This window comes from Ananas comosus, linkage group 1 (assembly GCF_001540865.1).
Source record: "Ananas comosus cultivar F153 linkage group 1, ASM154086v1, whole genome shotgun sequence".
Taxonomy (NCBI): Eukaryota; Viridiplantae; Streptophyta; class Magnoliopsida; order Poales; family Bromeliaceae; genus Ananas; species Ananas comosus.
In genome coordinates this window covers 20,325,155-20,393,551 of record NC_033621.1, presented here as the reverse complement: position 1 = coordinate 20,393,551, position 68,397 = coordinate 20,325,155, and the positions used below count along the sequence as shown (strand labels likewise).

The following is a 68,397-nucleotide window of genomic DNA, read 5'->3' as shown; positions in this document are numbered from 1 at the left end:
GGTGTCATTGTGAGTCTAAACATGAACCTAGTGTGGAAATATGGATTGGGTATTCTATTGTGCAAGTAGAAAACATGAACATTGTGTGTCATGAGTGTACATGTGGTTTGTTGCTGTAGTTTCACAGGATTTGAGATGAGCATGCAAGGGATTGAAATACATTCTCTAGACCATGCTAGGGATTGGTAGATCTCGTATATTGTTACCCTGGTCAGTAGGGTGTCCTCAAGATGAGAGGACTGGATCACACTTACATTGCTTGTTCGGCTTGTTGGTGTTCGCGCCACCACAAGCAGTGATCTCCGGAGTAGTCACACATGGGTTAAAGTATCTAGTCAGCAAACGACTCTAGATTGGTGATAGTCCCCGTGGGTCCTGATATTGTGAGTTTGGCTTGACTTCGTGTGACAGATGGTCATGAAGTAATCAGTTGAGCATAGTAGATCATGTCTTTGAGCATAGTAACATCACATGACAGGTCATGACGAGCACCTCCTTTGCGGACATTCTAGGTTGGGTTAAGCGGCCATCTCCGCAGTAGACGATTTAGAGGAGAGAGTTTGGGCTTGACTTTGTGTGAACCGATATGATTGGGTAAAAGGTAAAAATGGTAAGCATCTTGAGCATAATAATATTCTTGTTTACCTAGCTTCATTTACAAAAGCATAGTAGTGTTTATTCCAGTTTATGCATAGCGTAGTTATTGTACTACTTTTCTATTTGTTCATCTTCTATGCCTTGATAGACTTAGTGGAAAAATCGGCGAGGTTGGCGGCCGAACCCACTAGGAACTTCTTTTAGTTCTCATCTCCTGTTATTTCAGAGCCAACCATGAGTGGAACAGCATCGGATCGAGGCGTAGGCATTGCGCCTTAGATAGCTGGGTCACCAAGTGTAGGTCACCCGTGTACAACCAAAACAATGTAAATGTAATTTGGAAAGCAAATGTATTAAAGAGCAGAAGTTGTATTTTGAGGAAAGAATCATGTATTATATAAAGTGGAAAAATGTATGTAAAATGTGATTGCCCAATGTTGAAATAATTAGGTTTAAATTCTCGCTCTTGTGTGATGCCCTCGTGCAGGACTGTATCATATTGTATTTCCTATGTGAAATTTAATATATATGTTTTGTTGAGCCTTGGACGGACAGGGGAGGCTCTGTCGGTTCGGCGATCTGTACGCGTGCTCGGACCGATCAAAGTAGCGGTCGCGGGGCGTGACAGATAAAGTCGTATCCCCGAACAACTACAACTCACCTTTTAGTCCAGTTCAGAATTTGATACTTTTCGCCGGAACTCTTCTGAATGTCCGTTTGTGCTCAAATTTGAGAGTCAGGCTCGGTCAAAATAAATCAGAAGAACGTGATCTTATTTTTTCAGTTTTGAACCATTTTTTGTTATCAAAAGGTCTATCGACTAAAATCTCTATCAGATTGCTGTTAAATTACGTTCTCACTTTTCGGGTATCGGAATGATATAAAACTTTAAATCTAACATCAGAAAAATAATTTCGATATATTCTTAAATTTTCATCATTTTCTGACACTATAAATTTTCAGTTGAAATATCAGTCTCATTTCTTACAGAAAATTCTAAATCATATATTCTCATTTCAATTTCAGCAAAAGTTATTTCCGACTTATATTTTACTTCTCAAAGTCTAATAAAAGTAGTATCACACACACACACACACACACACACACACACACACAATATATATATATATATATATATATATATATATATATATATAGTTGAGCTAAAATATTATCGATAGCAAATGGGCTCAGTTGCCACCCATTTGTTTTCGATGATAAAGCCTCCAAATTAATGATCGGTATAGTTGAACATGATATGTACCAGTTGAAGTATTTAGAAGTCAAATTTTAAATCTTTTCGACATCATTTGTCTAATAATCACAGGTTTGAAAATTTATAATTTTAATGGTCGATATGAGGCGTTTTCTCGTTTAACGGCGTAAAAATATCCACACCAATTGAATTTTTGCTAGAAAATTCGTTAAACTATATAAAATAAGTTCTATATTCTTGATCTTGATTACAAGACTCCTATCATCATCTTTTAAAGAATATTCATTTTCAGCCGTTCATTTTTGTCTCCACTCGATGGATAAGAGAATAATATCGAAAATGTATAAAAATTGATTTCTAAACTCTTCAAGTGATATAGATCATATTCAACGGTGCTGATCGTCGATTTGGAGGCTTCATCATCGAAAACAAATGGGTGACAACGGAACCCGTTTGCTATCGATGGTATTCTAGCTCAACTATATATATATATATATTATATTATATAAGAGAGAGAGAGAGAGAGAGAGAGAAGAAAGAGAAGAAGAGAGATGAAGAGAAGAGAGAGAGAGGGTCTTGCTGTGCTATTAGGACGACGGAGCGCATTCCGTGCCCTAAGCTGTTTTTCGCACGATGAGTGTCTCGAATCGACGATCGCTCCCATTAGACATCAATCTAAGCGTTTTGAGTGTATCTAGAAAAAAATTTCAATATCGTTTACCTCGTGCTATCTAAAAGGTTACAAAGCAATAATTTTAATGAGTTGATGTATATTCTTTACAAAGTTCTAACATTGTAGAAGTATTCAATCAGATGAAATTTTGATATAAAATTTTTATACTATTATTGAAGTTCAAAATGCTTCTGATGAAATATTTAGTGTTATCTCTCCACTTTTGTAGAATTTATTTTGAGTCTTGTATTTTGAATTTTTCGATCGCCTGGCATAAATTGAAATCGAAAAACTGCAAAATTATTTTCTAAATACTTCAAATCAGTAGATAAGTCTAACAAAGCCTGTAGAAGTTGAATTCTCAAAATCTGAGGATACTCCTCATCCAGGATACGACTAATTGTCAAGAGAAACCTTTATTGGGAGTTGAATGTCGCAAAACACAAAAAGCTTTGGAGTTGAGTCCGCGAGAGCCATAGCGCAAACAGGATCATTCGGCTATGTGCTCTCGGGGACCTGCGCCTTTGCAGGTGAGAGACGTTCCTTGGCTGGGTTTGTGGTTGCTTGATGCAACTGGTCCTGGACGGGAGGGATCCTGTTCCTAGAACGTGGCCCAGCGAGAATGCAAAATTGGCTAAGTCCAGAAAATTTAGCTCTCGGGACTCGGTCTCCAGTGAGGAACCGTCTCCAGGACCGTCTCGGAGAACAGCCGATTCCCGACCGCGTGGCCCGAGGAAGCCTCGGGACCGGTCCCCAGTCGGGTAGACCGGTCCCTCCGCCGAGAACTGCCGATGAGGACAGTTTCACAGGAGTGAAAGTTGAGGGGCTTTATGCAAATGCTTTATTTGAGTTGCTCTGAGCCTTCTCTCTCCCTCACATAGTATGTAGGAATCGACCTCATTTCACTCTCTCTTCACTCTCTTTCTCTCTTGCTCATCTCTCTTCTGAGAAAGAAGGGAATAAGAAAAACAAAAGGAGAGAAGGAAAAGAAGAGGAAGATCAGAGAAGTGCGAAGAGAAGGAGATCAAGCGGCAATGCTTGAGCACTCCATCTCCCTCCCTCTCTATTGTGTTTCAATGAGGTAGCTACAAATCTAGCTTTGTATACTTAGGGTTTTTGGTTTTATGCTTTGGAAAGGGGTCAAATGGACTCCCAAGCATACTTCTATAGAACAATCCCGATGAATCTAGGGTTTTATTAGTCGGCTTGCTAAAATGTGCGACCTAGGGCTCAAGATGGGGGCCATTTTGTAAAGTATGAATTTGATTCATTTGAGGCCTTGTAAACCTATCGATAGGTCGCCAACGCGGGGCGTAATCGATTTCGCGATTTGTCATAAGGCTTGGAGCTATCGCGGAAAATACGGTTTTCGGCACTATCATTGGACCCAAGAAAGTACAGCTTTTTCGTAAAGTCTCACGCGAGGAGCGTGTTGGGCACTCTACGTTTTGATTAAAGGTGGGGTGTCATACGAGCTTTTTGAACCTCCTTTCTATGTCTTAGAATTGCATTTAATTCATCTCTTTACATGTTCATTGTAGGATGTCATAGTAGCTCATTCTTATGCTTTCTAAATTGATAACCTAAGTGTACATTGGAACGCTTGTGATTAGAATAGGAGAGGATTGGTGCGCGCAACGTGGATCCTATGAGCAAAGATAGAGATGAACCGATGGGGGTGTGGGAACATAGAAAGTAGTGTTGGTGTGTAAAGAAAACGAGTGATCCAAATGAATGATTGGACGAGTGCATTAAGTAGTGTAATGACACTTGAGTCATGACAAGGATAGATGATCCTTAAAAATGCATTGTGATAATGAATGAACGCTATATAGCATTGCATCGATAAGTCCGGGAAAAATGATTGTCGCGAGAGATTTGACCCTAGTGTAGGCATCCTCCACATGAGAGATTTGATTAGTTTGTGGACCCTAGTGATAGTGCCGCGTCACTTGGAGAGGATTCGATTGGTAGACCTAGATGTAGGGCATCCCTCACTTGGAGAGGAATAGATCATAACTCAGATCTGCGTTGGGGATGGTATAGCCATCCAACCCCACATAAGCAGGGAATAATCGCGAGGTACTCCCGGAGTGTCGTCGCTAGGAACACCTGAGTCCGGACCACATGGAGGTCCGCAGACGGTCCCGGGCTTGGGTGCACTTGGAGCTCCCTCCCCACTTTGGAATTGAAAGGTGAGTCATAGGCGAGCCCTAGGGCCCTGCCACAGATTGGGTAAATGGAAAGGTTAAAGGTTTATTAATGTCATTGAACATTTGCTATTCGAATATGGATCGAATTTGTTAGCATAGTAGCAAACCTTTATTATATGATGCATGCATTCATATTCATGATTATGGGCATAGTAGCATAGTTTTCCTACTATCGCATTTACAGCTTTCAGATACATATCTATCTATCTATCTATCTGTTGTTACTTGTACCCACTTGGACCTAGTGGGGAGATCGGTAGAGTCGGCGGCCGAGCCCACTGGGAACTATGGAAGATAGTTCTCACCCCACTCTATTTTCAGTGGTAGGTTCAGGGCTGCAGAGAGAGGACCGCGGCAAGGGCATCGCGCCCGACCAGTGAGACGGTGGTAGTATAGTAGCTTTCCTTTTTGCATTAGTCACCTATGTATTGAGAGAGAGATTCATTGTAGGTGAGGATTTAGAGAGCTATATATTTTGGATGACAAATGTATTCATTTAAAGAGAATGATAGAACTATTGTAATAGTTAGTAAAATACTCTCTTTATTTCACTTGTTTTATCTTGTGGATCGCTTGCTCTTTATTTTGTTGGCACTGTTTGTGCCCCTGTGAATGTGTATGTTTAGAATTTAATTTTCTGGGTAAATTCTTGTACACATTCCTGTTGTTGAGCCTTGGACGGACAGGGGAGGTGCTGTCCATTCGGCGGCCCGTCGCCGCGGCCGAACCGTGCCAAATTGGTAATGGTTTCGGAGCGGGGCGTGACAAAGCCGATCGTTGATTTGGAAGCCTCGCCATCGAAAACGGCTTAGGAGTACGAAGGCCTCCGTGCTTAATTCTAATAGCACACAAGACCTACTATACATATATATATATATATATATATATATATATATATATATATATATATATATATATATATATATAATATACTAAGAGAAAGAAGAGAGATGAAGATAAGAAGAAGAAAGATGATAAGAGAAGAGAGAGAAGAATAGGGCAACTATACTTTTATGAGTATAGAGCCCTTCGAACTCATAAGCTGTTTTCAATGATGGAGCTTCCAATTGGACGATCCCCTCCGTTAAATATGATCTAGAGTATTTGAAACTTTTAAAAAATAAATTTCGTAATTTTTTAAAATCATAATGAAGTCCATCAATCCGGCAGAAAATGAATAGTCAAAATTGAATGATGTCATAAAAATGGATAATCGTTTAAGATCAGACTTATTGATCTTTATTTAGATAGTGAATAGAATTTTCTAGCAACTATTCAACTGATTATAATTCTTTTATACCGTTAAACTAGTAAATATCCCATATCGACCGTTAAAAATTATTAATTTGAGATTTTTTGATTGTAAGATAAATAATGTCAAAAAATTATAAAATTTTATATCTAAAAGTTTTAAATGTTCTAGATAATTTTTAACATTATGGATCGTCGATTCGGAAGCTTTATCATCGAAAACGACCTATGAGTACGAAGGCGATCATACTTATAAGAGAATAGTAGCCGGACTCTCTCTCTCTCTATATATAATTCGAGAGAGTCTCTCCCTCTATATATAGAAAGAGAGAGAGAGAGTAGGGCTACTATATATATAGAGCTCTTCGTACTCATAAATTATTTTCGATAATGGAGCTTCCGAATCAACGATCTACTTCGTTAAATATGATCTATAGTATTTGAAACTTCTAAAAAAGTAAATTTTGTAATTTTTTGAAATCATAAAAAAGTCCATTAAGCGGGCATAAAATGAACAGTCAAAATTGTACGACGTTCTAAAAATAAATAATCTGATCCTTCAATTTAAGATTGGAGTTATTGATCTTTATTTAGATAGTAATTAAAATTTTTTATCAAAAATTCAACCTATTCCAATTCTTTTACACCATTAAACTAGCAAATATCTTATACCGGCCGTTAAAAATTGTCAATTTTGTAATCTTTTGATCGTAAGATAAATGATACCGAAAAATTATAAAATTTGATTTCTAGAAATTTTAAATACTCTAAATAATATTTAATGATATGGATCGTCGATTCAGAAACTCTATCATCGAAAACGACTTATGAGTACGAAAGCGATCGTACTCATAAGAGTATCGTACTCTCTCTTTCTCTCTCTATATATATAGAATTGAGCTTCTATACTTTTAAAAGTATCAAGTTATTGATGCTCGTAGATTTTTAGCCTTTGAATTAAGGACTGTACAGTTAGGATGATAATAGTTCCCTAAAATTGAATAGGTTGTTGGTTGAATAGTATAATCTAACAGATAGAAATGGACAAAGGTGCAGATGTAATGATGGAAAACATATAAGCACCAAGTACATTGTGCTTTTACAAACACCACCGAACTCTATATATATATATATATATATATATATATATAGAGAGAGAGAGAGAGAGAGGGGGAGCAAGGCTACTGTGCTATTAAGAGCACAGTAGCTCTTGTGCTCCTACCCTTGTGCTCCTAACTTTCTAACCATTTATCAATTTTGATAAATGGTTAGGATGAGAGAGAAAAAAGAAATTGAGGAGAAATTTAAAAAGAAGTGAAATTGAAATGCCTAATTTCTCTCCAATTTCTCTTCTCTCTCTTATCCTAACTACCCATCAAAATTAATTAATGATTAGGAAATTAGGAGCACAAGGACGCTCTTAATAGCACAGTAGCCCTGTTAATATGTGTGCGTGTGTGTGTGTAAGTTATTATGCTATCAGAAGTATAGAGGATTTGATGCTTACGATTTTTTGATCCTGACTGACCGTCCCTGGCGCAAGTGGCAAAGGGCTTGGTGGTTGGTATCCGAGGTCCAAAGATCGAATCCTAATTGATTCACATTTTTAGTTAAGTTTATTTCTAAAAAAAATAAACGATGCTGGTAGCGTGCTATCTATCTCTAAAAAAGAAAAGATTTTTTGATCCTTAGATCAAGAATTATACGGTTGAGATGATTACGGTCCCCCCTAGGGTTAAGTAGTACCCCAAAGGTTGAGTGGTCCCCACAGGGTAATAGTATTAATCCAAAGATTAGAAATGATTAAATGGGCTGCATATTTAATCCTAGTTAGTGAATAAGATAAATTGATTTTTTAAACACTCTTATATTACTTGTGATGGTAGAAGGGAAGAAAAAAATCGTTAAAAATTTTTAGAGAATATTTCTATATAATTCTAATAGTTGGAGTCTTTGAAGGGCATACTTGCATAATGACAAAAATGTTATTTCATTTATTTTCTGTTAAAAAATAAACATTGCTCTAACTCTAACAAATTAGCTATTGAGACAAATATGAATATCACTGAATTTTTGCTAGAATAAATATAAAAAATTAAACTTTGTAGAGATGTATTTACTATTCGATGTGTTTAGAGGAAACTGTATGAAATTAGCCCTTTTACGAAATCCTTGGTCCTATGGTTTATATACTGAACCTCTTTTTGAATTTTATTATTTAAAAAAAGAAAAGATTAGTGTGAAAAAGTTGGTGGCTGGATGGTGAAATTATAAGATTATAATCAACTTTTCATAGTTAAGTTAGCATTTCTTGTAGATTAAATTAATGCCACATACATGTGTGTATACTAAAATATCCGTGATTTTTCACTAGACCTTTAAATAACAATACCTAATATATGATCAATATATAAGTTATTACGCATCTATCCCAACATATCACTACATCTTTCTCATTTGGGTAAATTGCACCATTGATCCCCACCCTTTTTCTATTTTTTTATTTATTTATTTTGGCCCTATCCTTTTTCCTTTCAAATTATTAGGCCTCTATAATCTTTAATATTTGTCTCAATTTAATCCTTGCTGTTAAAATGCAATTAACCCATTTATTTTTTTTCTTTAAAATGTATAAAACGTAACTGAACTATAGACTATTTGGATTCGACTATCCGATCTTTTAAAACTTTAATTTTAATATTCAACTTTTTAATTTATTTGATTTTAATAATTTTGGCTAAATGCTTTTGAATTTATTGTACGTGAATTACATAAAATATCTTAATTAAACCCATAAAAATAAATGATATTCCATTTTAATTTGGATGTTAAATGGTCATTAACTGATTCAAATCAATAAATTAAAAAATTAGATATTAAAATAGAATATTTTTAAGATTAGATAATCCGATTAAAATATGCTATAATAGAGATAAGTTTTACATATTTTTAACCCTTTTTTTTTTTCTTGGAAATATTGAAAAAAGCAAACTCAATTTAACCATGAGAGAGTAGTTCTTAATTAATTAAGTTGCACTCTTCCCCACAAACTCATTTACTCTTTTGCAGGAGAAGTAGAAAACAGTTCCAATATTGCATTAACTACCCACTCTCATCTATACACACACAGAGAGAGAGAGAGAGAGAGAGAGAGAGAGAGAGAGAGTGGAGCTTCTCTGCTTTTCAAAATATGGGAGCATCTCTGCTTGTAATTTTTTAACAATTAAATCGATTCAAGATCTATACAGTATTATTAATAGTATATTTCATTAAGTCTTATTTTTAGTGCTGTAGGAATTTTTACAGCACTATTAACAATATATCCCATTAAGTTTTTTTTTTTAATACTGTATGGATCTTGAAGCGATCCAATAACAAAAAATACAAGCATAGATATTACTGTGCTTTTACAAGCACATGCACATGAGCTAAACATTGTTTCTCTATATATATATATATATATATATATATATACATTTGCCCCATTCCCCTCCTCTCACCCCATCTCAAATCCATCTCTTTCTAAAACATCTCTAAAAGCTCTCTCATGGCCACCACCCACACCTATCCAACCCTAACTATCCCCACCACCCTTCTCCTCCTCCTCCTTCACTACCACCTTCTCCCTCACACTACCTCACTCTCTTTGGTGCATGCAACTCATGAGGGAGCAGTGCAAGGAGAAGCACGAGTAGAGGGAGCCGACGACGTCGGGAGCGGGCGCCGCAAGGAGTTGGTCCCCGCGATGTTCGCCTTCGGAGACTCCCTCATCGACAACGGCAACAACAACAACCTCCCCTCCTTCGCCAAGGCCAACTACTACCCTTACGGCGTCGACTTCGCCGCCGGCCCCACCGGGAGGTTCTCCAATGGCTACACCATTGTTGATGAGATTGGTATATATATATATATATATATAAAAGAGAGAGAGATATGAAAGAGAGAGTTTTGAGTTACTACGTACTTTAGAGTTGGTAGTTGCATGCATGCATGGTTGCAGTACTTGATTTACGTGACATAATTAAGCAATAACCTGTGTACGGCAGATACTCCTATAAGCCTCATGCATGTATTCATATATCATATATGTGCTTTGCCGTATCGGATTCGTGTCCGATGAGACGTAATGAACACGCGTTTAATACAAATCCATAACATATACAATTAAAAAACATATATGCAATTCTTTTTATTTTTTTATGCATATATAAATATTTTAGTTTTATAGATAACGTGTGCAAATTTTTTTAAATAATATAAATAAACTATGTATGGTGAAGAATTTTTTTTAAAAAAAAGCATATGAACTATTAATGAAAATTTTATTAACTTACATTTGCATCAGAAATATAATAATATTTTATAAAAATTAATTTTTTATATATAATATATATTATTATATTAAGAATATCATGTTTTATTAGTGGTGCCTGTATTCTAATTTTTCGAACCTGCCGAGTCGTGGTCTCTAAGTCTTGTCGTATCCTGTTCCGTATTAGTGTACCTGACCACTTGGTAATAACTAATTAAATTATATTAAGTATACTTGTGTTTTAGGAAATATTTAATTAAGTTATATTTGAGGTAGAGAAAAGAAGGGTTTGGATTTTTCATATCTTCGTATACATACTCCCTATTGCATATAATTTTACAAATATTTGCTTAAATTTGTAGATTTAACAAAAAACAAAAAATTGAAATTTTGTATTAATTAGAGGCCATTTAATTCCTCCATCGCTTTTAATTATTAAAATGTTATTTTATTATTATATCAACCAAATATTACTTCTAGTACGTACTTATAATTTTGGGAAGCTTAAAATTAATAATGCTTTTTATTATAATATTATTTTCGAAAAAAAATTTAATTCCTGTCAGATTTAAATAATAGGATTATTGGTATATATATATATATATATATATATATATATATATATATATAATGCATAATTAATTAATTCTTAGCTCAAGTTATCTAGCATTTTAATTGCTAAACAACTTAATTAATTAGCAATTTCATCACATTAATCCTGATTTTATTACTTCCAGGCATTTAATTTCTTCTTAATAATTTTTTTGACTGGGTTAATTTATTTTTAATTACACAGCTAATCTTCTTGGGCTTCCTCTGATTCCGCCGTACTCTGAAGCTGCCGGCGATGATCAACTCCACGGCGTCAACTACGCGTCCGCCGCCGCCGGAATTCTCGACATCACCGGCCGGAATTTCGTAAGCCAGTTTTTTTTCTCTCAATTTCCCCCACTTTTTTTTTTTTTTTGTAATTTCAAACCAACATATATGCCAAATTTTCTGAAAATTAATTAAGCTTTAATTTGTCCTAATTAATCGACTCTTCTATTGTTGAATCTAATTTATTAAAACACTATTCTCTGATTAGGAGTTGAGCTCCTGTGCTTTATATCAGTGCTTCTAATTTTTTAACCGTCGAATAATCTTAAGATCCGTGCAGTACTTGTAAAGAAGACTTAATTAAACGAGACACACCATTAATAAAACTGCACAGATTTTGAGACGATCCGACGGCTAAAAAATCATAAATGCTCTTGTGCTTTATATGCGTGTACGTACGTATGTACGTACGTATAGGTGGGTCGGATACCGTTCAACGAACAGATCAAGAACTTGGAGACGACGCTGGACCGGATCACCAACGACCTGGGGGCGGACGCGGCGGCGGACGCCATCGGGCGCTGCATCTTCTTCGTGGGGATGGGGAGCAACGACTACCTCAACAACTATCTCATGCCCAACTACGACACCAGGAGCCGATACAACGGGGAGCAGTTTGCCGAGCTCCTCGTCCAGCAGTTCGCTCGCCAACTCACTGTAAGTGCTTAGTTTATTTGTTCTTCCACTAAGCCCTAGTTTGGTAATGCTGTACATAACATTCAAAAGTAAGTTTTAAAGGCGCTTTTATTTTTTTCATATTTTTTATATATACTGTAAAATTATAGTTATAACTACTGAATATACACCACGGGAAAAGTATGTGGCTATATATATGGATGCTGAAAATACTATAATTTTATTAAAGTATTGAAAAAGTAAAAAAAATATTAATTAATGGCAACTCTCTTGGGTTGCCAAATTGGACATTTTTCTCTGAAAAATATGAGACTTTCTTGGTTTGTTTTTTAAATTTTTTTTTTTTAACTTATAGACCCGGCTCACAGGCGCGTCCACTTAATAGCAATGTTTTAAAACTGGGTCGAATAGTGATTCGAAAATGTTACCGGATCAAAAGTCCTCAGTTCGATCGGTGGGTTAACTACTGCTGACAACAGTACGACATCATAATATTTATTATTTAAAATTTAATTATATAAAAAAATATTATATTAATTATAAAATACTGGCATTTAGATCAAATTAATTAGTAGGTATAATTTTTAAAATTTTGCTTTTTATAAGACTAATTAATCTTTGCTAATAGAAAATACAATTAGTTAAATGGATTTTAACCAGCAGTTAGATCTTAATTAATATAACTTGATCAAAAAAATCCGACCGATATGATTAAAACCAAACTAGTACGTTGAATCGTCAATTCAAACGATTCAAAACTAGTTTTTGACTAATCCAAAAGGCTTAAACCGAACAACTTTATAGACTTGATCATAGTCCGATCCGTCTGTATCGACCCAGTCTTAAAGCATTGCTAACTACTCGATCAGGTCTCCTTTTGTATATTTATAAATACATCAAACTTTTGTTACAATTTCACCCTTTTATTTTATTTATACTCTCTTTTTTATATATAAATAATAATTTTGGCTGTATATATATATTTATATATATTGAGTAAATTACATACAGATTTCTATAAATATAGTAAATTATAAATATATCCCTATAAAGTTCAACTTTTAAATGTTGTCCCTATAAAAATCATAATGTTTTTAAATATATTTCTACCGTTAGAATCCGTTAGTAAAATTTAGTTAAATATAGGTTGAATACTCAACCCTAGTGAGTTAATGAGGCAGAAAGATCATTTTATGTATAAAATAGACAGTGTTTTAACAGTAACAAATCAGAGAAATATATTTAAAAATATTAGAGCTAAATTAAATTTTTTAGAAATATTTTTATAATAATTTACTATATTTGTAGGAACACGTACGAAATTAACCCATATTTTATTTATTTATTTATTTATTTACGTAGAGCCTGTACAACCTTGGAGCCCGGAAATTGGTGGTGTCCGGGGTGGGGTCCATGGGCTGCATACCGAGCATGCTCGCGCGGGACCCACACAGCCGTTGCTCCCCGGACGTTGACCGCCAGCTCATCCTCCCCTTCAACTCCAAAGTCAGGTCAACGGTCAACGCCCTCAACGTCGACCTCCCCCATGCAAAGCTCATCTACGTCGACATCTACGCCATGTTCACCGATATCCTCACAAGCCCCGCATCGTACGGTGCGTAAAATTTAAATTAAAACATAAATTTTTCTCGCCTCAAAATAATTAGAGAGTTGCTGTATATAAGAAAATTTCAATATAACGATGCTTTTAAGACAACGCTTGCATCGAAAAAGTGTTTCCAAACACGCGTTTCTACAATATAATAAATATATACTAATGCTTCAAAAAATATAGTCATATAATTAAACTCTCTATTATCTCAAGCCAACGTATTGAATGATAGATTTTACTATTATTTATAATTTTCCGACTTTTTAATTAAAGTCTCAAGATTCCAAAAAATTCTAAAAAATTTTGACGTTTTAAAGCGTCAAAATATATTTTACCGATGCTTTACCCAGCGATGCTTTTAAATATGATGATAGACTATATTGAGACACTTTTAGGCATCATTAAATATATATATATATATTTAAAAGGGTTATTTCACTTAAATCCGTTGATCCTGAAATGTTTAGTAGTGGTCAATAATGTAAGAAAATATGGAGGATTGTGAGGAGGCTTGTTTTCGATTGCAAACTCGCGCATAAGCGCGCATGCAATTCTAGTCGAACTTAATAACTAATTTCTGATATGATTTAACTTGCCTCTCAGTTTTGTTTTGTTTTCAATTTCTAGGGTTCAGCGTGACCGACAGGGCCTGCTGTGGGATCGGGCAGAACGCAGGGGAGATCACGTGCCTGCCGTTCCAGACGCCTTGCGCGAACAGAGATGAGTATGTGTTCTGGGATGCATTTCACCCCACAGCAGCAGTGAACATCATTCTGGCAAAGCAGGCATTCTATGGGAGCCCTAATGTCGTCTTCCCCATCAACATTCTCCAGCTCGCCAACCTTGAACTTGACCCTAAACCCTGAATCCTAAACCCTAAACCCTAACATAATGTGGCATCGCATACCATATCTATGGTATAATGTTATTTGTTTTTCGTGTATAAGCACCAGTTTTATAAGGGGAAACCAAATAATAGAGTATCATTGGCATGCTAAAATGGTTTTAAATTTACGCTCTTTGATATGAGCAGAGAAAATTTACTCGATGCCCTTTGAATTACATTTATTTACATAATCACCTTTCTAAAAATTAAAATATGATCTATATATATATATATATATATATATATAGAGTTGAGCTAGAATACTATCGATAGCGAACGGACTCCGTTGCCACCCNGCATGCAATTCTAGTCGAACTTAAGAACTAATTTCTGATACGATTTAACTTGCCTCTGATCAGTTTTGTTTTGTTTTCAATTTCTAGGGTTCAGCGTGACCGACCGGGCCTGCTGTGGGATCGGGCGGAACGCGGGGGAGATCAGACGCCTTGCGCGAACAGGGATGAGTATGTGTTCTGGGATGCATTTCACCCCACAGCAGCAGTGAACATCATTCTGGCAAAGCAGGCATTCTATGGGAGCCCTAATGTGGTCTTCCCCATCAACATTCTCCAGCTCGCCAACCTTGAACTTGACCCTAAACCCTGAATCCTAAACCCTAACATAATGTGGCATCGCATACCATATCTATGGTATAATGTTATTTGTTTTTCGTGTATAAGCACCAGTTTTATAAGGGAAAACCAAATAATAGAGTATCATTGGCATGCTAAAATGGTTTTAAATTTACGCTCTTGGATATGAGCAGAGAAAAATTACTCAATGCCCTTTGAATTACATTTATTTACATAATCACCTTTCTAAAAATTAAAATATGATATATATATATATATATATAGAGTTGAGCTAGAATACTATCGATAGCAAACGGGCTCCGTTGCCACCAATTTGTTTTCGATGATGGAGCCTCCAAATCGACGATCGGCACCGTCTAACATGATCTATACCACTTGAAGTGTTTAGAAATTAAATTTTATACACTTTCGATATTGTTCTCATCCATCGAGTGGACACAAAAATGAACGGCTGAAAATGAATATTTTTTAAAAAATAATGATAGGAGTCTTGTAATCAAGATCAAGAGTATAGATCTTGTTTTAAATAGTTTAAAAAATTTTCTAACAAAAATTTAATTAATTTGGATATCTTTACGCCGTTAAACGAGAAAACGCCTCATATCGACCATTAAAATTACAAAATTTGAAACCCTTTGATCATTAGACAAATGATGTAGAAAAGATTTGAAATTTGATTTCTAAACACTTCAAGTGGTATAGATCAAGTTCAACGGTGCCGATCGTCAATTTGGAGGTTTTTATCATCGAAAATAAATAGGTGGCAACGGAGCCCGTTTGCTATCGATAGTATTCTAGCTCAACTATATATATATATATATATATAAAAGTGAGAAATTTTTTATGTATGTTAAAAACACCCTTGATATTCAAAAATGCTCTCTAAATTTAGAAAGCTATATATTTAGTTGGAACTTTATATTTTTGTTTTTATAAGGTTTGCATATGTAATATGGTTGGATATTTATATTTTTATCATGTTAATTGATATATCTAAATTTGTAAAAAAAGTTGCAAGGTTTTATTCGCAAATTACACAATGCTACGTACAGAATAAGATCAAGCAATACTACAATAAATAAAAAAAAAAACATTAAATTACGAACAACGATTTACGAACAAGAAAATCAACTGATCTATCCACAAAATCACAAATTAGTAAAAATGAACTGTGAAATTTATACTAATTTGAAAAAGTTGAGCTAAACATCTTTAAATTTTGAACTAACTCGAACAAAATAAGCTTAAACATTCATCGGCAAGAACTAATTAATAGTCCAAATAATTAAGCTATTTGAACTAATCTATTTATCCAAACTAACTAATCTAGCATAGGTCATCAAAAACTTCTCAATTGAAAAAACTTCTCAATTGAAAGTTTCTCAATTGAAAGTTTTTTATGAACTGCAACATAAAATTGCTCCATCAACTGCTTATCACACAGCTCGCACGCATCTTAAAGCAATAAAGATTATGCATTTTTGCCCATTCATTTCCGGGTTAATTACATCGCTCGTCCCCAACCTTTGCATCATTAATATTTTCCACTTGAGTCCCCAACCTTTTTTTTTTTTAAAAAAAACTTCAAATATCACCCTAGTCACCTAGTGGTTACACATTTTCTCACTTTAGTACCATGTGATTTAAAGTGTATCAATTTAGTGTCATGTGATTTTATTTTTATCTTTTTATTATCGATTCTACTAATTTTTTTCATTAAATAAATGACAAAGTTAAAACTAAAGGGTACTAAATAAGTGAATACTCGATAAACCCAGGTGGAGTAATTAAAGTTTTTTGTATGTAATTTCACGAAATATTAATAGAAAAATTAACGAAAAAACAAAAATGAAACTACAGGACGCTAACTTGATACACTTTAAACCACAGGGTACTAAAGTGAAAAAGTGCGAAACCACAGGGGTGGTATCTGAAGTTTATCTTATTTTTTTTTTCCCAATCGAGTTCCTAGATCTCTCGATTTTACTGTAATTAGTCAATTACGGATTAGCCAAAATTAACGGAATCGTCACGCCGACACCTACTTGGCTTCCTTTAGCGTGTTAATTTTAGTTTGTAAACTTTGCACGTTTTTCATTTTAATCCCTAAAAATAAAAAAATTAAAATTTTAAATTTAAATTCAAAATTAATATTAAAAATTTAAATTTTAAACTAACCAGAAATTAGAATTTTGAATTTAAATTTGAATTTAAAGCTACAATTTTGATTTAAAGTGAAATTAAAATTTTGAATTAAAATTAAAATTTTAAATTTGAATTTTAAATTGAATCTAAATTTTGAATTCAAACTTAAAATTTGGATTTTGATTTTGATATTTCAAATTGCATTTAAAATGAAAATTTTGAAACTAAAATTTAAATTTAAAATGTGAATTTAAATTTAAAATCATATCCAAAATTTTGATTTTAAATTTTAAATTTGAATATAAGATTTGATTTCAATTCTAAATTTGAATTTAAACTTCGAATTAATTCAAATTTCATTTTGAATTTGAAATTCTAAATCAAAGTTTGAAATTAGATGTGAATTAGAATTCAAAATGCGGATTTGAATTTAAAATTATATACAAAATTAGAATTTAAATTCGAATTTATTAAATTTAAAATTTAGATCTTAAATTAAAATCTCACTTTGAATTTATAATTTAAATTTAAAAATTTAAATTATATAATATAAATTTTAAATTTAAATTGTATAATTAGTTCGGTGACATAGCACCTCCGTGGCATTAGTACGACGCCTCCGCGGTGCTGATATGTTGCTGGCATGACATTTTTCGTCAATTTTAACACATTTCTGACGACTGAAATTTAATTGTAATAAAATCAAAAGATCAAGAACTTAATTGCAAAAAAAAAGAGTTGGAGAACGTATTGAAAAATGGTACAAAGGTGGGGAACTAACGGTGTAATTAACCCCTTAATTATTTCCAGACGCGTTAAAAATGTACGGTTAATCCTTGCAGTATCCCAAAGATCTCTAGTGAAAGCCTTTTAATACATTTGTAAACATCATGTGCAAACTAAATAAATGCACCTGTTCCCTTTAATTAAGGATCTTGCAGCAATTAGATCGATTGAAAGAAAATATATGATTTGATGTACATAATGGTTTTATATTATACTGCTTGTAAACCAATTAAACACTAGGATCGCTCAAAATTTTATTTTATATCGCACTTAAGTGACCAACATTTTTGTTTTGTTTTAGCTCGATCGTTTACTATAGTGTACCAAAGATTTGCAATTGCGGGAGAGAAATAGTATTTTATACTATTAAGATGGTTTTGACTGAGTTTGACGATCATGAGAGTGTTTTCGACGCAAAAACGGACTCTAAAGACTAAAATTTACAAGCTGTAGTTTTGGTCAGGTGTACCACTACTGAGGATGGGGGTTCCAATACTCACTCACTAGCGAGTTGACCGGAATAGCTCTCGATTTTTTCGGAACTTCAGAGCATACCGAGATAGATGTTTGTAAGTATCAGTACTGATACTGCGAATACCAGTATGCAGTAGAGATGAGCTGTTTACAGGGTTCATGTTTTACGGAACTAGCCCTAAGTACTAAAACAAGAGAGTGGTGTATGGTACTAATTTTAGTCCCAATACTCAATACTGTGAATCTGAAATTACACCGTTTGCAATTTGTAGTATTTTCGAGGGCTTTAGAGCATTTTGTTACAGCCTATATAAGTACCCTTTTCTCCTTTCCGAGAAATTCTATACTGTCACGCTTATGCCACGTCATCGATAACAAGTCAATCACATTTCTTATTTTCAAACAAAAGTACAATAAAAATATTTCTTTATAATCATGATGGAACATATATCTCTATAATTTTTCCTCCTTTCTCTTTCACCGTGAAACCAATTTCAAGGGGAGAAAGCTTTGGGTTTCTCCATTTCTATTCTTCTTCCTCTTGTCTTCTCCATTTTGCTTCTACTCTCACCATCTTCTTCTTTCTTCCTTCAATTCATAGGACTAGTAGCACTTTAAGCTAGGTGTAGAGCAAGAAGTTTGAAAGATCGATGAGTTGTTTTGAACTTCCAATCCTCAACCATAACATTTTAACTTCGGATTTGGATTAAAGTTAGTATCCTTGTTTAAACTCTCTGATTAGTTGAATTATAGTAAAACTGAGAAATTCCTAGTTTTGAAAAATTAGGGCTAAAAATTAGAGATTTTCAAATGAAGGGTTTTGAGATAGAATTGATGGGCTGAGAACACTCAAATAGGTTAGAATTGAAGGCTCCACATCTTAATTTGGAGAAAATGTAAGGATTTTTTTATCTAAGGTATTTCTTACCTATTTTTTATGTGATTTTTAGTAAATTTCTAGGGGAGGTTTTTAGATGGTTGTAACCTCTTGAAAAAAATTTTAGGACTAGAAAGAAGAGGGAACAATTTGATTTGAGGAAACGAAAGGTTTTCGTCAACTCTACGGTGGGTTTAAGTCTTCGAAATAGGTGATCTTCTACTATGCCTTTATTATTTTATATCTTGTCATTTTTCTACTCTATGTTTACTAGATAAACCTAACTAAAGTAAAGATTTCTTATTAAATGATGAATCTTGAATATTGATAGAAAACCTAGCTATTAAAGTTGAACTATTGCACGTGTATGCCTTATAAATATTGTTGTTTTTGTTTCTTGAGCAAAACATATTAATTGGCATGGTATTGTAGTGAGGCATGATCAATTGGATAAGTCAAAATGACATGTAGAATTTGATTTATGATAGTGCGCATAAGGTGTTCAATAAAATGTCAATGTAGTTGGAAAGCTTTTATCTGTGTACAACTGTGACATAATAGTTATAAATTTGTGATTATAGTTTGTAAGAGCCAAATTGAACTTAATGAGCACTTTAGCTTGAGGGTTGCTCGTATAGCCAAGTGAGGATACGATTGTTCACCTCGCATTAGTTATTAAGTGCCGATATAAGTTCGTATGCTATTGTTCTACGTCCCATTAGATAAAGCGCAAGCTTGAAAGGGCCTTGGTTGGTTGAGGTCTGTACTCAAGATATATCCATATACAATGATACATGTAGAGGTGATTTTTTTTTTTTTTTTTTTTGAGAAATAGGTAGCATGCTATCCGTTTCGTTTATTTCATTTAGAAATAACTTAGCTGGAAATGTGAATTAACTAGAATTCGAACTTGGGACCTTGGGTACCAACCACCAAGTCCTTTGCCACTTGCGCTAGGGACGGTCGGTGAGGTGATTGTTGACATAGTTGATACAATAGAGGCATGATAATAGACTTTACATGTTGTTAGTATCTACTTTCTTTTCTACGTCTACTATCTATTGTTTTGATATTGTGCCTCTAGTAAAACTAGTGGGTAGAATGCTTTAGACAACAATTGTACCGACTGAAACTATTTTTTATAGTTCTCACGCCCTCTTGTTGGTTAATTTTTTAAAGTTTTCCTCATTCTTCATATATAGGTGATCAAGGCAAGCGGGATACGCAATAGCTAGTTCTACACCCTTCTATTTAATGCGTCTAGAGGTGGACCTTTTTTTAGAATATATTGATATTTTGGAAAGTTGTATTATTGGACTAAACTTATAACAGTTCATTTGGATTAGTAGTTGTAATAGAATAATAATCTAATATTTTGATACTCCAAGAAGCTCCCATTGTTTATATAAGTTGACTCTTGTTAACATTATTCGTGTGTGTGGGAATGCTTACGCACACGGTGTGACATCCCATTAGTCCTACATCGAATGGGAATGGAACTGGATATACAAATGACCAAAGATTCTAATAATAATAACCGGCTTAAGTATTTTGGACTGGTGGTTTGGGAACAAGCTATTATTGTTAGCAGGTCGGGTCGTTATATTTGTTATTAGAGCAAATTCACTAACCGGACAAGGATGTCAGACTTAAATAAGGAGAGCCGTGGGTTTTGTGTGTGATTAGGCTGACAAGGACTTCAGAGCCTAAATGGTGGATTGTATATGTGATTGGGTTGATAAGGATGTCAGACCTAAATAAGGAGAGTCTTGGGTTGTGTGTGTAATTGGGCTGACAAAGACGTCAGAAACTGCGGGAGTTTGTGATGCCCCAATAGTCTCACATGGGACGGAAAAGAAATTGGGATTGAAAATAATATATAAGAGATCATGGACCCTAATGATAATAACCGGGTTTATATAAGTATTTTGGGGCCAATTTGTTATTATTGCTACTGTGATACCCAATGGTCCCACATTGGATGGAAACGGAATTGTGATTAGATATATAACTATACAAGAGATCATGGACCCTAATAATAATAATAACTAGACTTAAGTAATTTGGGCCGGTGATTTGGACCCTACGAGTTATTATTGCTACTGTTTGTGATACCCACTACATAAGAAATCATAGACCCTGATAATAATAAGTGAGTTTAAGTATTTTAGGCCGATGGTTTGAGCCTGACGAATTATTATTGCCCTTGAGTAAGACCGTTATACATGGTGGATCTGGGACATGCTACTGAAGGTGCTTCTGCACGAGCCGTTGAGTTTAAGTATTTTAGACCGATGGTTTGAACTTAATGAATTATTATTGCTATTGGATAAAACCGTTATATACGGTGGATTTGGGGCACGCTACTGAGGGTAAAATGCAAAGTGATAATAAATAGCCTACAAAATTTTCTAAGTCGAGGAAGTTAAATAAATAGATAAATTATTTATTGTGCTTAACTCTCAAAATAAAAAAAAAAAAATGCATTTCATCTTCCTCCATAGATTATTAAAAATACTAAAAGAGGGTTCCGACCATAAAATTAGTGTTATTAAAAATTAATAACAAAAATGGGCTTTTGTAGTGAAACAAAAAAAAAATTCACAGAATAATTTATTATTATTTTTTAATCATATAATAACAAGATAACAATGTACTAAACCAAAAGGGGCAATTTGAAGCTTATACTTCTTTTTACAGTGATATTAGAATTTTACAATCCCATCATCTTAGATCTAACTTTTCTTAGCTAGTCTTATCATTTTCTATTCTTTTCAATACAAAAAAAAAAGAAAAAAACTAGTAATCCTTGGATTAAGGGTTTGTAATCTTATGACTCTTTTTGGATTGTAAAGTTTGGCCTCGTTCGGTATCAAGTTTATTTTTTTTATTTTTTAAATAAAATTTGTATATTAAATAATGTAGAAGTGACGGTGAATTTATATGCAATTCTTTCATCTAAACTGTTAACTTAGNAAGTGACGGTGAATTTATATGCAATTCTTTCATCTAAACTGTTAACTTAGCAATAAAAAAAATAAAAACTTGAAAAATATTTCTTTTACTTTTAAATTTTTTTTAAACAACTTGTCTTTTATCACTTAGCCGAATAAATTTTAGGCTAATCAACTGTAACAAAAAAAAATTTTCTATTTTTCAAGGCATCAAATTATATAGAATTAGTGTATAAATAAGTAGAAAAATGCCGGCAACACCAAACAAGGCTTTATCATTTATGATCTTTTTATATTTGTCATTTGGCCCATGGAAAAAATAAAAAGAAATTAAATGATAAAATAGATTACTTGCCTAAGTATCATTACAAAATCATAAAATTGCATATATATATATATATATATATATATATATATATATATATATAGGCTAGGGCTACTATACTTTTATGAGTATAGACTCCCTGGTACTCATAATTTTTTAACCGTTGATTGATAAGATATGTGGTTAAGATGATGGTGGTCCCCACTTAGAATAATAGTGGTCCTCTAGGGTTGAGTGCGTAGTTGATTAAATAGTATGATCTAACGGGTGGAAATGATCAATGGAATAAATTTAAGGGCCGAAAACTTATGAGTATAAGGGAGCCAATACTCATAAAAGTATAGTAGCGGGACTCTATATATATATAGAGAGAGAGAGAGAGAGAGAGAGAGAGAGAGAGAGAGAGAGTCTAGTCTAGCTATAGTGCTTGTAAAAGCACTAAAAATTTGGTACTTGTAAGTTTTTTGCCGTCAGATCTATCCCTTTGACTAGTTTCATCTCTTAAATCATATTATTCAATCAACAACCCACTCAACTTTAGGGGATCACTATCATCCTAGCCGCACATCTCTTAGGGGTCGCTTGGTTAGATGTAATTATAAATGCAGTGTAGTTAGAGATGCATGCAGTTGGAAATACAGTAATTATAACTATATGAATCATATTTGGTTGGATGTAGTAGAAAGCGCTGCAAGTATAAATAATTTATTTGTTTGCATGCGGTTGAGAAATAATTTTTAAAATTTTATTATTTTATATATATGATAGTGAGATTACCTTTAATGTAAAAAAAAAAAAAATTTAAAAATATTGAGGAAGTAAGCATACCTTTTATTTAAAGTTACTCTCTCCAACTGCTGTAGTTGGAATTGCGGCCAATTTGGGCGTAGTTCGAACTGCTACAGTTGGGTCTCCTCCTGCAGTTCCTACTACAGCAGCTGGAATTAAATATATCAAACCAAACACGAAATTTGTATTCATATATAGTTACAAATACAGTGTAGTTGCAATTACATGCAATCAAACGGCCCCTTAATCCAAGAGTCGAAGACCTATAAACACCAACGACTTGGTATTTTTTAAAAGTATAAGAGCTCAATTATATAAGTGTATATTATTATTCTAATAATATCCGAATCTGAATTCGTTTTTAACAATGTTTTAAAATGGAATTAAACAGCAACTTGACAATACTACTTGGTCAGGAGTCATTGGTTCAACAAGTGGGTCAGCCACTAGTTGAATCAATGGTATCAACATATGTCATCATATATATTTAATTATTTTTTAAATTTTATTATATAAAAAATATGAATATATTATTATTTCAGTATTATACTTAATTATAAAATACTAATTTCTAAACCAAATTAAATACATATTAGTTTTCAAGTTTCACATTTTGTAAAAAGCTAAGTTGATTTTATGCCATTAAATTTTAATATTACTTGATATTAAAAAAAAAATCTGGCTAATTTGATTAAAATTGGAGTGGCTTATCGCTTGATGGTTGAACAGTCAATTCGAATCGTCCAAAGCAATGTTCTGATTCATTTGATTCAAAAATACTAAACTGAACTGCTTTATAGACTGGGTGACGGTCGGACCGATTAAACTGGCCGACTCGATCTAAGTTTTAAATCATTTGTTATTAATGGATATGATAATAAAAATATAGTATCTAAATTTGCTTCCCGAAAAAAAAGAAGAAGAAAAAGATACGTATATGATTTTATCAAAAAGTTGACTACATCATTCCGTTTCAAAACCAAAAAAAGAATAAAACCTTATGCCAAATCAAAAAAAAAGAAAAAAAGAGAGGTGGGAACTGTTGTTCCCACTCCTTAGGTGGAACAAGCTCTCTCTCCTGAGAGAGAGAGAGAGAGAGAAAAATAAAAAAAAAAGAGAGAGATAAGTTTAAATTTATTACAAAATTTATATAACTTACACAATTTATAATTTATAATTTCTAAATTAAAATTTTATAATTTTTTAGATTCTAAATTTTAATTTTTTTTAATTATTTAAAATTTGATATTTTATATGTTTTAAATTTAAACTTGATCTTCAATTTAAAAATTTAAAATTAAAATTTTTAATGTAAAAATTTAAAAGTTAAAATTTTAAATTTAAAAATTTAAATTCAAATTTAATGAGAGAAGTAATATTATTGCTTTTTATTTATAATTACCACTGCTCTTCCTATTTCATTTTATATCTATTCAAACACTATTTTTTTATTCCCGAAAATAATGTAATTTTTTTCCAAACGTAAAATTAGTCTAGCTTTTTTTTTATACCATGATTTATATCTATCTTTGAAATAACTAATTCTTACTTAAAATCGAACCAAACGAAAAGCGAATAGTTTGTGGATGAAACAGAAATAGAAATATCTGGGAAGTACAGGGACTGCGATGCAATTTTCCCTTCTCCATAATCGCCCGTCCATGCTTATCTAACTTAAATATAAAAGAAAAAATAATAAAATAAAAAATAAAAAATCCATTTCCCTCGTCATCAACGTAGAATTTTTCCATCTCCTCCTCCTCCCCCTCCTCCTCTCCTTCGACCACAAACCCCTCTAGAGAGAGAGAGAGAGAGAGAGAGAGAGAGAGAGAGAGAGAGCGAAGAAGACGAAGAAGAGGAGCCCTAGAGAGAGAGGGAGAGGGAGGGAGGGAGAGCTGTAGAGAGAGAAAGGGGTGGGGGAGGGGAGCTGAGGGGTGGTGGTCGATAATGGCGCGGAGGGGCGGGGACGACGAGTACGACTACTTGTTCAAGGTGGTGTTGATTGGGGACTCGGGCGTGGGCAAATCCAACCTCCTTTCCCGCTTCACCCGCAACCACTTCTCCCTCGACTCCAAATCCACCATCGGCGTCGAATTCGCCTCCCGTACCCTCCAGGTCCGTTCCTGCCCTAAACTTTTCAACTTCCTTCTTTTTTAAAAAAAAAATTTCCTCTTAATTTTGATGAGTTTGGGAGTCCTATTTGATCGGTTTTGTGCTTGTTTCTTCGTTGTTTTTCTTGAAGAAAAAGAGTAGAAATTTGTTGCCTAAATTGAGATTTTTTGGGTCTTAATTTTGATGCGTTTTGGTTTCTGTATGATCGGTTTAGGGCTTGTTTTCAAGTGTTTTCTCGGAGAAAAGAAAGAGTTTTTTTGCGCCAAATTAAGATTTTTCTCTCAATTTTGATGTGTTTAGGGCCTCTTTGATCGGTTTTGTTGCTGGTTTTTTTATCCCTTTTTCTTTAAATATTTTATCCTCTTTTGGGGTCTTTTGGTCTTTTACTGAAGGAGGAATTTTGGGTCTATTGGTCATTATAATCTTGTATTTTACTAAATCTAAATAAGAACATTCCATTAACTAGGGAAGTGGAAAGTTCAAAAAAAAAAAAAAAAAGAAAAGGAAAAAAGGAAGGTTTTTTTTTTTTTCCATAAATATGCCTAATTTTTTTTTAAAAAAAAAACGAATAGAAAACTGAGGAAGTAAACAAATCAGTGATTGTGTGTCATTAATCGGATTCGAGTGGTCGGTTTCAGCTCCTAAGTTGTCTGATTTAACTATTAAATGCGAATGAGAGACACAATCATACTTAGCAACTGTGCTAGATTTGAGAATGAACTAGAAAACAACAAAGAATAGTGGAGAGTTTTATTCTCGAATTCGTGATCAGATAAGTTAAAAATGGATATGCTTGTAATAATATCTCAAGTGCCATGAGACTAAGCGAGAAAATTTTTCGCTTGCGAAAACCTGTTAACTAGAAGTATGGGGGCAATTATTTAGTACGTGTTACTCTATGTTCCAAGCTTCAAACAACATCGATATATTGTAATGACAATTAATAAGAAAGACTAAGCATGGGGTAGTAACAAAGCGTTTCTACGATGAAGAGATGCCATGAACAATGTGGTAGGAGTGCTGAGAATGCATTGTGTCAGTACTTTGCATAGCTTGCTACGCTGGTAGCATAGAATCCTCGTTGTTGGCATGCTGTCGCACACCTTTAACATAAGATTTTAATGTGTTCATAGGATCTTCGTTGCAAGAAAGGCCTTAATAGCTTGAAGAGCCTTCGTAGCTTATCTAATATCTAGTGATTAATGTGATTTAATTGCTATATCTCGATTGGCTGTTTGGTTGGTCATGGAAGTGCCCCTCCTTATTGAGAGATCAAATTTTCCTATTGCGATGTACTTAAAACCAAACAATCTGTAAGCAAATTATTGAAAAAAAAAAAAAAACAACTTATAAGACTAAATTAAGGATTAGAATCCGCAGGTTTTACTCGTTTCTGTGAAATTTTCTGAGATGGTCAGCAATAATCTCCTGTAACCCCAGCGAAATGAAAATTCTTTAGTTGGGACAGTCTATTCACTCTCACAGAGTACTCCTGAACCTCTGGTATCAGATGTGAAAATCTCGACTACTAAGACATGATTTCAGTCAGTTTAGATTTTTTATCCTATTTATTATGTATATTACATTTACAAGCAAACAGGTAAACCAAACTACAATTGAACTGCTTTAGTCAGCTCTGTTCAGTTTGGTCTTTTTAACCCTGTATCAGGTTAGTTTTGACTTTGAAAATTATTACACCAAGTCTTTTTTGATTTGACCATTTTCTGGCACAAACCTCTCTAACCTGGTGTTGCGTGTTTCTGCTAGCACAGATATGATGTTGATTCCTTCTTAAGATAAACAAAATAATTTACTTATGGACACATGCTGGCACACGCAAGCGCAAACACACAACTGCACATGCACACACAGAAATCTGTCTGTAAATGTATCACTTTGACCCTACCCTTATTTGCACTTTCTCACCTCTCTCTCTCTTTCTGGGGAGACCTACCTATCGAGGAAAATTATGAAATCGGTTGGTGGGCAGGCTACTTATTTCTGCAGAAAGGAAACATAGAGTTACAGAAAGAAAGCAAGAAAATTTCCACGATAATTAGTGATAACATATGCTGTAGTTTGTTTATCATATAAGATCAGATTCTTTGTGAACTGTTGCTTGGATAGTTGCTGTCAAGGATTTAAGTGCCGTGGCACGGGGTCGTGCCGGAAACTTGCCGGCACGGTGCGTGCCGAGCCGTGCCGATGCGTGCCGGTCAAAAAAATTCTTGTGTGCCGACACATAATAGCATTAAATATTTATTTTTTTTAGCAATAAAATATTCTAACTATTTATTATGTTTTTTTATCACATCTTTTGAACTTTATTGAGAAAATTACTTACTAATTTAAAGCATAGAGGGTTTTGAGCTGTGCCATCGGTACGGGGTATGTATCGTACCTGTATCTTGTTGGCACGGTACGGCACGGTGGATACGGCCCGTGCCGACGGAAACTTAAAACCTTGGTTGCCTTATATCATGGATGGTCAACTTTTGCCTAATTTCTTGCAATAATCAGACAGGGCTAAAAGTTCAGTTGAAGCACTTTTGCAGACGTAGTATGCGGAACAAATGTATCTGTGAATTTGTGTATTTTAAATCAGTGACTTGCATAATTGCAAATTTTGAGAAACTTTGTTTATCCATGATAACTTTCAGCACTAAATGTTTACTACTTTTTTCTTAATTTGTAGCGAGTTAATCTTATCTTGGACATTATTTTACTGCAAATCTTCTAACAGAAGTCTATAAAAGCACTTGTTTTTTGGCCAACTGTTTTGTTTTATTCCCCTGACCATAACAAAATTTTACCGAGCGTCGTGCATGACATTTTGTTTTCCATTTTTTAGTTTTTCTTCTTCTTCTTCTTCTTCTTCTTCTTCTTCTTCTTCTTTGGGTGTGGTTTTGGTTGGGCTGTGTGGGATGGGGTGGGGTTGTGGTTGTTGGGGGTGGTTAAGAGCTGTTATGTACATTCTTATTATTTTTCAGTTACGTGTTTGACATTTGAGTTTCTAGTACCAAAATCACAAAGAAAAATGCCTAGTTGCACTCTCATTTGGCAAATAGAGTGACTGTTCAAAAGGGAGAGACTTTGGTCTTTGGATGTTAAGTATCAAAAAAAAAAAAAAAAAAAAAAAGTATTTTGTTTGAGAACATGCGATAGCAATATGAATTATTTTTGTAGTTCTTTAACTGTTTGACAGAGTTTGGCTATATGTAAGCAGATATAAAACACATCAAACCAAGTGTTCTTTTCTTGCTCAATTTCTGTGATCTTCACGAAATTAAAAAAAAAAAGGAAAGATTATAATGATTCCAAACATACCTTGCCTTATCCACAGCCCTTAAAAGTCAGGTAAGGATGAATTTACTCCCTAGTTCTTAAAGTCAGTGTTTGGTTCAGGAACAAGATGGGCAATAAGGGGAATAAGGGGAATAAGGGCCTATCCCTCATCTTGTTCCCAAAAACAAGGGTGGAACTCTTGTTTCCCCCTTAACGGTTTTTCGGGAATAACCTGTTAAGGGGGACAACTGTTCCATTTTTATAAAGCTAATTAATTAGCTTAAGTAATTTATTCTTTAATATAATTATTATAATAACTTATTTTATAATTAATTATTTTATTAATATATATTATGTTATTTCTAATAATTAATTAATTAACTTATTAAATTATTATTAAAATTATTATTTAATTGATATGTTGATATTAATTAAGTAATAAAAATATAATTTTTCCAAAAATCTATAATTTCTCTTATTCCCACCGTTCCAGTTTAACAATCCAAATGCTTAATAACTCAGTTCTTATCCAAACATAAAGTTGGTTTAGTTCCTGGTTATCCCAGAAGCTATACCTATATTAGAAATAAATAAAAACAGCTTATTCCTGAACCAAATGAGATTGAGCCTTTGACTTTTAACTCAATGCACCGAGATCCATCCTTCTTTTAACTCTTTTGATAAAATATATTTGTAGTAACGATATGGACATAATACTTCATGATTATGGATCAAGCTTATTTTCGATAGCGTAGATTTTAGAAGGTCAACCTTTCGGTAAGTAACATCAGAGATCATTTTCAGTCTACAACGATTAAATAGTTTGATCAGAAAGAATAATTTATTCCATTCATCAGTTTTGCCTTATTATAAACAAAAAGTGTCGTGAGAGTCCAAAAATGAAAAGCAATGAAATCGGTCACTTTCATAGCGTCATCTAAATTCATCTTTTCCTTCATAACCAGCCTCTTAGGATCTTTTGTCATTTGTCCATCAAGTATAATTTACTGAGATGATGATGTTCTCTGTGTCATTTAGGCTGGCTTCACCAATTTAAATTGGTGTGCAACTTCATTTTAAACTCACCTACTAAGATGTTATGCAGACTATCTCACATTTTCTCTTTATCTTCTATGAGCACCTACCATATCAAGCACATGCTGTTCATAATATGTATCGGCATGATCAAAACTCAAGCTTTGCTATACGCCACATTAGTACTTATAAACAGGACCAAACTCACCAATGCCCAATTGAGAATATTTGATATTGTTCTAAAAGCCAGTACATGAAGCTGTATGAAACAAATTTCAGTATTCTGTAATTCGGTAACATAAAGCGTCATTTGCTCACAGCCTTTTAATACTCCACTTTATCTTTGCCGTTATTCTTCTTCTCTTTCTGTCACTATTAGGATGGAGAACTATCCAAAATTTCTCCATTAAGCTTTTATTTTGTTTCTCTTTGTCCCTCTTAGGTGGAGGGTCGCACAATAAAAGCGCAGATATGGGATACGGCCGGCCAGGAGCGGTACCGCGCAATAACCAGTGCCTACTACCGCGGAGCCCTTGGGGCGCTCCTCGTCTATGATGTGACCAAGGCCACCACCTTTGAGAACGTAAGCCGGTGGCTCAAGGAGCTCCGTGACCATGCCGACTCCAACATCGTCGTCATGCTCATTGGGAACAAGACCGACCTGAAGCACCTACGCACTGTCGCCGCGGAGGATGCGGCGAGCTTTGCAGAGAGGGAAGGGCTCTCGTTCATCGAGACATCCGCTCTCGAGGCGACTAATGTGGAAAAGGCATTTCAGATAATATTAACCGAGATATATCGGATTATCAGCAAGAAGCCTCTGTCCGCGGAGGACTCGGGGCGGGGGCCTGCTGGGGGTGTCAAAGAGGGGCAGACCATTGCGGTGTCGGCAGCGGATGCGGGCGGCATGAGAAAACAGTGCTGCTCTACGTAAAAAGGTGACAATGCTCGGTGCTAAGATGTTCGGAACTTTGTGTATGAATTCGATAGGATAATTCGTTTACGAGACCAGAACATTTACTCACTAATCATATCGAATTTCCACGTATTAAGTACTGAGCTTCTAGAGTGACTCGAAAGAAAAAAAAAAAAAAAAGGTAAATGGGAAAATAAACTTGTTCATGTTTTGTTTTTTCTGGATGTTGAAGTGAAATAAGATTTTTCACAATAATTGCGGACTCACCGTCCCGCAGAGTGGAATGGTGATGCTGTGCTAAAACTGCAGGTTTCTTTTCTCAGTTTGTTGTATTAGTGATGGATTGAGCATGTCATGTCATGAGGAAGTATTCTTTTGCTTTTTCTTGTGAAGGCAACTTCTGATCATTGCGCCGTATGGTTGGCGACTGTGTTAATATTGTCAGTGAATAGTGATCAAATTTAATAAATTTTTCTGTATTGCTCATGCACGAGTTAAAAGGAAACGAAATTCAACTACCGCCTTAAATTTTGGGCGATGATATGTTTTTGATAGAGTGCATTGAATATGATCAATATTCACCAGGGTATTGATGCACCTGATCTATGCATAATAATATTTTTCTCTGTTAATCACATCCTCGTGTCGTCGACTTAGAGGTAACCACCCAAATTCTTTAACTTTGCAAATAATCTGTGCGAATGATCAATCAAATGATTATAAGATACTTATTTTTTTTATCTTAGTGAATTTGTACACATTTGCTGTTGTTTAAATAATTTAATTGAAGAAAATTTTATATGAAGGTCCCGTAGCTCAGTTGGTTAGAGCGTTGGTCTTATGAGCCGAAGGTCGCGGGTTCGAGCCCCGCCGGGACCAAAATAATAAAAAAGAATTATATAAACTTTAATTTTGATTTGATAAATAATACTCTAAAAAACATTAATTTTTACCCATAAACTTTGAATTTTTTTTTTTTTTTTTTCCAAGTGATTGAAACTTGATATGGTATGTCATTCAACTATTTCTAATGAGTTTTAGTAGAGAGTTTTTATATATGTCTATGCGTGAAAAAAGAGATATGTATGCTCTTGACAATGAATGTGAATTAGATCACCTCAATTTTGAATTAACTTTTATTTTATTGTCAGTAATATGTCTGTCATTTTAGATGAATATACTTTAATGTAGTATGACACGCAAATGTTCTTAATGTGCATCAAAAAGTGGTCATTTGTATCTCAAGTACAAGTATATATCAACATTTATCATCCATGCGGAACCCACCTACACAATAGGTCTAAAATTTTGGGCAAGTATCAGACCCAAACACGAACCTAAATCTAACCCAAACCCGATCCGCCCGGATTCATTGTTTCCTCACATCTAGGTTTTCAGTAACAGATGAATCCAATAAGGGTAAACTTCAAATACCATTCTTATAATTTTGCACATTCTCACTTTAATACCCTATGGTTTAAAGTGTATCAAGTTAGTGTCTTATGATTTTACTTTTATCTTTTCGTTAGCTTCCCTATTAATATTTCATTAAATTATACAAAAAAAACTTCAGATATTCTATCTAAATTTATCAAATATTTATTATAGATCCTTTAGTTTTAACTTTGTCACTGATTTAACGAAAAAAATTAATAGAATCGGTAATAAAAAGATAAAAATAAAACCACAGACATAGAGCACTAAATTGATACACTTTAAATTTCGGAGTACTAAAGTGAAAAAGTGTGAAACCACGGGATGATATTTGAATATAAAAATATGATCAATCGCAACACGACACTTGTGTGATGCACTATTGAATAGTGTTTGTTTTTTTTTTNTTTCCTCACATCTAGGTTTTCAGTAACAGATGAACCCAATATTGTTTTAAAGGTAAACTTCAAATATCATTCTTGCAGTTTCACACTTTTTCAGTTTAGTATTGGTTTAAAGTGTATCAAGTTAGTGTTCTGTGGTTTTATTTTTAGTTTTTCGTCAGCTTCTCCGTTAATATTTTATTAAATTATATACAAAAAACTTTAGATATTCCACCTAAGTTTACCAAATATTTATTATAGTGCTCTTTAGTTTTAACCTTGTAACTGATTTAACGAAAAAAATTAGTGGAATTGATAATAAAAAGATAAAAATAAAATCACAGACACAGAACACTAAATTGATACACTTTAAACCTCAGCGTATTAAAATGAGAAAGTGTGAAACCACGTGAGTGGTATTTGAAGTTTTTTCTTGTTTTAAACATAAAAATGAGATCAATCGCAACATGACTCTTGATGCACTATTGAATAGCACTTTAAACCTCAGCGTATTAAAATGAGAAAGTGTGAAACCACGTGAGTGGTATTTGAAGTTTTTTCTTGTTTTAAACATAAAAATGAGATCAATCGCAACATGACTCTTGATGCACTATTGAATAGTGTTTTTCTTTTCCCTCCAATAACACTTACTACATACATGAGGAAGCTTCTACAAAAAAAATTTAGTGGGTAGCTCCCCAACATCGTTTCGCTCCCAATTCGTTATCACATATTATTTTTAACAACATCCAAAAATTATAATATTTCTTTCTAGACTTTAATTTTTTTAAAATTTTAATATTAAAAATTATTTAATGAATTATCAAATTTAGAGTTGTTATTAGAAAGCCCTCGGCAGAAGTTTTATCTATTAATTTGCTACACGCGTATATCTCCGTATCCTCAACACACAAATCCCTCCAACTAAAACCCCCCCACCCCATAATCCGACCACCACTCATCCCCTCCTGCAGGTCCCCAGTACTCCCCAGTCAGTACTGCCGGCTGCTGCACCAACTGCTGCTGCTGGTTCTGCTCCTGCTGGTGCTGGTGCTGCTGCTGCTGCTGTAATTCTCTTTCCTCCGCACGGCCGACCGCCAGCCCCGCGTCGGCCGCCATCCCTGCATCCGACGCCACGCGCTGCACCGACTGCGGCGACAGCTGCCCCCCGGCCGACGTCGCCCGGCGCCAGTAGCACCCCTCGGCGCTCTCGGGGAAGTTGAACCCCTCGGCGGCGTCCGGGCCCCGGAGGAAGAACACGGCGGCGTCGTGGGCCACCGCGGCCGCCTCGGCGGTGGCGTACGACCCGAGCCACAGCCGGTGCCGCGTCCCCGGCACCCGGATCTCCGACACCCACTTCCCCCACCGCCGCCGCCGCACCCCCTTGTACTTCTTCCTCTCGCAATCGCCATCGCCATCGCCGTCCGCGGCCATCGCTCGGCTCATGCCGGAATCCGGTGAGGCGACGATCGATACGCACACGCACTGTTCTCAATTTAAGGTTTAGAATCTCTTATGGAGAGTTTGAATTGGGGAGTGGGTATTTATATGTTTTTGGTGCAAGTGGATGGTGGTGGGCATAGTTAAGGTCAACGTTACAGGTTTTTGACTTTTTCTATAATTAAAAAAAAATTATTGCGCTGCTGTGGGAGTTGACCAAAAGACTGGGTTATTGGGACACGCTGAGAATGGGGGTCAGAACACGGAGTCAACATTTTCAAGGTCAAAGGTAATAAGTATAGCTTTTAGGACGGTGGTATTATTATTATTATTAATTACTATCATTTTCATGTAGTATAATAATTGTGTGGTAGTGAATTTTATCCAAGTTACAAGTAATAATATCATTTATTAATTATTATTATTCTCACATTTATGAAGTTCCCAGTTCGCCCCCATGGACTACATTTTTTTTTTTTTGGGATAAATTAAAATTCCGCTTTGAACTGTTCAAACCGGCAGCTCAACTAGCGAATCTGTCCGATTCTAAACAGGCAGCTCAAACGAGCGATCTTATTAGAGTCTGCGTGTCTACTTAGTCAAAATTAAAAGAAATTTAGAACATCGATACCATCAGTATTTTTTTTTCTCATAATCTCACTATTTAAAGTAGCTGGTTCGATCGCCGGCCCTCAATCAGAAGGTCGAGGACCAGATCCCCTGCATACTTTTTTTTTTTTTTGAGAGATAGGTAGCACACTACCCGTTTCGTTTATTTCATTTAGAAATAAACTTAGCTATAAATGTGAATCAACTAGGATTTGAACTTGAGACCTTGGGTACCAATTACCAAGTCCTTTGCCACTTGCTCTACAGACGGTTGGTGATCCCCTGCATTCTTGTTATGAGAATTCTTAGATAGTCTAGTGGCTTGTTCAAGAAAATTTTGAAATATATATTTAATTTTTTTAAAAAAATATAAATCTTTCATAAATTGTAACTATTTTGAAATAGTTATTTGAATTTTTGAAAATTTTATTTTACCCTTTCGAAATTTACAAACTAGCTTTCAAAATTTTGATTTCATCATAAACCTTAAAATATATGACGAATTAAATATTCTGTTAAACAACAGAATATTCCGTTGAATTATAAAATATTTGATTAAATATTATAGATACTATAGATAGAATTAGATAGCAAAATCAAAACGCTCAAAAGTTTAAAAACCTAATTCAAAAGTAGAGTCATTGTTAGGTAATAAAATAATTTTTTTTAAAAAAATTAGAAAAATATTTAAAATTATATTATAGTTCAAATATGATCTATACATTTATTCTTACTTTTATTATTATTTAGTCCCTCCCAGCCTAACTATGGTGAGATTAGAATATTACTAACATTAATAAAATGTGCAAAAAATAATTTTATTTTTTGACCAAACAATATAATGGACCAATTTTTAGGTCAATTAGGCCAAAGCCAAATTTACTTAGGAGGGATTTGAGTGGTAAGGATAATTAAAATAATTAAAATATTATAATCTTCAGAAGCCAAAATAATTTTTTTTTTTCAAAAACTGCTGCCGAAAATATCAAAATCAAGCTTCGAAATCTTAATAAGATGAATGTTGAGTTTCTGACAAGTTTCTTAATCATAAATATTGATAGATTGTCCAAAAAAAAATTTATTGATTTAATTATGTCGTGACTTGAAGGTAAGTCAGAGTATAATCTTAAGGGCTCGTTTGGTTCGAGTTATGTAATATTACAAAGTACGACATATCCAGATATCTTGGATTTGGGCTTGAGATTACTACTGATGCTGTATTAGCGCGTTTGGTTTAATGCAGTAATGTAATACTAGATTACAGTGTTTATATTATTAATACGTTTGGTTCAGTTTATAAAATTTAGTAATCCTGACATAAAAATATAATTTTTTTCAAAATTGTCCTTGTTGTGGTCATTTGAATATCATTTTTTGCGAAAATGATGAATGGAGGGAAGGAGATCATGATGATTACCTGGAAGGACGACGCAATAGAAGATGATAGATGGTCATGCGAGAGAGAGAGAGAGAAAGAGAGAGAAAGAGATAGAGATAGAGAAAGAGAGAGAGAGAGAGACGTACGAGAGAGAGAGAGAGAGAGAGCGCGAGAGAAAGCGGCATGCGAGAGAGAGGAGGGAAGGCGAGAGAGAGATGAAAATAATGCTGTTAATTAGATTTGGGGTTGTTGGAGGGTAAAATTATCATTTTACATGTAGTATTAACGGGTTTCAGTAATGCAAGATACACGACCCCGCTCCCGTTAATATTTTTGATGTAATCATGCTCGATTTGTAATGCTACATTAACGACTAGATTACATAGTGTATTAACCAAACACAGTTATCCTGGCAGGATTGCCTGTAATCCTGTCAGGATAACTCGAACCAAACGTACCCTAAGGGAAAACTTTAAATACCCCTCCTGTGGTTCACACTTTCTCTTCTCACTTTAGCATTCTGTAGTTTAAAGTGTATCAAGTTAGTACCATGTGGTTTTGCACTTTCTCACTTTAGTAACTCAAAAAATTGCATTTCTAGGCCTTAAACAAGCGTATCATGTGGTTTAAAGTGTATCAAGTTAGTACCATGTGGTTTTGCACTTTCTCACTTTAGTAACTCAAAAAATTGCATTTCTAGGCCTTAAACAAGCGTATCATGTGGTTTAAAGTGTATCAAGTTAGTATCTTGTGGTTTCGCACTTTTTTACTTTAGTATTATGTGGTTTAATATTTCGTTAAATTATATACAAAAAATTTTAGATACCCTACCTAGGTTTATCGAATATTTATTTTAGTACCCTTTAGTTTTAACTTTGTCACTGATTTAATGAAAAAAAATACCTCGAAATAGATAATAAAAAGAGAAAATGAAACCACAGAGTACTAATTTGATACAAAAATGAAACCACAGTGTAAACTTGATACACTTTAAACCACAGGATACTAAAGTGAGAAAGTGCGAAACTACAAGGTACTGACTTGATACACTTTAAACGACAGAGTACTAAAGTAAAAAAATACGAAACCACATAGGCGGTGTATTTGAAGTTTTTTCCAATTTTAACTGACAAGCAAACTTTGTTATTATTTTCTTTCTTTCTTTCTGTACATGGAATCGTTTATCGTACTTTACTTTATAATTTTTTTAAAAATAAAAATATTTTTTATATAACTTATTATTGGTGCTCTCAAAATTTAAATCCTAGCTTCGTCCCTACGAACCATGCAGATCAATCTCAAGCGAGGACACGGATCACAGGTGAATCTTATTTTGAATGAAAAGTGTGTATCATACGATCTATGAATATGAGATATCTAAAGAGAAGAGTAGTGGTATGGTCGCAAATTCAACGGGCATCGCGCGATAAGATGAATTTGAAACTACTTGGTTATTAGCCTTAGGTAAACGATGTTATAAAATCATAAAACATTTGCCTAGTGTTCAAATTAATTTTGAAATCATTTGCTTGGTGTTCAAATGATTTCAAAAGTAGCAATTTTAGGGACTAATATGAGGTGAATTTGAGACCACTTGGTTAAAATCATAAAACATTCGATTTTTATGATGAAGTTCAAATGGTTTATATCGCGTTTAATAATATCGATCGTCGATTTAAATGTCGAGATGCGGTTTACTTTCAAAAGTATTCTGGCTTTACTTTCATTCCAGCTACAATTTAATTTGAACCAAATTAAAATAAATGAGATAACTTTATCATTTCATTTATAATTTCAATCCATTACGATTTTCTCCTTCCGGTTCTGAATTCTGAATTGATCTCGTTCTATTATAATTATTTTCACATCTTTTATACCCGCATAGATATAATGGCAAATTTTTTTTTTTTTTTTTTTGTGTATATTCTTACTTGTTAAGTTGCATTCTATTTTAGGCTAAATTATGAAAATGTCTCCTAATTTTAACTATTTCCTTTGTAAAAAATTGCATCGGTTACCCTATTGCATTTCATCGTTATCTCAAATAGGTCCAGCTGGACCTATTTGGAATAATTATTGAATCTGTTAGATCGTCGGCGCTAGTTATTGATCTTAAAAGCTCAATGTTAAAAAGATACAACTAATTTACCTAAAACATATAGACACAGCGTCTACGGATCTTGACTCTGACTTAGTCCAACCCCATTGCATTTTCTTTTTTATTAGCACAAATTCATCTTATTAAAAAATGAAACTTGAAAACTTATATCCACTTAGTTTGGCTTAAAAATAAGTACTTTATAATAAATATAATATTAGAATAATAGTATACTTTTTATATGATAAAATTAAAATAATAATTAAATATTTATAACGTCATACTATATCAACCAGTGATTTTTGACTAGCAATGCTATTGGTACACTCTAAAGTCGGATATACATCTTACATCCACTCTATTATAAGGCCATTAATATTCTACTTATCATATCAACTTTTTTTTTTACTTTCACTAAAAATTATTTAAATTTTTATCAACGTTAGAATGTGTAACGACCCAGCCCACTAGCAACAATAACTCGTTGGGCCGAACCACCAGCCCAAAATGCTTAAGCCCGATTATTATTACTAGTGTTTAAGTCTCTTATATACCCATTCATATTCGATGTAGAATTATTGAGGTGCCATTCATATCCGATATAGGGTTATTGGGGTGTGACAGACTCCCCCCCCCGTTAAGGTTCTGACGTCCTCATCAATCCAATCACACACACAGCCCATGATCACCAGGTGAGGCGTCAATCCAATCACACACATAGCCCATGATCACCAGGTGAGGCGTCAATCCAATCACGCACACAGCCCAAGATCAACAGACCAGGCGATGTGAGACTTGTCTCGCTAGCCTTGTCATCCAGACCCTGGCATAGCCGGTCATCTTGTGTCGTACTTCCACACATTTCCGGCTGGTGAATCGGCTTTGATACCAAATATAACGACCTAGCCCACTACCAGCCGGTCATCTTGGGCCCAACCACCAGCCCAAAATGCTTAAACCCAGTTATTATTACTAGTGTCTAAGTCTCTTATATACCCAATCACATCCCCATTCATATTCGATGTGAGATTATTAGGGTGTGACAGAATGGATGGTATAAGATCTACACCAATCTTCTTGAATGCACAAGAAGCCTTATTTTTTATTTTTTATACTAAAGTAGTGGATGCACATATTATCATCGCCTCTGAACCTTTATTAGTTAATTCGCGAATTATTCGTATATTATTTAAAATCCGAATTAAATAGTCCGTTTACGATTCTTTTTCAAAAAAGAAAATTATTCGCGAATTCTTGGGCGAGCCGACTAATTCGCGAATGACTCGCGAATTATTCGCAAATTATTTTTGAATTATTGAAAATCTGAATAAAAAATTTATAATTTTTATATTTAAATATAAATTATCTTATATTTTATATCTTATATTTTATATTTTATACCGAATCTACTTTTTAAGCCGAATTTTTCAACGAATTTAAAAATTAAAAAAAAAAATTTATGCGTATTATATCAGTATCAATTTTTTACTGAATCCGAATTAACTAATTATGCTATGCACGTAGACTACAACTGAACCACATAAATTGTATGTATAATTTGAATCACTGAATACAACTCTGACTTTTCTAGAAGATCCCTAAAGCACATAAATTGTAGGAAAAACTTCAACTACTACCCTTGTGGTTTCACTTTTTCTCACCGTAGTACCCTACCCTGTGGTTTAAATCGTATCAGGTTAGTATCATGTGGTTTTGCACTTTTCACTTTACTATTCAGTGGTTTAAAGTGCATCAAGTTAGTACCATGTGGTTTCGCACTTTCTCACTTTAGTACCATGTGGTTTAAAAACCATACCCTATAATTTTTAAACCACAGGTACTAAAGTGAGAAAGTGCGAAACCACATAATACTAACTTGATATACTTTAAATTATAGGATACTAAAATAAAAAAAGTACGAAACCACGGAGGGCTTTTTGAAGTTTTCCCTAAATTGTATGTATAGCTCTGAACTTTTTCAACATGGGAAGGTCAAAGGTGAGACAAAAAGTAACAAGCACATGCTGATTAAGTGCGTTTTATTTATTTATTTATTTAGTTGTTTATTAACATTGACTATAACCCCTTTCTAGAACCCAAACTTTTGCTTTTTTCTCCTTTTTTTTCCTCTTTTTTGTTGAATTAATTCAGAAGACTAAAATCACTGGCGTCCTGTCGGCACTCCCAAGTTGGTCAAGCCCTTTTTTTTTTTTTTTAACTCCTTTAACTCTTAATTGTAGAGAAATAAATTAATTTGTTTTCATAATTATTAATTTAATTGAAACTAATCATATTGTTCTATGTAAGATAATAATAAAAAAAGCTAATCAGAACAATATATAGAATGATGCTAAAAAACAAAAAAGAAACAACTGAGAATAGATATTTATAAGGTTTAGAATATTACATATTTATTCATCCAAATTTTAAAATATTATATATATCAATAATAATAACTGGATTTAAGCATTTTAAACCGGTCATTTGGATCCAACGAATTATTTTGTTAATGCGTCGGATTGTTAATAAATCTTTTCATTTAAATTATTTGTAGAAATAAAATGAAAGTTCAGCTATTTTGGATGCGGTGATTTTTCATTGTCAACGACTTATGGATATTGGAGTATGATTAATTGTTAATGCGCAATGCTCTTTGTATATATACCTGATTACTAGGTATAAGATTTACATCATTTTCTTTGGATGCTTAGGATTTATTCACTAGCAAGTCTTATCGTGTTTTTTTTAAAAAAATTAAGAAATTTTTTTTAACTCCGAAATCTATGGGTGTAAGATGTATATCCTTATATGCGGTGTTTAGATAGCATTTGCCGTTGTCAATTACTTGATATTGAAACTTTTTGGAAAAATGAGTCACAATACTTCTTTTTTTTTGGTATATTTTTTCTTTTATTTTTTTGTGATATATATATTTGTGAAGTATATCACATTTCAAGATTAAGAACCTCAGGAGAGAGATTGATAAATAATTTTAGCTTACGATAAATAAAAAAGGCACATTTTAATATTTTCTCTTGTAGTATAACATCTTTTTTTAAAAGTTGTACTTAATATTCTAGTGGTATGATGTATTTTAACTTTGTCATTTTGTAACTCAAAAAGTTATACTCAACTATTTTGTAATTTTATTTTTATTTTACTGAAAGGTTCTATTATCAAATATAATTGTCATTTTAAAACAACTCTACTTTACTACTTATTCTCTACTTTATTAACTATTTGACGATATGCTTTTTTATTGAAATAAAAATAAAACCACATAATTTATATATATATATATATATATATATATATATAGAGAGAGAGAGAGAGAGAGAGAGAGAGAGAGAGAGAGAGAGAATTGAGCTGGAATACTTCTAGAAGCACTAAGGGATTGGTGCTTTTAGGTTTGTAGGACTTAGAAGGAGATGTTGTAGGGGCAGAATGATAGAAGCCTACTTGAATTTAGTGGTGGTAGGTGGAATAGTATTTGATTTAGATGCTGGAAATGGTCAAAGGGTTAACTTGTAGTTTTAAAAGCATAGGAGGTCAATTATATAAATACCAAGTTATTGGTGTGGTGCTTGTATATTTTTCGCCATTGGATTAAGGGATGTGCGGTTAGGATGATGTGGGCCCTCTAGGGTTGAGTGGGTGGTTGGTTAAATAGTATGATCTAGCGGGGGAAAAAAGATCAAAGATGTAGATCTAGCGGTAAAAAATTTACGAGCACAAAGTGCTTAGTGCTTGTACAAGCACCATAGCCGGACTATATATATATATATATATAGTAGGGCTACTAAACTCTTATGAGTATAGAATCCTTACTACTCATAAGTTGTCACGCCCCGGATTACACTTTTCCCGGGCACGCCGACAAATCCGCCGTATACAAAGGAATTTTCCCTGTATACGAAGCGACAGCTGTACCTGTAAAACATACAATACTACAAACAGTAGTATAGAGCTGCTCGGGAACAAAACTAAACAAACTGAGCTTCATATACATAGATCCAAAAGTCAAAATACAGAGTTACTCGCACTGGCGAGTTAAGTGCTATGTACATAAGCTCGAAACAAGACATCTACCTACAGTAGGGGCACCTCTATCTCAGCACGTCGGGTAGGGCTCTAACTCGCGACGCCCTTGCCTCGATCCTGATCCGCGGACGGTACAGCAGCCGGAACCTGTGGCTCTGCAAAAACAGGGGTAACAACTGGGCGTGAGAACTACTGTAAAAACAAGTAGTCCTCAGTAGGTACCGCCCAAAACAACATCGGTCCACCCACTAAGTCTACAGAAGGGAGCAGGAATAGTAGTAAAATGCAGGAATAAAGTCCACCGCTATCAAACACTACACTATCATACTCTGCACTATCCAACTGTAAAAAATATCCAACTTGACCCAATCCAATCGGGACTGTAAGCATACCCGTCCCCGGAACTGTGAATACACCCGTCCCTGCCCCGTTGCGACTATCGGGCTCTATCCACACTAACTGGTCCGTGGAGAGCAAGTCCAACTGGCATGAGCGACACCAACGCAAAAGCACAAGCCTGACTCCGGAGTGGCACTCGTGGGCGCTACCCAACCGAATATGCAGCGTATCTCTGTCGAGCTCAAACAGGCTCCAACTAGCCAAAGTCAAGTGAACAGGGTCAAAACAGGTCTACAAACCAAACCCACGTGCCCTCGGCACAATCTGTGACCAAAACAAGAATCTGGGTCCACCGCTAACCCGAACGGCACCCAACGACCCGAAACAGCCTAAACTCTGCTGAAAAATAAGCTCGGCACCCCAGCACGAGCGTAAATGCCTTCTAAACTACCCCAGATATCCATCGCACTGATACTGCAACGATACAATCGAATCACGGCTCCTAGAGCTAAATCTGGTAGTTTAAGCATATGACGGGTCAAAACGCAGGTTTTCTCCTAAGTCAAATTTCAAGTCCAACATGTATAATATAAATATTCATTTCAGCATGCTTCTACATTCATATTACATTCAAGATGCTAATCGATGAATTAAAGCATGATATACAAAAATCGAACTATACACGTCGACTAAACATGCACTTAGGAGCGAAACCGATGATACACCCACCTCTAGTGCAATTCCTGGCAGCAAGATGGTCTCGGATCTCAAGCAACACTGCTGGAAACACCTCCAAACCAGCAACAAAGCCCCTCAAGATCTGGATTTACAATTCACCCAAAAATCCAATAAAAACCATCAATTTACCAAAATTTCAGCACTTAAGCTTAATTATCTCAATTCCAATGTCAAAACTCACCTAATGATCTCCAAATCGGGTGAGGACAGATCCAAATCCAGCAACTACTGATGGGTGATCAATCTCAGGTCCAAAATCCCACTGCCTACAAAGTTAGCATCAAGAAAAGCTCAAAAATTCCAATTTCAGCTCAAAGTCAACAGCAGTCCAGAAAAACCTCAGTTCGACCAAGCTAACCTCAACCAAAATCTGCAATTCAGGGCTTCGTGGATTCCTCTGGAAGTCTAGAATCCAGCAAACCAAGTTTCGTCGAAATCCGACCTTCCTACGTCGCGCACGAGCCAAAACACTGGAGGTCGTCGCTGAAGAACTGCAGAATCAGCACTCCATCAAGCTGGATCAATGGAAATTTGATGCAAATTGAGGCAAATCCGAGGGTAGAGATGCTAAAAGGGACTTCTCTGTGAAGAAGGGAGGAAAAGAGCTCACCAGGGTCACCTTCCATCTATTTATAGGCTGCTGGAGGGATAAGATAAGCCCCAAGAGAAAACAGCTGCTATCCAGTACTCATGCAGAAACGGGCATTTCTGGGCGCCCGGAACCATGTTCTGGGCGACCAGAACATCCCGACTGCACAAACCGGGCTCCTCGGACTCTCCGCTCGCGGTGTGCTGCGCCCGTAAATGGCTCCGGCGGAACTCACCTACCGCCCTGCCACGCGTCGAAGCAAGCGATATTCACGATGTCGAATTTCCGGACCCACATCTGGGCGCCCGGAACATGGGATCCGAATTGGCTTCCAGTTTCAGTTAAATTCAACACTCATTTCTGGGCGACCCTAAAAATGTTCTGGGCGCCCGAATCTGGCAAAACTCCAGTTTTGCTTATTTGAGTGCGCCGAGTCCAATTCTGCATCCAATTCGTGCAGAATTGACTCCGACTCAGTCCGACACTCTCCAGAGATGTCGACCAGTCACTAATACTGAAACCAATCCTATCCAAAGCTCAAGAACACTACATAAGTTGTTTTCGATATTGGAGTTTTCGAATCGACGATCCACACCGTTAAACATGATCTAGAGTATTTGAAACTTCTGGAAATCAAGTTTCATAATTTTTCAACATCATTTACCTTACGATCAAAAACTCACAAAATTGACAATTTTTAACAACCGATATGGGATACTTGCTAGTTTAACGGTGGAAAAGAATCGGAATGGGTTGAATTTTTTATAGAAAATTATATTCACTATCTAGATAAAGATCAATAACTCCGATCTTAAATTGAAGGATCCGATCATCCATTTTTAGGACGTCGTTCGATTTTGACCGCTCATTTTATACTCGCTTGATGAACTTTATTATAATTTCGAAAAATTACGAAATTTATTTTCTAGAAGTTTCAAATACTCTAGATTATATTTAACGGAGTGGATCGTCGATTCAGAAGCCCCATCATCGAAAACAACTTATGAGTACGAAGGGCCCAATACTCATAAGAGTATAGTAGCCCTACTATATATATATATATATTAGAGTAGTATATTGTATATATAAAATTCAACCCATTCCGATTCTTTTCCACCGTTAAACTAGTAAGTATCTCATACCTGATGTAAAAAATATTATGAAATTTGATTTCTAGAAGTTTTAAATGCTCTAGATAATGTTTAACGGTATGGATCATCGATTCGGAAGCTCTCTATCATCGAAAATAACTTATGAGTACGAGGGCGATCGTACTCATAAGATATAGTTAGCCGGACTCTTATAATAATAGTATATATATATATATTATATATATATATAATATATATATATATATATGTATTATATATATATGTATATAGAGGCTACTATAACTATTATGAGTATTGGGCCCTTCGTACTCATAAGTTGTTTTCAATGATGAGCTTCCGAATCGACGATCCACTCCGTTAAATATGATCTAGGAGTATTTTAAAACTTCTAGAAAATAAATTCGTAATTTTCGAAATCATAATAAAGTCCATGGCCATAAAATAAATAGTCAAAAATCGAACGATGTTCTTAAAAATGGATGATCGGATCCTTCAATTTAAGATCGGAGTTATTGATCTTTATGTAGGTAGTGAATAGAATTTTCTATCCAAAATTCAACCTATTTGGATTCCTTTTGCACCCGTTAAACTAGCAAGTATTCCATACCGGCCGTTAAAAATTGTTAATTTTGTGAGCTTTTGATCGTAAGAACAAATGATGACGAAAAATTGTGAAATTTGATTTCTAGATGTTTCAAATGCTCTAGATAACGTTTAACGTGTGGATCATCGATTAGGAAGCTCTATCATCGAAAACAACTTCATGAGTATGCAGGGCGATCGTACTCATAATGGTATAGTAGCCAGACTATATATATATATATTAGAGAGAGAGAGAGAGAGAAGAGAGGAGAAAGGGGGGTGAAGAGAGAGAGAGGGGAGTCCAGCTACTATATCTTTATGAGTATTGGACTTCCTTATACTCATAAGTTTTCGGCCCTTATATTTATTCCATTGATCATTTTAACCGTTGAAATACTATCGATATTATTTGACAACTTTTGCTATCAAATTTTTAATCCTTGTATGAGAAATTATAGGTTTAAGATGATATTAATCTCTTAGAATTGAGTAGTCTCCACTGGGGTTATAATATTTAATCAAATAGTTAGAAAATGATTCAAGGCATTGATCAAAGGCCAAAAACTTGATAGCAAAAGAGGGCCACATACTATCAATAATATTCCAGCCCCAACTCATATATATATTAGTTATATATATAGGCTATGGCTACTATACTATTTAAGTATTGGAGCCCTCGTACTCATAATTATTTTAATGATGTGAGCTTCCGAATCGACGATCCACTCCGTTAAATATGATCTAGAGTATTTGAAACTTCTAGAAAATAAATTTCGTAAATTTTCGAAATCAATAATAAAGTCAATCAAGTGGGCATAAAATGAACGGTCCAAAATCGAACGACGTCCTAAAAAAGGATGACTTCGGATCTTTCAATTCAAGATCGGAGTTATTGATCTTTATCTATGTAGTGAATAGAATTTTCTATCAAAAATTCAAGAAATTTCGATTCTTTTACACCGTTAAACTAGCAAGTATCCCATACCGGCCGTTAAAAATTGTCAAATTTGTGACCTCTTGATCGTAAGGTAAATGATGTCGAAAAATTATAAAATCTGATTTCTAGAAGTTTTAAATGCTGTAAATAACGTTTAACGGTGTGGATCATCGATTCGGAAGCTCTATCATCGAAAACAACTTATGAGTACGAGGACGATCGTACTCATAATAGTATAGTAGCCGGATCCTACACTCTACAAATATATTAGTACTAAATGCATTCATGCAGGTCATGCACTGATGATATTGTGAAACCTTCCTGCATCTCTGACGTCAATAAAATCTGTAACCAAAACATATGTTACATCTTATAATAATAACTAGTCTTAAGTATTTTTTGTCGATAATTAGAGTCCAACGAATTATTTATGCTAGCGGGGCAGATCTTTATATATGGTATCAAAATAAAAAAAACAAAAAACAAAATATGTAGGAGCTTAATACTATGCGGGACAAATTGCTACACCACAGGTATAGTGGGTATACTGCGGTATGGTAAGAACCAGAAATCCTAATAATCCTAATAATAATAACTAAGTTAAACATTTTGGCCTAATGAGTTATTAGTACTAGAACTAGCGACCCTAATAATAACAACTGAGTTTGAATATTTTGAAACGAATGAGTTATTAGCACCAGCGGGCCAGATATATTACATATCTAAATCCAAAATTATTGTACCAACTATAAAACTTAAAATATCCATTAATTGAAAGATTCTGTAAAATGAAAAAAGCTTTCTTAATTTCTAATATTTATATGTAGATAATAATAGATATGATATCCACCAAAATATTTTACATAGATATATATATATTTTGAGACTATGCTACTAAATGGATAGTTAATTATAATTAGAATTTGATAGAAGATGAATAGCAATTTGTGTATAGTCAACAGTAGGATAATATAATTCTAAATTTTAGTTCAAACATTTTACTGTAAAACTAATTTATATAAGTTGTTTTTTTTTTTTCCCCCTATTTTGCTAGAGCTAACATATTATGTAAAAGTGAACAATCAAAATAAAAATTGTAAATCCCAGCGGAAATGTTGTTTGCTAGTTTAATTCGTTATATTTTCTCTCAAATAATCTCTTTAGGGTAAAATGGATGGATACTTCCTAAACTTTAGCTCATTTGCAAATAAGGGTCTAAACTTTTAATTTTGACAAAGAGACTTCTTAAACTTATCAAATAGCTCAATAGACATTTTGATCGAATATCGCACATATAATTCTGTAAGATGTAAAAATATTAAAAATTTATTTCTTTTTAATTTTGATAATTAAGCATGACAATAGAAGAATAAGTTAAACCGAGCTTTCATGTTTTTGGCTTTTCTTATATGTCAGAATATTAAAATAAAATTTATGTTTTGAAACCTTATAAAATTATATACAATATGTAAGAGCAAAATAATTGTGGAGTTAATAGCTTTAATTTAAAAAAAATCAATTTGATCGAGTTAAAAAAAAATTTTCACAAAAATTGATTCCTTTGCAAAATATATAAAAGTCCAGGGTGTCTCCATACATTTTGCCGATCTTTTTATTCGGTGATTGTGCTTCGGAGATCCGGAGCCTTCGCGCGCAAGCCACATCGGTACACGTGGCACCATCTTCACCGCACATCCGAAACTATTGTGTACACCACCGAGAGATTCTCGAAAGATCTTCTGATTCCCCAAAATACCCCTTCGCGTACAAGTCATTTTGCCCTCGGCCCTTTTCCATCCTTCTACCCTCGTGAGGGGTAGTACGGTAAATGCAATCCGCACGTGTCAGGGGGGAAGCTCACTCGTGCGGTTCGCACGTGCGAAAGCCGAGGCTCATTTCTCTCCGTTTATTTTTTGAAGGCGCGTGGAAAGAAGACGACGCCGACGACGACGCGGAGCGACACCCTAGCCCTAGCCTAGCCGTAACCCTAGCCCTAACCCTTATTTCTCGATCGTTCTAATGGCGACGTTCGCGGAGGCGCCCCCCGGGAATCCAAAGGCCGGGGAGAAGATCTTCAAGACCAAATGCGCGCAGTGCCACACCGTGGAGAAGGGAGCCGGGCACAAGCAAGGTCTCTATTATTCTCTCTCTCTCTCTCATGATCCTTCTTTTTTCGCCCTTTTTTGCGTTTTTTTTTCGATTTTTTTGGTTGAATAGATCGTGATTTCTAGATCTCAGCAGTTTCCTTTTCGTAGATCTGTTCGCGGTAGCTATTATCTCTTTTTTTAACAGGATTTTAGCCTATTTGCGAAGCAAAATCCTGTTTGTATTGATTGAGATCTGCGGCTTGGTACTAGATTTCGCTTAGATTGATTAACTCGACGATTATGAAATTTGTGCTATTTTTAGCTTTTTTTATGTGGTGATTTGATCCTTTTGATCATCCGATCCTGGTTGACCTTTGCGGTGTCGATTGATTGATATAAAAGATTACATGCTTCAAATGAGTTCATTTTTCGTGAGATTTTGTGAACAAGTACTAATTAACCATATTGAGATTGAAAGAGTTTGTGAACCGCTTCGAAATGTCAATGCTGATCGGTATTTAAAATTTTTTCCCTGTCATTTTACTGTTTTTCTCATTTTGTTAAGGTCGGATTTGGGAATTGTCTTTCTTAATTAAAATCGTCTCTCTCTCTCTCTCTCTCTCTCTCTCTCTCTCTCTGCAAGATTTTTTTTTTTTTAGCTCTTTTATCTTCAATATTCTATGATTTCTATCCTGTGAATAACATTACAAATGTCATTTAGATTACCTAATGCATAAGATTTAGGGCCTATTTGGTTCACGGTTTGTAATATCCTGGTAATCCTCCCTATTTTATATTGAAAATGTCAAATTATTACCATTCAACTCAATTTGGGTAGTTATAAAAAGTGTTAGTGTAGTAGTGGAATTATTGTAGATTTCTATGAGGTAGGCATGGGTTAGGAGGTATTCTTATTTTCATGCTTGATGGGAATCATTAGTAGTCCATTAATAAGAATATACTAGTTCTTAAAATGGCTTGCTTAGTAACAAACTTGCCAATCCAAGTATAAAATCTACAACACTGCCAAAATATTACAAACCTTGAACCAAGCGGCCCATCAGGCAAAATGGAGTTGGGACAAAAGCATATAAAGGATATGCTTCTCCATTTTTCAGTGGAACCATAAAAAAAAGGGTTAAATATTGGCTTACCCTTTAAAGTTTAAGAATAACTTATATATCCCTCCAAATTTTAAGTAAACGTATTTATCCTGCCAAACTTTCTATGCCTTAAACAAATTGCCATCAATGTCCTTTAAATTTTCTTTAGTTTACTCTCTCCTTTCCTCATATCATTTTTTAATCTTTCACCTTAGCTTCCAATCTGACTGACCAAAGAAAATAATCCTAATCGAAAAGAGAATCTCCTATCAAATTGCACCATCTGATCCAAATTATTTCGCATTGAGAAAAGAATCTTTCATGGGAATTTCATTTATTCATTATTAGAAAGGTTGTGTCATATGTCAAGCACTAAATCTATGAAAGAAGTAAAGTAATAGCCCTGCTCGCAAATAAAAGTAAGTGATTTTCTAGGTGAAGAAAAGAAAAGAAAGGGAAGAGGGAAAGAGGAGAGGGGAAACTAAAAGAAATTTAATGGAAATTGATGAAAATTTAACTAGAAGGATACTTTTTGTACCATATTAGAAATTAAGAGTGATATGCAAGTTGACTAAAAAATTTAGAGGGATATACAAGTTATTTTTAAACTTTAGAAGGTTATTACCAGTATTTAAATCTAAAAAATATTTTGTAATTGACTCGTCGCGATATACGCAACGTGATTTTACGTATGTAAACAAACAACATTTTCCTATCGTACTTACTGCACGTAACACAATCTTCCCGCAATTCCCTAACGGAACCTGGGGAAGTCTAAGGCCTTGTTTGGTACTATTTTCACCTACTTCGTAAGTACGAAAACCTTATGCAATGAAGTGTGCTGGCGGATTGTGGAGTGTGTGCATCCATGCTTTCAGGGTTCAGGGTTTTGTTTGGCGACCGAAGGAAAAAAAGAAGGGGAGAAAAACCCTATTATGGTAACCATTTATCCGCTACTGGCCCTTTTGAAGAAGATTCCTTTTAGCAGTCGACCAGTTAGCATTACTAGCTAGCTAACAATGGCAAGAGTAGGGAAGTAGACCATATAGAATTTTCATTTATGAAGTTTTTTGTAATCCAGAGAGAGAGAGAAAGAGGGGAGGTGGTGTGAAGATCCTGGTAGCACTGGTTTGTGGCGCTTAGGACAGGGTTATTCTCAAAGAAGTGGTGATTAATGATTAGGAATATTTGTTATTGATCTCAACGTGAACTTCAGGGATTTTTACACTTGTTGTTCGTTTTGTTGTTATGCGTATTCCTTTGCACAAACTATTCTCTATTTACTGATAATGTTTTGATGATGTATTCTGTCCATTATTCCATTATTTCATTTTCATACATGCTCTTTTTAGCAGTCTTTGTTTCTATATTCTACTTGGCCTTCCTTGCTCTAATGTTATTCCATGTAGGACCAAATCTGAATGGACTTTTTGGGAGGCAATCTGGTACCACCCCTGGTTATTCCTACTCCACAGCAAATAAGAACATGGCCGTGATTTGGGAGGAGAATACTTTGTACGAGTACTTGCTTAATCCCAAGAAGGTATGGTGTTTTAACCCCTCTTTTTTCCAGTTCTAAATTGGCTTGATTTGGCTCTGGGTGTCCTTCTTTGTCAATCAATATGGCCGCCTCCATGTGATTAATTATCAGATCCTTTTCCAATATATTAGTTTGCCCTACTATAATAGTATAATGGTACCTCTTAAGGAAGTAGCAATATTAGTTGCTTTGGGTGTCCTATACCCCATACCCTAAAATGGCCTCCATGTGATTAGTCATCAGATCCCTTTCTGATTTATTTGTTTGTAGTGCTATCATAGTATAGTTAGTACTTTCCAACACAAATAGGATTAGTTCATAGAAGAACTCTTGGATGGTCATCAAAGTGCACTTGATTGATATATAGTTAGTTCGTTTATTTAATCATTCATGTGGATTTAGCAAACTTGTCTCCCTAGACTTGAATTTTCTAGCGTGTAGGTAACACAAGATAAGATAGTGGTTTTAGTGTTCATTTGTGTGCTTTTAGTGAACTTCCGACTGAAAATTTCACGACTTTATTTTTTGTTACACTTACTAGATATTTTCTCTTGAACCCTGTACTTGAAGTTGGATTTTTATTTATTAATTTTTTTTGTAACTCTCTGGTTGTCAAACCGATCTGTGCAACTGGATACTTTGCTGAACATGGTTGTTTTGCTGATCGTTCAATGCCTTATACATTGGGAGACCAGGAAATACCCATATGAGTATAGGCCTCTCATGATTGCCTTGGGATACTTTATTCATAAGGGTAGGCTTCAATATTCATTAATCATTGTCAAAATCTTCTTTTGCTATGGGTGAATAGGCATCTATTTATTAGCAGTTGTCAAGAGACCTCGTACAATGCAAAGTTAATCCAAAATTGGTCTGGGATAAGGTCATTCCCCTGTTTAGAACCTTGCAAAGCCCTTAATACAGAATGCTCTAGTACTACGGAAGAGAAGTGGTTAGCCAGTTAATCTAGTGGTTGTTCTGTGATTTGACTGCAATTCTTGAATTAGGAACAAACAGCCTGCCCAACTGTCCTCAAGATGAGTCTAATGGATAACTTTTAGGTCTTATTTTGGTGACTTAGGTTGTGTCTTTTATCAGTTTGGTTCTTCTTTCCGTTTTGTGATCCTTTCATATAGCTAATGAGGAATGACAACACGTCCACCAATGTATGTTGGATTTAATGATTTATCACCTTTGTTCACAATCTTTCTTGTTATTGTGGGATATTACATTGATTTCGTGGTTGCAACTTGCAACAACAAAGATGTAGTATTTTTTATGGTCAAATTTGAGGATATAAACCTCATTGCCTCCACCATCATAAAGAGTGCTACTTTTACCATCACTCACTGGTACCTAATTCTTATAGCGTACCTAAAGAGTGAAGTCACCACTGTTATCATATTTGGACTTCACCGAAGACTTCTTAAAAAGCTATTTGTTGATCTAACTTATACCAGAGGTTCAGAACAGGCATGTTTGTTTTAATTGATTACCTAACTAAACTAGGTTCTTCTAAACCTTCTGATTTAGTTAAATCTGAAATGGTGTTGCCGTTTAAGATAATTCAGCACCTTTTAGTTGCACTGATTCACCTCTGAATTCACTGGTTCGCCTCTTGAATTTGAGTGGATACTTTAGGATTTTTTGACCTTTTATAGTCAGTAGCATTATATAAGGAGGTTAGGTGATAGTAATAAAGATTGAGACGGTTTTCCATTAGTTTTTACTATCGTGTGTGCTTGCAGTGCTAAGAGCAACTTTCCGAGAGGTTTATCTGGATTTCAGCCTATATAACTCACATTAATAAGCTGATTCTGTCTTCGATGATCCTTTGATCGTTAGGCTTGTGTGCATGCTTCACTAATCGTAAAAATTATCATCCTTACTACATCATATGATTAATTAAAACCTTCAGCTTTTCGGATCTAATTAAGCTTTGCTAATTCTGTTTTGCTGCGCATCCTGTCTATTGAACCTGCTTGGCTTGGCTAGAACTTTAGTAGAAATGTCGTTTGAATTGTTCCAACAGTTATTTTTCTTGTTAACAGAAATCAACTTTATGCTACAACTAAGAGCATAAAGCTTAGGCTCTGTTTTGATGCCTGCGTATCTTATTCCGGATATACCTTTGATGTACTTAAGTTGTTGTAGTATTTGGTAGATGAGAATTGTGATCACACTTCTAGAATGGAATAACATATTCTACTTTTTAGTAAATTTTTCAGAATAAGATAAATCACTTTGTAGGTAAAGTATATTATCCTATCAAATCATGGATGAGACCTTTCAACGAGCAAAAAATCATACTTTTTTCTTTCAATCACACAAGAAAAACTTCATGCCGTATAAGTTATTCAATATTAACTTATTCCAACATCCAAACACGGCCTTAGTATTGGAGCTTCTTCCGTTGGAGCTAGATGCTTATTCTGACTTTCTAGCCATAGTCAAAAGGTGCTGGCTGTTTGCAACAAAGCACTTTGCATCTGCTGATCAGCAGAGAAAGTTCTTATTCCAAGCCAAACAGGCTAATCTAGCAAAAAGTAGGACTTATAGATTTTTTTTTTTTTTTATCCTAAGGGATTTTAAGTGGAATCTCATTCTTTGTTTGCATTATTTATCCAATAAATAATGATCATATTGGGGGCCTATCAGCTTTAATAATTCTACAATTTTATACTATTTCTTTCTGATCCCTTTTTTTTCCCCCTGTTGTAAACAGTACATTCCTGGCACGAAGATGGTATTCCCTGGTCTAAAGAAGCCCCAGGAGCGTGCAGATCTCATTGCATATCTGAAAGAAGCCACAAAACCCTAAACCCCTTCATCCCACTGCACATTTGAGATGTTCTTCTCTTTTTCTTTTTTTCTTCTTTTCTTCTTTTTTAAGGCCAAATAAGACCTTTTGAGGATCCCTCTGCTTGTAGCAAGCAGTGGAGCCTTGAGAAACAATTTCATTTTCTTTCTTTTTGTTGCAACGCACGGTTTGATTGGTAGCACTTCCTTGAGATCGTCTTCATTTGTGGTGGTGAACTTTGGTATACTACGGAAATTTTGATATCCAATGACATATAAATTTACAACTCTTGATGTCTATTTCCAGAAGATTGTATAAACAGTTGTGCTATTTGAAGCTGCAGTACCTTCTTTCACTTTGACTAGAGCCTGTTGGCCTTCGACTTCATTGGACATTTCAAAGTGCCGCTGCTTTTGCGGCCGAGAGGAGCGTTTCAGCCTCCACTTTTCAGATCAGAGCTGTTCGAGCCCCCGGCACGTTGGTAATCATCATCTTTTTAACCCTCTTGCTATTGCTATTGCTATTGTTTTTAATAAATCATAGCTAATTTTTGTTGGAATGCTGTTTCAAATCTTCTGTTATTTTTTACTGATATTGTTTGCAGTCTTATTTTGTTCCAAAAGCTCCCATTGGTGTCTTATTGTATATTAGAATGAGGATTTGCAAGAGTACGCCATTTAAGTCGTTATTATGTGACGATGAGAGTAATGACTGAAGAGTCGTTTTCTGGAAGCAGCTTCTTTTGCAGAAAAACGCGTAATGGTAAATTATGAAGCCAGCTGAGTTCGAAATGTCGAAGTAGAATTTCATTTCTATATTCAAAGATAAGAGAGGATTACGCGGCATTACTTTTGAACAGAAAAACCTTTTTATCCTGGGCGGTATTTAAGGGTGATGTTATTGACAGAATATTTTTTTGAGTGTAATCGAGAGCCTTATTGAATCAGACTATTATTTACCGACTCAACCCGCACGCAGGCACGAACACGTGCTCTGCGCATGCACGCATGGTTCCAGAAGCCCTTGATTTTGTGGGCGGTACACGGCGGCAGTACATGCAGCGATCTCGCCATCGGCCATCGGTAGGTCCACTCGACTCTGAATCTGCAGTAAGAGTTCTGCACAGAGACGTTCAGAGTTCTGCGCGTTTGCAAGCGGGCCCCTAACAATCAGCAGGATCTTGCCCTGCGTTGAAAGAGGGTCTCCAGAGAAAAAGTCTGCTTCACTTCCAACTCTCCACCTCTTTTGGCCAACATTTTTTCGGTACAATCTCAGAAAGTGAAAGATTTAAAACGACAAGTATCATTTTGTTCTCCCCCGGTGTTGTCAGATCGTAAGATCCAGTTTATATGCACGAAATATCTTATTTAGAATATCTCCTTGACATATGTAATACACTATCCTATTTAATCATAGATATCAAAATTTTAAAGAGCAAAGGTCAAACTATTTAAATAAATAATTGAATGCCTTATCTAACTCTCTTTCAAAACAAAAACAAAAAGATAAAAATAAAAAAGAAACTTTCATAATAGCTTTTATTTTAAATAATTACTAATCTAAATTTATTTACAATGATCAAAAAATAAAATTTATTATTATTATTATTATTTTGGGAGAAAGCTAGCATGCTATCCGTGTCGTCACAACTAAGCTTCGAACTCGGAACCTCGGATGTCTGTCACCGAGCCCTTTGCCAAAATTTATTATTATTATTTATTGATAATTAGGAAAGAGGAGTTCTCTCCCCTCTCCGCCACCCTCGCCGCCGCCGCCGCCATCTTCGTTCTTTCCTAGCTCGATACTTAGTTCTGTGACCCACTTGACAAGAGTTTGGAGTGAATTTGCACTTCACTAATAACAGTTTGGTGTTATAGTTATCAACTGTATATAATCTTCCTGCACTATTGTACGGATAACATTTTTATAGCGTACTATAATGCGACCTTAATTATCTGTAAATTGTTGATCTTATAACTCGTACTTAATTAATTATCTCCTTCAGGAGTAGATCGATGATGTTTTTTTTTTTTTTTTTTTTTAATAAATTTAGCTGGAAATATGAATCAACTAGGATTCGAACTTGGATCTCGAATGCCAACCACCGAACTCTTTGCCACTTGTTCTAGAGACGGTCGGTGTAGATCGATGATGTTACAAAATAAATTTTTTACTATTGCATTATCATCCCAGCCGACCGATATCCTCAAACTCGATCGGTTGCTGCAGCTGTCTGAGATGCTTTAGGATACTCTTTTCTAACCTACCAATAATATCGAATTCTTCATCATTATTATCACTAGTCAACTCATTATTCACACAAGTACGTACTATCATCTTGTGAACTAAATGACATGTAATAAATAAGAATGTACTAGTATAGAACCCGCGCTTTGCTGCGGTTAACGATTAATTTTATATCGTAATTAAGTAAAATTATAATGAAACAATTAAATAAAAAAATGATATAATTAAATAAAGTAATAATGGAACATATGCTCTAGAAAATATACCCTCAATAAAATAAACAAAAAGAAGTTTACCTAAATATTATGTTTTCTTCTTTTACCAAGAAAGAAAAATACAATGCCAGATAATAAGTTGTGGAGCAAGTGATCATTTCTATTTAACGAAAAGAATTCACCTAGATATTGTATTTTGTGTTAATTTTACACTATGGTTAAGAAAATTAAGAATTAAATAAAATAAAAATGGATCATATGGTTTAGAAAAGTTGCCAAAAAAAAGAACCAAAAATTAAAGTAAAAAAAAATAATCAGAGATTCACCTAGATAATAATACTTTTATTATAAAAAAAATAATTTTGAACTTTCATGTTGAGGAAAAAATAAAAAATATTATAAAAAAAAAAAAAAAAAAACAGATAGAAGTTGTGAAGTTATACTTCAGATCTTTTTTTTTTTGAGGGTATATGAGATTTTTAGAATGTTTCAATGCGTCCTCTCTCTCTCTATATAATCGGTTTTATTCAATTAGTAATTTCAAATGAGAGAAAAAATATATTAAACTATCGAATAAATTTTAAAATGCCAAATTGTTATTTTGAATATTTTTAAAAAATTTAAATTTCAAAGTGAATAAAAATGATATTAAAGTTTAATATTAAAATCAAATTAATAATATATAAAATATTTCTGAACTATGTATGAACTATTTTGATTTAGCCATTAATATTAACTATTAACTATTTTTATTAACTGCAATGTTCAAGGTGCACCAGGCGACAGGGCATTCGTGATTGTTACTGAACCTAAGATTGATTAAATAACAAATAATTAACATTACAACGTGATTTGTTAAATCCAAATACCCTGATGTGGCGATCACACATTTTTTCCTAACTCCATCTTGAGAAGTTTGATTTCAATTTTTCTATACTCCATTATTGTGTTTATACTGTTTGCTTGGGTGTAATCTCATCGTGCTTCGCAGAGCGCGCAATAAAAGCGACAACACAGTTCACTTCCAAACGTTTTGCTTCGAGCTCCAGATGACAAAAACAAATATACAATGGTATTCAAGCATTCATAATATACTATATAAATATTAATAATTTGTACTCACAGAGAATAAATAACAACACATGCATATATTCTTACCATGCTACATGCCATAAATTATAATAAATTATTACTCCCCACTAATTTAAATCACACAAACCATCAATACCATTTTTAATAACATTAAAAATTATAATGTTATTAAAAATTACATGCCCAAAAGGGCGATCGAGGAGCTGATGCGGTCGATCAGGAGGGCGATTGAGGAGCAGGTGTTCTCGGCAACGGCCGGTACACATGCGCTGCCGCCGCCTTTCTCAGCGACGAAGCGGCGAATGGGTGGGTGTGGTGGGTGGAGTCGCTGAGATCCGAGCCGGAGGGGCTGTCGGGGCTGAGGCAGAGCCCCGCNCTGCTGGCCCGCTTTGGCAACCGCGGCGGCGGCGCCTCGTCGTCTCCGAAATCCGGCGCGGCGGCGGCGGAGTCGATCCCCGCGGCGGCCGGGGGCACGTACTTGCGCTTGAGGGTGGAGTTCCAGTGGTTGTTGATGGCGTTGCCGGTGCGGCCGGAGAGGAGGCGAGCGATGGTGGCCCACTTGTTGCCGAAACGGTGGTGGACGCCAATGATAGAGAGAGAGAGAGAGGGGCAAAGATGGAGGAGAGAGAGAGAGAGAGAGAGAGTGGGGGAGAGGAACAGAAACAGAGAAAGTGGGAGCTAGCTGGTTGAGGGAAAAGAGAGAGACAGGGGCCATCTTAAGGAAGGGAAAGTTTCAACCTTGGAAAGTAGCAAGGAGATTTTGACCCGGTCAAATCTTGGGAAGGAGCCAGGAGCCATTGAGAAGGAGCGACAAAAACAATAGAGTTTTAGGCAGAAGAAAAAAAAAAAAAAATGAAAGATTTGATTTGGATTCCCCATAAAAAAAATTATTATCTTACCTTTTCGAGATATTTTGGTATGACTGAAAGGAGAGAGAAGAGGTGAAAGGAGAAGTGGCCAATGGGTCTATGGTGCAAAAGGACTGTTCAATTTTTTTACAGACACGTGGCAAGAATCTATTGGCCCATACTTTATGTTGCTTTTTTTATTTTATTCGCAAAAAAAGGAAACGGCGCCACGTATCCTTTTTAAACTGTCAATTAGTATGTTTGGTATGGATTTGAAGATTTCTTCGCTTAAACGTCTTTAATATGGACAAAAATTTTATGGGCATTGTGTCCAAACAATTTGTTTGGGCACGATGCCCGGATCGGCGCCCATCCGCACACTTAAAAAAAAATAAAAATAATGGGCTCGGTTTTTAGGAAAAGAGAGAAAGAGAGGGGGAAGGGAGGGTGCGGATGGGCGTCGCTGCACACGCAGCGCCCATCCGGGCATCTTGCCCAAACAATTTGTTTGGGCACGATACCCATAAAATTTTTGTCCCTTTAATATTTGCCATGGATTTACACTACTACCATGATATGTGTCTTATCAATTTTGCCATGGATTTACACTACTACCATGATATGTGTCTTATCAATTTTCTCAAGAGATATAGTCGAATAGGATCTAATTAAGTACGCATACTTACTTTGGGACATTTCGCCAAAAGAATGCAACGGAGAGAGTTGGTCAAAGGTAGGGACGATCATACATAGTCTAAATACTTCTCCTTCGACTTAATATTTATTCACCATTAATTTTTATACTAGTATAGGCACCTGCGCGATACGGGGGATAGTTACCGTTAAAATAAAAAATTTATAAATAATAAAATATTAATATAACTAAATAAAATATTAGTATGTCAAAAAGAGTACAATATAGATAATTATATAGCAATCAATGCAACAGAAAAAAAAATATTTTAAGTAAATCCTAATTAGAGTATATAGAATTATACTAATATATACAATATAAATTGTTCATTCATTTAGTTTGGAAGGTGTAATGTAGTACGAACAATAATTGTGCAAATAACATATAGCATCTCTATAACATATAGCATTTCAAAATGTCACATATTCATGTCAAATCACTCAAATTGAACCAAAAAAATTCTAATTAACCACAAAATGTTGTTAATTCTCACCAAATCACTCAAATCTATATAAAAAATTTGTTATATTTGAAAAAAAAAAATACTCACGGATGGGATCGATGGCATGGAAATTGCAAAGGCGATATGTGTAGAGGAGAATCGGCGTAAGAACATTCAAATAAAATTAATTTTGTAATGATTGATACTGAGAACCTAAATTTAAAATCTAATTATTTTACATATTAGGTAAATATATTTTAAAATTTTATAAAAAAAATTAGCAGAATGAAAGAATGAAATGGTGGTTATATACGTACGAAAAGGTAAAGGCGTATTCAAAGTTGGTTTAGTAATCAATTATGATTATAATTATTATTAATTGATGAAACATTAATATACAAATAATTGATGAAATATTAATGAATCATATACTATATAGCCAATAACGTATAGTTGGGAAGGAAAGGGGAGGGGAAGGGGTGGGGGAGAGAGAGCTATTACAAAAAAAAAAAAAAAAATAGAATTAATAGATGAAACATTATAGTTAATAGATGAATCGTTAATATAAAATTAATTCAAGAAACATTAATGAATCATATACTATAACGTATAGTTGGGGAGAAGAGAGATTAATAGATTATTATATTATATTATATATTATATTATTATTATGAGGATGAAGGGTTTCTTGCCACGTGGCAAGAAACATTGTGGCTTCATTTAGGTTATAGAATTAATCAAGAAATATTAATGAATTATATACTATAATGTATAGTTGGAAAGGAGAGGGATTAATAAATTATTATATTATATTATATATTATATTATTATTATGAGGATGAAGGATTTTTTGCAACGTGGCAAGAAATATTGTTGCTTCATTTAGGTTAATAGATATCAAAACAATCTTGGTCTCATCCGGTTTGCTCGTAAATGTTACATTTTAATGCATTAATTAAAACTAATACATAGTACGAGTAAACCATATAGTTTTTGGATCAAGATTATTATAGTTAGCTCCTTCAAAACCATGCACAATATTTCCCTCAAACCTTAAGAAAAGTGGAATTGGTTAATGTGCCATATGAAAACTCCCCTTATTTTAAATAAATTGGTATAAAATAAATTATCTTAAAGATTAGTATAACTATTTTTCAATAACATGGTGAAATAAATAACATATTAATAAAAGAACACCAAATTTACACCGAAAAAAAAAAAAAGAAAATTCCCACTACAAGAATATTATATATTGGTAGCGAGTAATGTCGCCACCATAGGTATAAAAAGTTACCATCTTTCTAAAACGTGGCGACATTTAAAGTCGCCACAAATTGCCACCGAGAGTCTTGCTACCATTGTCTTCATGAAATATGACTTTTAATGGTCATTGTTAGTCTCCACCTTATTAAAGATAGTATGGCGACATTTTGTCGCTACCAAATATGACTTTTAGTGACTCTTATTGGTTGCCATCTTTAATGGAGAAAAGATGGCAATAAATTTTTGCCACCAACTGTAGACTTTAAATGGCAACAAACATAATCGCCACCTAAGTTAAATATAAAGAGGCAACTTTTTATCGCCACTACTTATGTGAGTAAAATAGCCACCAATAGCAAATAGCTAATAAAACAAAATATAAAAATCACTACAAAAAAAAGGGTATATAGCGACACTTTTAAATATCGGTACGAGTCGAAAAAAATACTACTGGTTAAATTACCGACACTTTTTAAAAGTGTTGCTATATATGGGGTCGCTAGATATATAGTGACACTTTAAGAGTGTCGGTATAATTTAAAAAGAATGCTGCTAATTTACCAACACTTATTTAAGCATTAAGCAACCGCTAGAACCCTACCTCGTCGGCTGCGGCGCGGAGGAAGAGGGGAGGGAGGGGCTCTTCGTCTAGGGTTTCAACGGATTCAGTGAGGGGAGAAGGAAAGATGGTGATCTATTTTTCTTTTTTATTTTCCTTTTCTGTTTGTAATCAGGACGAATAGGCTGGCTGGAGTGGGTTGAGTAGAGTAATATTTTATTTTTGGTTGGATTGAGCTTTATAGTTAAGCCTTAGTAGAATTTTTTAAAAGCTTTGGTATAAATGGGACACTTATACAAAAGTGTCCCAAAAATGTGCCGCTATAACCTAATTCTGTTGTAGTGAATATATAGTTTATATTTTACAATCAGAACAAATGCAAAATAATAAACAAAATATTTAAGTAAACAAAATTATTCTTTTAACAATAATTTAAAAGGCTATTTAACTTCTCAACCATAACAGCTTAAAAATAAAATAATAGCAACATCAATTTAAAGGCAAAAGAGCAATAATATCTAATATATAGTTTAATATCAATTTAGACTCCCTAAACTTGAAAAATAGAAAACACCTAAAAACGATAAAAAAAAAAAAATACTTCAGCTCCTAATTCAACGGCCATTCATTTCCTGCAAGCAAATAAAAAGGAGAAAAATAAATTATATAAATTAAAAATCTACAATAAAAGTTAAAGAGTAATTTTTGCTATAGTTAGATGCTGAAACAATGCTGATGGAACTGAAGAACACATAGGTCACAATCATGGCAATGCTTTGAACATGGAGACTGCAAAAGAAATTGCATTAATCGTGAAAACAACATTCATTTTCCTATTAAGGGTGGAGAAAAGGTACTCAGTTCATAATCTCATATTGAAAATGACATCAATATCTTTCCTACATGTACATATGTAGTACTATTAATTACATATCCATTTAAGAGGAGTTCTTGGGAAGTGGTTAGTATTTAATGGCAAAGCCTAAAAAGAATAAATAAATAAATAGTTGTTTTAAATCTAGCCTTCCATAAAAATAACAATTTTAGTATTAAAAATAATGCCTCTGCATGCATGAACACGCTAATATCCCGGAATTAATGCAAACATTGACGATGAAGTAAATTAAACCTAGATATTTTTGCACCTATAAATCATTAATTAAGTGGGAGGAGCAAGCAACAAATACAACCAATCAACATATATGGAGTGCTCAGATATTTAAGGAATTCATGTCCTTTCATTAGCTAGTACTCGCTTAATTAGGCTTTGAAGTGTAGTGCAAGTTCAAATTAATTATAGTAATGCAGGTTTGTCCCATGCACGTAATTAAGGCCTCACAAAGACCATAAAAACAATGCAGGAATTAATCTACGTTTTTTTGACTTAATAATAGAAGAAGGAAACAACAATAGAAATTAAGTTTCGTCAACTAAAACAAACAATCAAATATACTAAACAAAACGAAAACGAAGTTAGCAATGATGTATAGTAAAAAATGAAAAGGTAACTGAGCACTTTTAGAACTCTCAAGACAATATAAACAAGCAATATAGTAAAAAATGAATAGGTAGGAATAGGGATGCAAACGGAGCGGATCTGTGGGCGAGAGGGTTCTCCCACCTCCTGCTCCATTTCTTGTCGGGAAGGGACGGATTCGAAGTGGAATATTTTTTATTTTATTTTTGGCTCTCACTTACTGCCTCATTCGGGGCAGATCATGGCGGGAGCGAATTTTTGACGGATCGAAACGGATTGAAAGAAAAAAAAAAAAATAATCGATGAGGACGGATTATATTTTTCTATATTTTTTGTTCTCACTTATGGCCCCATTCGGAGCGGATCGGGGCAGAATCTCCACCAACAACTCGAATACATTTGCATCCCTAGGTAGAAAAGAATGAGCGTGTTTTAAAATTCATAAAGAGAAAAATAGCGATAGTAGGCCGAGCTAATTAATGGGTATTTATAGAGGAGATTTTCTTTTTTATAAAATTCAAGTGTGCAAGCATGCAATGTATTTATAACCACGTCAACTTTGTAGTATTTTATAGCTTTTTAAAAAAAATTTCAAATGTGCAGATATATCACGTATATAAATACATCACCTTTATTGTTTTGTATAGTGTAAAATCATATCATATGTGATCATACTAAAAGTATAGTCAAACCGAATTTTCTTATCGAATATATTCATCTTTATATAGTGTCTAGTGTATAGTCATATCATTTTTATTATTATATCTAGTATATAATCATATCATCGTCATATTATATTTATTTTATATTCATATCATCTGTTACTGCAACGGAAAAAAAATAATTTTTTTTTTCTTCGAAGTCAGTTTCCAATCACTTACAATCAAGTAGTTTCCGATCTCTCTTAATGAACCACACCTTTACACCTTCGGTTTTTTTTTTTAAGTGAAAACCTCAAATACCACTCATGTTATTTCGTATTTTTTTATTTTAGTACTCTATAGTTTAAATTGTATCACTTTCATACTTTATAGTTTTATTTTTTTCTTTTTGTTATTCCCTTCAGTAATTTTTTCGTTAAATAAGTGACGATGTTAAAATTAAAAGGTAATAAAGTGAATATTCGATAAACTATAGGTGAGATATCTGAAATTTTTTTGTATATGATTTAATAAAAAGTTAACGGAGGAACCGACGAAGAGAGAAAAACGAAACCACGGGATACTAAATTGATGCATTTTAAACCATAAGATACTAAAGTAAAAAAATACGAAACCACAGGAGTGGTATTTGAAGTTTACCCTCTTTTATTTTAATAATCAAGTTTCCAATATTTTAATTTTATTGCACTCATTTCTCAGCCGTTAAAACTTAAAAGAGTATTATAATTAACTTAGTGAAGCACCGGCGTGTTGTGGGTGGTCGATTCCGTAGAAACAAATAATTAAATGAAGCTGAAGAAGGAAGAAAAAGCACAAAAACAATAAAAGAAAAGTCAAGGAATAAAAAAGAATAAAAAAGAAAAGAGACTGAAGAAGAAGCAAATTACTGCTGCTGCTGTAGTAAAAATATAAAAATAAAAGTATAAAAAGAATTAAAAAGAAAAGAATAAGGGCAAAACTATCCAACATTTCAAAATTTTATTTTTACTATCCAATCTTTCAATATGATAGATTTATATCAATCAATGATATTTTGACTTCAAAATTTAAATATGTCATTTATCTTTATAGATTTAGTTAATATACTTTATGCAATTCTCACAACTATAAATATAATAAATNTATATCAATCAATGATATTTTGACTTCAAAATTTAAATATGTCATTTATCTTTATAGATTTAGTTAATATACTTTATGCAATTCTCACAACTAAATTTATTAAAATAAATAATTAATTTAAACTCTATCAATCTCTCTTATTTTTATTGTACAATATATATCTCGAAGTGATCAATATTATAAAAATAAAATTTATATTTAATACATACAATCTAAACTATTTAAAAAATTATATGTAAAAAATTTTAAATTTTAAATTTTTATAATGAGAGAGAAAAATTAGATTGGATTAAAAACAAAAAAAAAAAAACCAATTCCACCCACTTTTGTCCAAATCAGTGGAGCGAGTGAGAGGAAAATTAAGATGAAAAAAAAAGGGGAGGAGCTTCGTTGATATTAATTTGTTTTCAAAAATTGGCCCCCAAATTGATGATCAGTACAATTGAAGATGATCTATATCACTTGAATTATCTAGAAATTAAATTTCAAATTTTTTCGTCAATATTGACCAAATGATCAAATGGTTACAAAATTTATAATTTTAATAATCGATGCGAGAGATGTGCTCGTTCATCGGTGTAAATAAAATCTAAATTAATTAAATTTTGATTTGAAAGTTCTTTAAACTATTTAAAATAAGATTTATACTATTGATATTCTTACAAGACTCCTGTCATCACTTTTTGAAAAATATTTATTTTTAGTTGTTTGTTTTTATATCCATTGAATACATAATAAAATAATATCGAAAAAAATATAAAATTTGATTGCTGGATACTTAAAGTGGTATAAATTATGATCAATGGTGCCGATGATCAATTTAGAGGTTACATCATCCAAAAACAAATTGATAACAACAGAGTTCATTTGCTACTGATAGTATTTTAACTCAACTATCTATATTCGGCAATCTATTTTGTTAAACATGATTTAGAACATTTGCAAACATTTAGAAACCAAATTTTATAATTTCTCGGCATTATTACCTCACAATCAAAAGATATCAAAATTGATAATTTTTAATGGCTGCTACGAAAAACTGTCTAGTTTAACGATATAAAAGAATCAGTATCGATTGAAGTTTTGATAGAAAATTTTATTCACTATTTGGATGAAGATCAATAACTTCGATCTTAAATTAAAGCTTGATCTTCTATTTTTAAGAGATCGTTCGATTTTGATTATTCATTTTATGCGCGCTCGATAGATTTTATTATAATTTTAAAAAATTACAAAATTCGTTTCCCGGAGTCTGTAAGCGTCCTACAGCAAGAGGGGTAGTTACGAGCCCTATAGACCATCCCCATGGGGGCGGTGAAGGGAGAGCCCCAATTGGTAGAAAAAAACCCAAAACCCCTTGGGGTTATCCTGCGCTTGGAAGAAGAAGTAGGAAAAGGAAAAAATATCAAATGCTCTAAGACTTTATTTGGTTCTGGTGTAAATAAGAATTGCTTATTTCAGATATAGATATAAGTTCAAGTATAAGCAAAGACGAGATCGATTTTGTATTTGAATGAAAATTGACTGTTTCTGAGAATAAGAAAAATAACATTTAGATACATAAGATAGAATAAGAAGAATAGTGTATAGTTATAAAAAAAAAAAAATAATATATCGCTCTGCGTTATATTTGAATTTGAATTTGAATTTTAAAATTTAAAATTTAAAAGTTTAACTTCTAAATTTCAAAATCTAAAATTAATCTCTCTAATTTTAAATTTCAAATTTTTAAATTTTAAATTTTAAATTCCAGATTTTTGAAATTTAGAAGTTAAAATTTTAAATTTAAGATCAAATTAAAATTTGAATAATATAAAATATGAAATTTTAAATTTGAAAAATATAAAATATGAAATTTTAAATTTAAAAAATAAAAAATATCAAATTAAAATTTAAAATTTAAAATTTAAAATTTAAAATTATAAACTTTAATTTTGAAATTACAAATTATAAATTTTTAAAATTTAAAATTAAATTTTTTTTAAGTTTAAATATAAAAAAAAAAGGGCTGGAACACTTTGTTCCCACCCTTATTATTGATGTTTGGATACAAAATGGGGTATAAGAGCCTTATCTCCCTCTTTGATCCAATCCAAACACCACCTAAAATTATATTTAACGATATGGATCCGTTAGTACCAATAAAAAAATGCCACATTGAGAATCGGCGGCTCAGCCAGGGATTTCAAAATTGGGGTTAAATAACATTTGGTGCGCCGGGAGCACAAAATAAATCACAACATAACCGCAAGCAATTTGAGCGGTTAAGATCGGCATGTAGTGACCCACGAAATTAGGGAAGTGGCTGATCATGTACATAGCCGAATAACAAGGTGCGAGGTATAAATAGGCGAGTAACGCCTGAAAGAAGGGTCTTTTCCCAGCGAATAAAAGACTACTTTTCTATTTCCATGCATTTTCCTTGCTTTTCTAGGAGTAGTCTATATGTTATCTTTCTTTTCCTGCATTTAGCCTTTTCTAGTCGTCTTTAATTTAGATTTCTAGAGTCTATATGCCTTACAGGCACACTCTCTTTTATACGAGTTTCCAACTTTAAGTTTTAATATATAAAGGCTATTCGGCTCATCAGCCGACTCAAAACAGTGTAATATTCTATTCGGCTCATTCAACCGAACCGATTCTGTAGTAGAAGGTTTCGAACTCGGCTGATCCGATCCCTCATCAGTCGAATCGCTTGATCAGTCGAAAAGCGCAGACTTCGAAGGTCATCACGTCAAGCTGCATCAATTCCTTACACGCATCCCAAAAGAGATATTTGACCTGATCAACGGCTAGAGAATTCTGCTCATAGCACGATCGTCGATTCGAAAGCTCTATTATCGATAATAATTTATGAATATAATAAGCTCTATACGTATAAGAGTACAGTAGTCTTACTATATATATAATTTTTATATTGACATTCAGCAAATTTGAATGCTGTTTCTAAATTTTTATTTTTGGTTAGCATGACTTTTAAATTTTAATACTAATTAGTAATACTAAAAACAAAAATTTAAATTAGCAATAACACTAATTATAATAATAATAATACTTCTATTAAAATTTAATTCAAGCTAGCTCGAAATAATTTCAAACCAACTCAAATTAATCTAAACCCAACACTTCGTTTTCATTTAAATACCACCCTAGTGATTTCGCACTTTTTTATTTTAATACTCTGTAATTTAAAGTGTATCAATTTAGTATCCCGTGATTTCATTTTTCTCTTTTCATTATTCCCTCCACTAATTTTTTTCGTTAAATTAATGGCAAAGTTAAAACTAAAAAATACTAAAGTGAATATTCAATAAATAGGTGAAGTATCTAAAATTTTTTATATATGATTTAATAAAATGTTAACCAAAGAGCTGACGAAAAAAAAAAAAAAAACCACAAAATATTAAATTGATACACTTTAAATCAAATACTGAATTGATACACTTTAAATTACAAGATACTAAAGTGAGAAAGTACAAAACTATAGGAATGGTATTTGAAGGTTACCCAATAATTTTTAAGCCAATCTCGGAGATGTCACTAGCTCACTCGTCTTCAACTTGTCAACAGACGAGCCGAGCACGAGCCGGCTTAAAATTAGATTCGAGCCAATCTCAAGCTGCTGAGACCCAAACTCGCTCATGTTAAGGCTCAGTTGGCAGCTATCAAATATGCTGATACCTAATGCAAATGGCAAAGGATTTGGTAGTTGGTACCCGAGGTCCCAAATTCAAATCCTAGTTGATTCACATTTTTAACTAAGTTTATTTCTAAATTAAATAAACGATACGGGTAACATGCTACCTATCTCTCAAAAAAAAAAAAAAAAAAAAAAAAAAAAAAAAAAAAAAAATCCTGATTTGCTTCTTCAGCACACTGAAAGCCCTAAAAAGATGCAAAACTTTTCCAACCGGAGCTTCTGCAGCGCAGGTTCAAGTTCAAAAGCTGTTTGCAGAAACACCTGCAACTCTTTCTATTAAAACGTTCGCTCATCTTCAAA

General features: G+C 33.9%; 5 protein-coding genes, 1 long non-coding RNA gene and 1 other non-coding gene across 7 annotated transcripts; 4 read left to right on the top strand and 3 right to left on the bottom strand.

Annotated features, from left to right (window-relative positions):
* Positions 9,498-14,284, top strand: LOC109723426 (GDSL esterase/lipase At1g71691-like). The gene is made up of 5 exons (XM_020251817.1): positions 9,498-9,846; positions 11,059-11,180; positions 11,559-11,798; positions 13,140-13,392; positions 14,017-14,284. The coding sequence occupies exons 1-5, from the start codon at positions 9,498-9,500 to the stop codon at positions 14,253-14,255; spliced, it is 1,203 nt and encodes a 400-aa protein (XP_020107406.1). The 3' UTR covers positions 14,256-14,284.
* Positions 25,145-31,052, top strand: LOC109719468 (ras-related protein RABA2a-like). The gene is made up of 2 exons (XM_020246178.1): positions 25,145-25,333; positions 30,093-31,052. The coding sequence occupies exons 1-2, from the start codon at positions 25,166-25,168 to the stop codon at positions 30,582-30,584; spliced, it is 660 nt and encodes a 219-aa protein (XP_020101767.1). The 5' UTR covers positions 25,145-25,165; the 3' UTR covers positions 30,585-31,052.
* Positions 31,372-31,445, top strand: TRNAI-UAU. The gene has a single exon. It is a non-coding gene; the product is annotated as a tRNA-Ile (tRNA).
* On the bottom strand, positions 32,943-33,885 carry LOC109720018 (ethylene-responsive transcription factor ERF020-like). The gene has a single exon (XM_020246881.1). The coding sequence runs from the start codon at positions 33,827-33,829 to the stop codon at positions 33,308-33,310; it is 522 nt and encodes a 173-aa protein (XP_020102470.1). The 5' UTR covers positions 33,830-33,885; the 3' UTR covers positions 32,943-33,307.
* On the bottom strand, positions 43,078-43,427 carry LOC109707131. Its single transcript, XR_002215416.1, has 3 exons — positions 43,385-43,427; positions 43,208-43,292; positions 43,078-43,108 (listed from the first exon to the last, which is right to left on the bottom strand). It is a non-coding gene; the product is annotated as an uncharacterized LOC109707131 (long non-coding RNA).
* On the top strand, positions 48,139-54,118 carry LOC109717211 (cytochrome c-like). The gene is made up of 3 exons (XM_020242884.1): positions 48,139-48,377; positions 50,846-50,979; positions 53,702-54,118. The coding sequence occupies exons 1-3, from the start codon at positions 48,266-48,268 to the stop codon at positions 53,795-53,797; spliced, it is 342 nt and encodes a 113-aa protein (XP_020098473.1). The 5' UTR covers positions 48,139-48,265; the 3' UTR covers positions 53,798-54,118.
* LOC109723346 (transcription factor MYB44-like) lies at positions 57,309-58,128 on the bottom strand. The gene is made up of 2 exons (XM_020251716.1): positions 58,069-58,128; positions 57,309-58,008 (listed from the first exon to the last, which is right to left on the bottom strand). Exons 1-2 carry the CDS (start codon positions 58,126-58,128, stop codon positions 57,547-57,549), a joined length of 522 nt encoding a protein of 173 aa, XP_020107305.1. The 3' UTR covers positions 57,309-57,546.

Bases quoted from the DNA above. Each gene is read 5' to 3' on its own strand.
- LOC109717211 (XM_020242884.1), top strand. From the start codon at position 48,266: ATGGCGACGTTCGCGGAGGCGCCCCCCGGGAATCCAAAGGCCGGGGAG. The intron at 48,378-50,845 runs GTCTCTATTATT...TATTCCATGTAG, and splicing joins GGGAGCCGGGCACAAGCAAG to GACCAAATCTGAATGGACTT. The intron at 50,980-53,701 runs GTATGGTGTTTT...TGTTGTAAACAG, and splicing joins ACTTGCTTAATCCCAAGAAG to TACATTCCTGGCACGAAGAT.
- LOC109719468 (XM_020246178.1), top strand. From the start codon at position 25,166: ATGGCGCGGAGGGGCGGGGACGACGAGTACGACTACTTGTTCAAGGTG. The intron at 25,334-30,092 runs GTCCGTTCCTGC...TGTCCCTCTTAG, and splicing joins TCGCCTCCCGTACCCTCCAG to GTGGAGGGTCGCACAATAAA.
- LOC109720018 (XM_020246881.1), bottom strand. From the start codon at position 33,829: ATGAGCCGAGCGATGGCCGCGGACGGCGATGGCGATGGCGATTGCGAG.
- LOC109723426 (XM_020251817.1), top strand. From the start codon at position 9,498: ATGGCCACCACCCACACCTATCCAACCCTAACTATCCCCACCACCCTT. The intron at 9,847-11,058 runs GTATATATATAT...TTAATTACACAG, and splicing joins CACCATTGTTGATGAGATTG to CTAATCTTCTTGGGCTTCCT. The intron at 11,181-11,558 runs GTAAGCCAGTTT...ACGTACGTATAG, and splicing joins ACATCACCGGCCGGAATTTC to GTGGGTCGGATACCGTTCAA.